Source organism: Vanellus vanellus (genome assembly GCF_965231255.1).
Source record: "Vanellus vanellus genome assembly, chromosome: 1".
Classification (NCBI taxonomy): Eukaryota; Metazoa; Chordata; class Aves; order Charadriiformes; family Charadriidae; genus Vanellus; species Vanellus vanellus.
The window spans coordinates 156096624-156168712 of record NC_138905.1 but is presented as its reverse complement, the minus strand read 5'-3'; the positions used below and the strand labels follow the sequence as shown (position 1 = coordinate 156168712).

General features: G+C 41.0%; 1 protein-coding gene and 1 long non-coding RNA gene across 3 annotated transcripts; both read right to left on the bottom strand.

Moving 5' to 3' along the window:
- Positions 1-27722: 27722 nt before the first annotated feature.
- ANKRD10 (ankyrin repeat domain 10) lies at positions 27723-66120 on the bottom strand. 2 transcript variants are annotated; one of them, XM_082494655.1, is made up of 6 exons: positions 65887-66120; positions 59767-59919; positions 51411-51502; positions 36174-36409; positions 32312-32407; positions 27723-29403 (listed from the first exon to the last, which is right to left on the bottom strand). In XM_082494655.1, the coding sequence occupies exons 1-6, from the start codon at positions 66085-66087 to the stop codon at positions 28919-28921; spliced, it is 1263 nt and encodes a 420-aa protein (XP_082350781.1). In that variant the 5' UTR covers positions 66088-66120; the 3' UTR covers positions 27723-28918. The 2 variants fall into 2 exon arrangements, with proteins under 2 accessions (XP_082350781.1, XP_082350782.1); XM_082494656.1 differs by having other exon boundaries at positions 27723-29385.
- LOC309680915 lies at positions 42867-50264 on the bottom strand. Its single transcript, XR_014270006.1, has 3 exons — positions 50225-50264; positions 48614-48739; positions 42867-42998 (listed from the first exon to the last, which is right to left on the bottom strand). It is a non-coding gene; the product is annotated as an uncharacterized lncRNA (long non-coding RNA).
- Positions 66121-72089: the final 5969 nt, after the last annotated feature.

Genomic DNA, 72089 nt, shown 5'->3' with positions numbered 1-72089 from the left:
CAAGTAAAGTAGAAAATTACTGGCCTTGGTAGAAAAGTATATAAAGAGCATGCTTGCTTAATAAAGCGGATTTGGATTTCGATTTCGATCCTGCATATCAGAGTCTGTGCATTTCAGTCGCCACAAATGGTGACCCCGACGTGATGCTAAGGAAGAAGACAACTGGAAACAGTCGTAGGGACGGAGCCCAGTGAAGCTGAAGACAGCGGGCAGAGCTGTTGATGGATAAGGATCATATTTAAGAAGACTCCTGTAGTAGGTGAGCCACTGGGGACATGGGAGGGAAGTCTGGCTGGCCCGACAGTGACAAGGATCCAGCTCTGGGTGGATCTGGCGCTGGTCTTCAGGAGGCTTTGGACGCTTGAGAAGCGTGGGACTTACATGGCAAGCCAGCAGCTGCTCTGTCGGCTGCGCGAAAGCAAGCGATAGGCGTGCAAGCTGTGAGCCAGGCTATGAGGGCTTTCCCTAGGATTCAAGAAAGCTTTATAAATGAACCGTAGAGAAAAATGGCTGTAATTTTTCAGAGCTCACTGTATATAAAGATGGCATTTACCCAGAGAAGCGCTGTTTCCACAGTATACAGAGAACTGGAATACGCTGTTAGATTGATCCCTTGTAGCTGAAAATTACCATTACTGTTCAATTGCATACAGACATCTTGAATTATTAATGGGATTCCTGCCTGAGGGTAAACATTGTAGATTCACATTCTGCGATTTTTAAGACCTCTTTGATCGCTCACAACTAGGGCTGTTAAATACAGTTATTTGCTTTATACATCTTAAACGGATCAATATCAACTGAAGAAATATCAGGGGGATAGAGAGTGAGAGTAAAGGAGTGGGAGGAAAGCTACCGCCAGTATCCCTTGGGTCATAAGGGATTTCTAAATCTGACTGAGGTTTTGTCCCTTAACTTAACTGTAACCTTGTCACCGACCAGCCCCTGAATCCTGGATGAAGTTCATGCAGTTGCACCCGGCACATATGCTTTAAGCAAACACCAAGCTGTCACCTTTAATCAAACCTTTTCCAGCTGCTTAACTTGTCTGGGAAAAGGAACTGTAAAGCCGTTCTTTTTCTGACAGGAAGCAGGTTGCCAAAGGCTACTTTAACAGAAAGCCTTATTTCGCTTTTCTCCTGAAAACAAGACTTCATGGACTAAAGTTTCCACGACAGAGTAGCAGGCGTTACTCACAAGCAACAAAACTTCCTGCAGACTGGTTTGAGAACCAGCCCCAGTCCCACACGCACCATTGCCCTCACAGTCGTCGATGTCCCATGGGCTGTTTTTCAGAGTACCAAAATTCTGCAGCCTACGAGCTGAGAAGGAGACGACCACCATCCACACATGGCCGTTGCAGCAGGGATGCAGTCCTGGCAGTCCGATGAGCTCTTGGTCACTCAGAGGACTTGTCTTTGCACTTCCCTCTCCTTATGGGAAGCTATATTTCACTCCTGGATCCGAACGGCTTCTTTTCAAAAAGACACACCGCTAGAGATGGCACATGGGGCTTCAATCTTCCTCTTTGTCTTCGTGCTACACCTTGATCAGGCACCTGTGTCCACTGCTGTTGTTCTTTCTACTCTTCTCCTCTCACCAGCTTCTTAAATCTGGCCATTGCACAGGAAAAGTCGGGCTGAGGTGGAAGAAGCTGCTTTGCCTTCTCCTTTCCAGGTTCCTGTTTGTGTTATTCCTCCTTTTGCAGCTGTCTTGGGGTAAGGTTTCATAAGATGGCGGGAGCCAACGTAACAGCTCGCTGCTGCCAAAAGGGGACGGTTCCCATCCCAACTCCTGCCCAAAGTTCCCACCACCACCTCTACTAGATATGCCACACACCAGGGTCCTCTCTGAGCGAAAGCAGTGGGTAGATTTTCCATCTCAGTAGGTAAATGGGCACAGGAGAGGGTCTGAAAAGGCTCAAGGGAAGTGGTAGGATGGTGCAACCAGCAGCAGCAGAAGTGGGACCAGCTCCTTTTTCTCAGCCGTGGGCAGCTCTGCCGGCTCAGCTGGGCATGAAGCTTCAGCCGCAGACCAACAGCTCAGCTTTCTGCCTTGGGCAAGTGCCTCTCAGGTCCCACCTCTCTCCACAGGGAGGGGAAGAGCCCTCAGGTGGCAGACACTTCAACGCACAAATGGTGTGCTGTGCATGGAGCCAGGTGCCCGCGCTCGCAGGAGAAATCTAAGGCAGAATTTCAAGATCTCCCTTTTGGCAAGATGGTGTGATATTTGCTGTTACAAATCCAGTCATGCAAAAAGAAAAGCTCTTCTCCAAACAAAAAGAGTTGTACAGCTTTGAAAAGTACTTGTCTTACACTGAGGCTCTGAAGTATGGTTCGTTTTAACTATTGTAAGTAACATGACTTTCTGTTCAGGGATTCCTTTGAAAAGAGAGACCAACCCAGCTATTTTATTTTTAATCCAGGCTAAACCTACGCAAGCACTGGCATATCCTTTCTTATATGAAGAATCATTCTCGCCAAATAAACTCATACTGTTGCTATCTATGCCATTCAGTCTACATATTTCTTTACGCAGCCCTGCTGCCCCCTGACTTTCCAACAACATTGGAAAACTTCAGTGCTGAAGTAATGAAGGTGGTGATTTAGTATGCCCTATAGGAGAAAAAAAGAAAAGATCAGCCTTCTACTGTTGTGGAGGGAAGTGTTGTTATATTTGATGCTTCATTTGCCACAAACAGTATCTTAATACAAGCATGTTTCACAATATGTTAATCTTAAATCAAGCATGTAATTATTAAGACTGATGTAACACACCTAGAATCACAGCACAGTAATTAGCCTTCCTAGTGCCACTAGTTCAGAGAATTTCAAAATGAATGTTGGTATTCGGAGATGTGATACAGTACGTTCACAGTTCCCAAGCAGTAAATCAGGTAATTCCATCCATCCCAATGTCATCAAAGATGTGGTCTGATATAATACACCCAAATGTATTCAGGATTTGGAAATGAGAATGAATTAACAAGATTTTCTAGCCTGAATAGATTGGACAAGTTTCAATGTTAGCATTTAAACCAGATATTAAATGGATTCTGTGGGATTTGCAGTGTGGTCTATACACAACTATAGTGCAAAGTTCAGGGGTAATCAAATAAAAAAACCCAAACCAACAGCAGTGTTGCTTTTGACGGAATCCCCTCTTCAGAAATTTTTAGGAGGTAAAATATCACACTGGCAAAGCATGCTCATTCAAAATTCCCTAGGAAACAAAAGCATAAGGGATGTTGATTCTACAATATGTTTTTGAAGACTGAAAACTCAAATCTGATCCCTGAAGACATATTTAGCTAGACTTGACATTCAGGCCCAGAGGGCTACGCCAAGCCATTTAAAAGTCCACGACTTCATTTTTAGCCAGTCGTTCCTACATTACAAATGCACAAATGCCATTCAAAGTTGACCTAGAAAGAATTACATGACACTAATACTGTAACATGAATCCATCTTCAGGAGTTGTCACACAGTTCTGATTTTGTCTAATACGTCACACTTGTAAAGCTGAACTTCAGAAGTGATGGTGTAGTAATTTGTTAGCACTAGAGTGCAAAAGCTGTCTGACATAAGGCAGGAAAATCCAAAGCTGTGATATTTCAGCCATCTATCGGGACTTCAAAAATAGCTACCAAAAAAAACCCAAACCAAAGGAAAGTTTTTGAGCACTTTGAATACATCACAGTGCAGATATCAATGTCAGCAAGGTCAGGCCATTAACCATCATCAAATCAGAGGTATTACAAACACTTTTCAGACATGTACATGGTCTAAACCCTTTGGCGGTATAAATCAACCTGGTTAGAGTCAAGAAGGTAATACATGACCTCCTTAAATCATGAAACCCTCCCTGGCAAGCCACTCTCCATCAGAGATGTTTGCAAGGGCCGTGGTCTGGCTGCCAGGACTTCTTTGCCAGGCAAAGCCTGAGCAGAGGGTGCACAGAGCTTGTGGGTGAAGGCAACGGACACACAGGTGCCAGCAGCGAAGCCTTCCATGTGTGTCAGGACTCCCACCTCTTGTGCCCTTCGCTTATTTGTTCTTTCATTAAGCATCAAACATGTTGTTGTCAGCTGTGGAAAAGCAGCAGATTCTTGCCAGAGAGGCCCTTAGAGGAAATATTTCTCCTTTGGTTCTCACCTGATGTTACTAGCTCTGACACTTGCCAGATGACTTATGGAAGCCTGCATCCCTGCTCTTGACGTCCTCCAACACATGTGCTGAACCTTACGCGCTGCTAGTTTGTCCCAAGCCATCCCATTCAGCAGTTTGCTCTTTCTGTAAGGAACATCACCATCTCCTGGCTCACTACGGGATCACTTTGTTACTAGACAAGACTCAAAATGGAAATAAAACAGGTTTATTTTATCAAAGTAAAATGTTAAGCAAGTGTAAAGTGGTAGCCCACTTACAAAAGACTATGCCTGCCACCCGTCCTGTGTTTTAGCTGTTCTCTTCTTCTCTTTAGTTGTTCTCTTTTTCTCTTTAGCTGTTCTCCCTGCTTGGCACTGCTTTACTTCAAACAACATCTTTTTTAGTGAGGAATTCTGTTCTCACCTTTTTTATTCCTGTTTGCTCATGGACATTTTATGGTTCCTCTTGAAGTGGCACAGCACGTTGCTCTACAAATGCAGAGCACCTCCGTGTTGTGCTGATGCTTAGCCATCCACTACACTCCTTTTTTTGACTATGTGAGAATATTAATGAAGTATTGTCCTGGTTTGAGGTAAAACAGAACCAATTTTGTTCAGTAACTTCACTTCTTAGCTGGGCCTCTTCTAACTACTGAAATTAACTGCATATTGTGCAGATAATGTTCACTCTCTCAGAGTGATAAGACCTATGTTTATAGCTGATGCCCAGGCATGGGATGCGAAGAGGACCTTGCTTATACTTATTGCTATCACACCCAAGGCCAACCAACTTTGTTATTTGCCCCCCTGGAGGGTCGGAAGCGGAAAAGCATAGTGGGGTCCCACGTGCAAGGAGGAGAGGACAGGACAGGTGACCCAAAACTGATCAACGGGGTATTCCATCCCATCTGCCTCATGCTCAGTATAAAAGATGAGGGATCAGAGGGTCACTCTCTCTTCCTTCAATGGCCGACGTCTGAGGAGGACTCTGTTCGTCTGCCTGTGATCCCGATCTGAATCCAGATCCGGAATCCAGTTCCCATCCGTCACTGAGTCCAGCCTGGGACTGCCCCAGTGCCAGCCGGTGACATGATTGTCATCTCGGGAGCTTGATATGGTTTTGTATATATTTCATTATTTCTTTTTATTTTATTATTAATATTTCATTAAAGTAGTCTAGTTCCTTCTAAACTCATAAGTCTCTTTTTCCTCCTCTGCCTCTCTCTTTGAAGAGGGGTAGAGGGGAGCATCTGTCGGTCCCATCTGGGGTCCCTCAGGTCCCCAGTGGTGGATTTTGGCCTAAACCACGACAAGTATTTTTTTAAATGTGAGATATTTGAGTAGAGAGTCCTTGATCTGCCAGTTTTACCTCATCTATTTACCCCTTATCTCAAAAGCCAAGCAATTTGCAACCATCAGCTGACTTCCTAACATTTTACAAATCACACGTACAGAAGGAGCCCCCCAGGGCAGCACGTTTTTGGTTTGTCTTCCCAGAGACAATAGGAACCCTTTTGTGAGCTGCATGAAAATTTGCCACTTAATACAGTCAAAAATGCCCGACTTTTGACACATTTCTGTTTGCACAGTTCATGTGATGCCCTGCACTGTTCATGATCCGCAGGGGCTGCACAGGACCGTGATAGCATGGATGTCTGACCTGACATGCCGAGTGCCGGGCAATTCTCTCGCAGAGCAGCCATGTGTAAGTTTCACAGGAGAAGCATGCTTTAGGAGGAAGTGGAAAAACTAATAAAGTCACCATCACAATGAGCCTCATTGTTTCATTTCAATGTTTTTATCACCAGCCCGATCTTGATGTCCCTTGGCAATTTTCTCAGATTTCTCGCAGAGACCTGAGTGGTGAGTTGTATTCCTCCAGCCCTGACCTTTAAAAATCAATGCTAACATAATTTGCGGATAGTAAACAACAAAAAAGTAAACCTCTTTTTTATTTAAAGGATTTTTATCCCTCTTGCACAGTAGTCATTCCCAGTAAAGTGGTAAATATTGAAGGAGCTGCAGATCTCTGTCTTATATTGAGTAATGAGTTCAGAGTCAAGTTCTGCAGACCTTAGACTAGGCTGCAGGAGAAGCAACAGGCAGAAAAAAGAAAGGGGAAGATGAGCTGCTCTGCATGTGATGTGAAAGGCACAACTGCTAATAGCAGTTCTCTTGGTAGCTTCATCCAAGTGGAGAGTAGCTCAAGATATCCCTCATGGTTCCAGTGCTCCCCCTGTCACTGGGCATGTGAGACCAGTGAGGGACCACAGCTGTGTTTGCTGGATCACTGCTGCGTGCCAGCCAGATCCAAAAGCAAGCAGTATGTGATGTGTATAGGATGGGGATGCTATATTTGCTCAGGGCTGGAAATATTTGGAGCTCCTGGCTAATGAAGAGTTGGTCTCCACGCCTTGTACTGAGTGAAAAGCTGGAGAAACAGGACCAGCACATGTCCTCCATGAAGAAACAAGCGGTCCTTCCTTTATTCTGACTTCCCAGGGGATGTACGAGGGAGGTGGGCTTGCAAAAGAGTCCAGTTAGTGGTGACATGCTTCTTCATGTTTAACCCCATCTTGGATCAGGCTGTCCTTGGACTGATGACACCGTGAAGTTGCAGCAGACGTTTCTCAGGGGTACTCTCCCAGGTCCCTGTCTCAGCTCTCTTGCACGCCTTTCTGAGGCCACTGCTGGACCGAGGAGGGGAGGCTGACTCCAGCCATTTCCAGGGTGATCTTGTGTGTGCACAAGTATGAGCTTTTGCAGCACATCTGCACTCGGAGTGTGTGCGGTGCCGCCCTGGACACAATACACTGGTGCTCCCTTGGGTGTCCCCTTTGGGGTTTCCGGGCAGAAAGCTGTTAGGGTCACCACCGGTTAGGGTTATTAGGGCTCACAGAGGAGAGGTCTTTTTGCTCTGACAAGCCTGTCTCACAGACCGGAGGGATGGCATCAGCTCCCCAGTTTCCAACTTTCCCTCTCCCTCGTCTTCCCCACTCCTCCTGCTCTGCTCTGCTCATGAAGAGGAATTACCGGGCAGGATGGCGACCCGCAGGGTGATAACTGCACGGTTCCAGCCTGTGTCGGTGAGCTGCTAACTGCTGTGAGCTTCGGGCTGTTTCGGAGCTTTTCTAGGTGAGTTACCTGGACGTCTTTCAATTAAAACCTGCAACTACTCCCTGTTAAGATGATATGTCTCCTCATGCATAAACCTGTTTGTTAACTGCTACAGTAAAAGGCACACAACAACTACCTTCATTTCAGGTAGGTTATGGAGAAGCGTTGGGTTTGTTCCAGGCAGAGGCTACACTCTCTCTTCCCTTAACGAAGCCATATGCCTCAATCGCCTGCAGAGAGGCATATGGGGAAACTCCCCATGGTGCTTTCCAGTACAGAACTGGGCAGACCGGAGTCCACACAAAGCAGTATAAGCAGTTCTCCTCCCTCTCTGGGGCTGACACTGTTTTTCCTTGCAGACCTGGTGGGCAGGCACCCTCACTTTTCCCTGCAGGGGACATCACAGTGTCAAGGCTGTAGCTTACTGAGGTTCAGCTTTCTTAAAGGAGTGTGAATGACAGTATTGAGTGTGTATGGATAAGAATTAAGGGGAAGGCCAACAAGGCAGACATCGTAATGGGAGTTTGTTATAGACCCTCTAGTCAGGATGTAGAAACCGATGAAGTATTCTATAAGCAGCTGGCAGACGTCTCACGATCATCTGCCCTTGTTCTTGTGGGGGACTTCAACTTCCCAGATGTCTGCTGGAAATACTACACAGCAGAGAGGGAACGGTCCCAGAGGTTCCTGGAGTGTGTGGAAGGCAACTTCCTAACACAGCTGGTGAAGGAACCAACTAGTGGAAGTGCCCTACTGGACCTACTGTTTGTTAACAGAGAAGGTCTTGTGGGGGATGTAAAGGTTGAAGGTCATCTTGGGCAGAGTGATCATGAAATGATAGAATTTTCAATTCTTGATAAAGCAAGGCGGGGAGCCAGCAGAACTGCCACCTTGGATTTCCGAAGGGCAGAACTTTAGCCTGTTTAGGAGCATGGTCGAGAGTGCCCCTTGGGAGGCAGTTTTGAAGAGCAAAGGTGCCCAGGAAGGCTGGGCATACTTCAAGCAGGTGCTCTTAAAAGTGCAGGAGAAGGCCATCCCCGTGTCTCGAAAAACGAGCAGATGGGGAAGAAGACCAGCCTGGCTAAATAAAGAGCTTTGGCTGGACCTCAGGAAAAAAAGGAAAGCTTACGTTCTCTGGAAAAGGGGGTTGGCAACTTATGAGGACTATCAAGATATAACAAAGCTATGTAGGGGGAAAATGAGAAGGGCCAAAGCTCAATCAGAACTCAGCTTGGCCACTGCAGTTAAAGACAATAAGAAGAGATTCTTTCAGTATATCAATAGAAAAAGGAAGACTAGGGAAAATGTAGGCCCACTGGTGAATGAGATGGGTGCCCCAGTGGCGGAAGACACAGAGAAGGCAGAGTTACTGAATGCCTTCTTTTCTTCGTTCTTCACTGCTAAAGCTGTCCCTCACGAATCCCATACTCTGGAGGCAAGGGGGAAGGCCTGAAGAGAGGAAGATTTTCCCTCAGTTGAGGAGGACCGGGTCAGAGACCACTTGGCCAATCTGGACATTCATAAGTCCATGGGTTCTGACAGGATGCACCCACGAGTGCTGAGAGAGCTGGCGGATGTTATTGCTAGACCACTCTCCATCGTCTTTGAAAGGTCATGGAGAACAGGAGAGGTGCCTGAGGACTGGAGGAAGGCTGACATCACTCCAATCTTCAAAAAAGGCAAGAAGGAGGACCCAGGGAACTACAGACGGGTTAGTCCCTAGGAAGGTAATGGAGCGACTCATTCTGGATGTCATCTCCAAACACGTTGAGGAACAGGAAGTTATTGGAAGTGGTCAACATGGATTTACCAAGGGTAAATCATGCTTGACCAATCTAATAGCTTTCTATGATGTTATAACTGGATGAGGGGAGAGTCGTAGATGTCATCTACCTTGCCTTTAGCAAGGCTTTTGACACTGTCTCCCATAACATCGTCATTAGGAAGCTGAGGAAGTGTGGGCTAGATGAGGTGACAGCCAGGTGGATTGAGAGCTGGCTGTGGGACAGAACTCAGAGGGTTGTGATCAGCGGCACAGAGTCTAGTTGGAGGCCTGTAACCAGCAGTGTCCCCCAGGGGTCAATACTCTGTCCAATTTTGTTCAATATATTCATTAATGACCTGGATGAGGGGACAGAGTGTATCCTCAGCAAGTTTGCTGATGATACCAAACTGGGTGGGGTGGCTGACACCCCAGAGGGCCGTGCTGCCATCCAGCGTGACCTGGACAGGCTGGAGAGCTGGGCAGAGAAGAACCTAATGAGGTTCAACAAAAGCAAGTGCAAGGTCCTGCACCTGGGGAGGAAGAATGCTAGGCACCAGTACAGGTTAGGGGCGGACCTGCTGGGAAGTAGCTCAGAGGAGAAGGATCTGGGGGTTGTGGTAGACAGTAAATTATCCATGGCCCAGCAATGTGCCCTTGTTGCCAAAAAGGCAATGGAATCCTGGGCTGCATAGGCAAGAGTGTGGCCAGTAGGTTGAGGGAGGTCATTCTCCCCCTCTACTCTGCACTGGTGAGGCCACAACGGGAATCCTGTGTCCAGTTTTGGGCTCCCCAGTTCAAGAGGGACAGGGAACTGCTGGAGCGAGTCCAGCAAAGGGCAACTAAGATGATTAAGGGCTTGGAGCATCTGCCTTATGAGGAAAGGCTGAGAGAGCTGGGACTCTTTAGCCTGGAGAAGAGAAGGCTGAGGGGAGACCTTATTAATGCTTACAAGTATCTGCAGGATGGGTTGCAGGAGGATGGAGCCAGGCTCTTTTCAATGGTTCCCAGTGACAGGACGAGGGGTAATGGGCACAAGTTAGAACACAGGATGTTCCGTTCAAATACACGGAAACACTTCTTTACGGTGAGGGTGCCAGAGCACTGGCACAGGCTGCCCTGGGAGGTTGTGGAGTCCCCTTCTCTGGAGGTTGTCAAGACCTGCCTGGATGCAGTCCTGAGTAATGTGCTCTAGGCAATCCTGCTCTGGCAGGGGAGTTGGACTAGATGATCTCTTGAGGTCCCTTCCAACTCTGAAACTCCATGATTCCATGATTCCGTGATTTTGTTCTACCTAAGGTGTTTCTGTAGGGTCCCTCTACATGCAAAGCCCAAAGGGAAATTACCAGCTGGGTGGGTGTGTCTCAGCTGGCAATGGGGAATCCTATGGACAACAGTGCCACGAGTCACAGTATTGGGGCTTTGCCAGCAGCTGTCTGGCCAAGATGGTGATCAGGACTTGGAAAAACTAAGGGAGATTAGAGAGGCACTGGAACAAATCGCCAGGGAAGTTGTGGATACCCCATCACTGGAGGTGTTCAAGGCCAGGCTGGATGGGGCTTTGAGCAACATGGTCTGGTGGGAGGTGTCCCTGTCCATGGCAGGGGGCTTGGAACTAGATGGTCTTTAAGGTCCCTTCCAACCCAAACCATTCTATGATTCTATGATACTGCAAGGCTGGGAGGATAGAAAACACAATAAATGTCAGTGTTCCCCATGCAGACAGGGAACCATCACAATGAAGCGTTGTGCAGAGACTAAATTGTTCAACAACATGGGTTGCCACAGCAACCCATGCAGTCAACGTGCATAAGTAGCCACATCAAGTCACCAGAAAACTTAGAAGATGTAATTCTCAACCTAATCTTGAGTGGTACACTACGCTTGGATCATATTCAATTTAGACATCCCTACAGGAATGGAAAAGTAAAAAAAAAGAAAAAAAAGAAGTCCATTACAATAATGTTTAACTTTGAGGAGACAAATCACGTAAAAGTGAGAAATCTCGTTAAAAGCTACAGCCAAAAGTACACACTGGGAGTGAGATGCCTTATGGACACCACAGCAGAGGATCACAGAATCACGGAATCACGGAGTTTCATAGTTGGAAGGGACCTCGAGAGATCATCTAGTCCAACTCCCCTGCCAGAGCAGGATTGCCTAGAGCACATTACTCAGGACTGCATCCAGGCGGGTCTTGAAAATCTCCAGAGAAGGGGACTCCACAACCTCCCTGGGCAGCCTGTGCCAGTGCTCTGTCACCCTCACCGTAAAGAAGTGTTTCTGTGTACTTGAACGGAACTTCCTGTGTTCTAACTTGTGCCCATTGCCCCTCGTCCTGTCACTTGGAACCATTGAAAAGAGCCTGGCTCCATCCTCCTGCAACCCACCCTGCAGATACTTGTAAGCATTAATAAGGTCTCCCCTCAGCCTTCTCTTCTCCAGGCTAAAGAGTCCCAGCTCTCTCAGCCTTTCCTCATAAGGCAGATGCTCCAAGCCCTTAATCATCTTAGTTGCCCTTTGCTGGACTCGCTCCAGCAGTTCCCTGTCCCTCTTGAACTGGGGAGCCCAAAACTGGACACAGGATTCCCGTTGTGGCCTCACCAGTGCAGAGTAGAGGGGGAGAATGACCTCCCTCGACCTACTGGCCACACTCTTGCCTATGCAGCCCAGGATTCCATTGGCCTTTTTGGCAACAAGGGCACATTGCTTGCTCATGGATAATTTACTGTCTACTAGGACCCCCAGATCCTTCTCCGAGCTACTTCCCAGCAGGTCCGCCCCTAACCTATACTGAAAAGGTTGAAAGGGAAAATACATTTTAAAAGACAATAAAAGGAATAAAGAAAAAGCTGCACTTCCATGTTTTTAAACAGTAAAAGCTCTACTAGAAGTTAAGTAAATAAATACATAAATTCCTTCAGAAAATGGAAGGCATCTCCCAGTGACTGTCATACAAAAAAGGATAAGATCTGGCAGATTAAATGGAAAACCACAGCATGACAGGCAGAAAAAAATTCCTCAGAATCAAAGGGCAAGAAAACCCTACAGAGGCCCTTGGGGGAGTTCAAACCCTTTCTTTGCAGATGGCAAGCCCATGGATCTGTCTCAGATTAATGTGCCAGTAGAAGAAAATCTAGACCAAACTGATTGCTGGGACTCTGGTGGGGAAAATCGAGGACTTCAGACTTGGAGGTGCCAGATCCCTGCGGCGTGTCACCTCCTGGAGAGGTGAGGCTTCCTTGCACAGGGATGGAGTTGGCTGATGTGGCACCTCTCTTTAAAATGGCCAGTCCGGAGACCACGGAGCTGAGTTGACTTTCTGGAAGACAGTCTGGTTGTCGGCTAATGAGAGACAGAAGTCGGAGACACATGGATGAACAGGAAATACAGGGAAGAATCCATGTGGATTTTGTCGGGGGAGTAATCCTATTTCATCAGGCATAATCAAGCCAATACTTTCAAAGCTTCTTGATAAGACCCTTTGTCCAAGATTTTGAAGAAATGAGGATACAGGAAAGTTTTAAGAGCGGCTTTAAAAATAGGGAGTAAAAGTAGAGATAATAAGCATCTGGAAAGAGAATATAGGTGAAGTCTGAGAGAGGTTTATGTTGTGACCTGGATTATACAAAATACTTGTAAGTGATGTATGAAGAAAAGCATCCATAGTGAGGTGAGAGGGTTTGTTGGTCATACAAAATTATCCGGAGTTGTCTGAACTGAAACCAGCTGCAGAGAGTTGCAAAAGGATCTCATGGTACTGATTAGCTGGAAATGAAGTCAGAGATGAAAGTTGGTGTTGTTATGTTCAGGGTAATTCACATACTGAAAACCATCCTAACTACATGCATATACATAATGATGGCTTCTCCCTTTCCTCTAACCATGTAACAAAGATCTGGTAGTGCTTGTGAATATTTATTTGAGAACATCAGTTCAGTCTTAAGGAGCAAAAAGACTCTTGGTAATTACTAAGGAAAGAAAGGAGCACAAACCAGGGTGCATCATTACAGTATAAATTTGTGATGCATCCTCTTTTCATATACTGTCATCTCATCTCAAAAGGTTATAGTTGAAATGAATAAGATGTAGAGAATAACTAGAATTTGCTGTGTAGATCCACTGTGTAAAAAGTACTGAACAAAATATGATTCCTCTGCTTGTAAAATAGATGATTGAGGAGAAATATGATATAGCCCTATAAAATTGTGTGCTGCACAAGGAAATTTATTCACTGTTTCTCACAGAACCAGGGGTCACCAAACGAAACAGTCAGAGAGCAGCAAACAGAAAGGAGTACTTTTTCACATGGTGTATATTGAATTTGTGGAGCTCGTTGGCAAGGGATGTTGTAGAAGCCAAAATTACAAACAGGTTCAAAAATAATGAAACAAACTAATGCAAGGAAAGCGGTCAAGGGCTATGGAAAGCAGTGTGCAGATACATGCTCTGGCTGGGGAGCAGATCTGGGGCAGCGAGCTGGGCAGGAGCTGGCAGCGAGCCCTGGCAGCAGAGATGGCCAGCAGCATCCAGGGCTGCATCAGCAGGAGCACTGCCAGGAGGTCAGGGCAGGGATTGTCCCCTCTGCCCAGAACTCGTTGTTAGACCACATCTGTGTACTGTGACCAGTCTGGTGCCCCTCAATGCAGAAGGACGCTGCTAACCTGGAGTGAGTTCACCCCCACGATGCTCAGGGATGGAGGATGTCTCCATGAGCAGAGGTTGGGGCAGCGGGGCTTGTCCAGCCTGGGGCAGAGACGGCTTTGGGGGCATCTCACAGCCACCCTGGCACCTACGTGGCAGGGCAACAAGGTACTGCAGGCATGAGCTGAACCAAGAATGGGCTGCCCAGGGAGCCTGGTCAGGCTCCACCTTTGGGGGGGGGTCAAGACCCATCTAGGCAAAGCCCTGAGCAACATGGTCTGACCTCACAGCTGGCCCTGCTTCAGCAGGGGTGCACAAGGGACTCCCGAGGTCCCTTCCAACACAAATTACCAAGTGATCCCATCTGAAGGTCCCATGACACGAGCTCCTTTAGCTAGAAATTGACAGAGGTCAGAAAGATCTATCGGGGAAAATATGATATTGGATAAGATTGTCCCTGAGTCAGGCTCAGTGCCTCTGTTTATTTTTTTCTGTGTTCTTACAAATAAATAAATGTAGACAGTAAAAAAAAACCCACCAGGTAAATTTAATGAAAAAGCGGACTCTGGAGCACAATTCCATGAGAAGATGCCCTGAAGCCTGAGAGTGACCTGAGCCTAGGGACAAAATGAAACTGTAACTGCACTTGATGCATGGCTACCCTACAGAGCTATTGCAAGGAAGAGAAAGTAGTTTAAGGCATCCACTCCATCTTGTGCATCCTCAGCTGGTTCCTTTCGCAAGTTCCTATTACACAGCCAATCAATCACACCTGCTCTGTGGCTGCAGGGGTGTCAATGAACGCCTTCAGCACCTGCACGGTCCTTAATGCACTCGGTGATGTGTGAGGCAGAAAAAGCCCCACAAGCTCAGGCCCATGCTCCTGGGGTGAGTCTGTAGGGTTTGTGGCTGAGAAGACCTAGCACAGATGTTTTCCAGAGTGACCCGAGCTACTGGATCTGTAGCACAGCAAGTACAGATCTGGCAAGGCCATTTTTCACCTGTTTTCAGCCCAAACCCATGCTTTGGTACTGAGTGAATTCCTGAAAGAGGCTGCAAGTGGCAACTACAGTGAAAGAGCTGTTGGTCATTTTGAAGTCCCATGGTGACATTTCATAAAAGTCCACGGTGTCGGGAGTGGGCTGGTGGCTCCTAGCCCTGGGGTGGGCTGCAGCACACCTTCTGGTGCAGAGAAGTCTCTATTTGGACTGCACGTCGGGAAGGGTGTGAGAGACATTCCCAGCACTTGATTACTGGGAAGTCCCTACGGTGCTCAGTGACACCCCTCTTTTTATCTTATTCTGGTATAAGAAGGAGAAACCATCTCCCCCCTCAAGTAGTAGCCAGATGCTGGTGAATGAAGACGCATTTTGCTCATGTAATAAGGGTCTCTGAGACAGTTCTGTTTTCATGAGCCCTTTCAGGATGACGCATTCTCAGTTTTACCCCCAGGTAGATTTTAGGTACAACTGGGCTTTCGCATGCAGAGAAGAAAACCGTGGTGACATAGCACCTGAAACCTAGACCTAGCGCTGCCATCGGTCATATCTTAGTCAATGCCTTGTTCCACTTTGTGTAAGAGCTGAGGAACAAGCTTAAAGCATCTTATTTTTCTATCCCTACACGGCCATGCCTGACTCCCTAGGGCAAAGCATTACACTTTCAAGTTAATTGGTATAGATGTTTCCAAAGTTTGGTACTACAAATCAAGCAAGAAATTCATTTCAGAGTGCAGGAGCCTCATACTTTCTCTCTCTCTCAAGCCAATTCCAAATGCTCCGCTCTACAAGTTTCTCTTCTTTTCAATTACAGTTCTCCCATGGTAGTAAATAAATTTGTTTCAAGCACACACGTTTCTCCTCTTTTCAATTACAGTACCCTCTCAAGTAATTTAATTTCTTTTGAGTCTTCAATTCACATCCAGCTTTCTCTCCAACAAATGTATATATCAGGTAGCAGAAATACATCCCAGGCTCTATCTTTAGATTAAGGTTTTAGAAGTTGGGGTTTGTCTCCATTACCTCTGAATTGACTAAAAAGCTCTTTACAGATTCAGCAAGAGGTACACAGGCCAAGTAAGCTGCGCAAGCAGGCTTTCATTTGGGCCATCCCCTTTGGTTCCCGCAGCAGCCCTGATCCAGCTGCAGGAGTGATGGGAGCGCCGACAGTCAGAGCTCCAGCCTAAATTTGATAGAAATGTGCTCAGTTTAATTTGTAGGAATAGCTGATGTGATGGTGCAACCCTATGGAGGTTCCCTCATTAACCACAGCAGGCTGATATTTATCTCTCTCTCGTCTTCACAGAGTATTAGAAGACACGCAGAGGGACAGGGCTTTAGATGCATGTGAGGAATGGATGGAGGGATGAAGTAACTGGAGGTCAAGGACTTCCTTGGGGTTGAGGCTGGGATGATCTGTACAGCCTCTGGTTGCTCTAGGACCCACCAGAGGTGTACCATGAAAGACTGGAGGGCAAAGCAATCTGCCAGTACACGCACTCTATCCCCCCTGCAAATAAACACAGGACTGGAGCAACCATTTGGATACCTTCCACATGTGTAATACTAAATATTCAAAAAGTGAAACGTGGGGGAAAATGCATGCAAATTCATCACAATAGGGGCTGACTGAAACTGCCCACGTAGCCATGAGGGGTTCAGGCAGCGATGTGATGCATGGGCCTCACTAAGCATAGCAAAGAGATACACAGTTGGATTCTGGCATATGTGTAAATTCAGCCAGTTGAGTTAGTAGCTTGCTGAACAGGCAAAAATATTTCTCTGATGCTTTACTACAGCCACCTGTCAGAGGATGGGTAGAGCAGTCAGTAATCCCCGGAGATCCCCAAGGAGCTTTCTTCTGCCTTTGTTCATTTAATCACGGCGGCGAGAATAGATGATTCAGCCCTTCACGAGAGCCGTGTAAGGGTTATGGAAGTGAGAGACAGAGCTCCTCAGTCAGCGGGTATGACCTGGTGGCTATGGCTTGCACCGAGGGGCTGGGGTGTGTTTGCTGCTCCTGCCCAGCCCCAAGCCCCCGTCAGACCACTGAGTGTGCAGGATCTTTCCTCTCGCATGGCGCTGGGCAGGTTGGCCTCAGCGCCTGTGGTGGAGAGCCATTACCGATTCCTGATGGCCGTGGGAAATAGATGTTCACACTTGCTCTCCTTTTGGACATTACAATAGAAAGCGCATTTCTATCTTTCTTGCCCAGAGAGGTTGTTGAGGCCCCGTCCCTGGAGGTGTTCAAGGCCAGGCTGGACGTGGCCTTGGGCAACCTGGTCTAGTGGGAGGTGTCCCTGCCTATGGCAGGGGGGTTGGAACTTGATGATCTTCAAGGTTCTTTCCAATCCAAACCATTCTATGATTCTACAATCTTCAGTCTCCTCAGCTAATTGCAGTTCATTTCTCTCTGGATTTGGCTTTTTGTGCACCCCAACTGACACCTGCTGGTTTTATTTATTGAGTCTGTATTTGATGAGATTCTGCCTTTTTCTTTTTTTTTTTTTTTCCTCCCCGTTTCACTGTAGTTGCAGTTCATTCAGTAGCTCCCTAATTCCAAAGCTCTGTTCCGGGATATGGCACAGTACTCAGTCTGTCTCTTCACCAATACAATACTATTTCTTTCCTTACAAAGGCTTGTTTTTCTAGCATCCAAATTGTGCAGAGAGGCCCATACGTTCCCATAGTCCATGTGCTCTAAAGCATAGCAAATTACTATTTAGAAAAAGCACTCTGTAGTCCCCCGTGCAAGTCAGAACGCACTCCTTGGCATGATGCCATTCCCACTTACAGTACAAAGCAGTCTCAGGGAGAAGGTTCTCAAGAGGGCACCAGAGCTGACGTGCACAGTGGAGATGTAGGTGCAACCAGAGACCAACTCAACCACTACACTCAACATGTAGCATTCTGCAAGAAAAAAAACAACCTCCCACATTTTAAATGCTGCACAAGGCACATGCTAAGCTCCCCTTGCCGTGATGGGCAATAATTAAAATCCTTCAGAGATTCCTAAGTACACCGAAACCCACCTCTAACTGTTTGGAGCTGGCAAGGCGGTGTGTGGGAGTGTACAGACCTTTCTGCTCAAGCCAAGTGTTTGCTGGGGCCTCATTAAATGCCTTACTTACTTTGCTTTTGTCCTTTCCCATTTTTGTTCTGTGTAAAACATCTGTTCTCCCAACCCTCTCCCAATTTCCTCCCCTCACCGTTTGAGGAGGTGCTTTGATTTCACTGTACCAGCACAGCTCCTTGAAAAGCTCCGTAGTGGAAATTACGGGATTGACTGGAGCTCGCTTCTGACCTGCTACAAAAAAAGCCACCTGCTCTCCCCCGGCAATCCCTGGCTTCTGCTGAGCAGGGAAATGTCCCTTGTCAGCGGCCCGAGGAAGGGCTGGGAAACATCTGTTTGCCACAGGCACCTGTGAAGAAGTGGCCACGCTGCATCTTGCTAAGAAGAGCTATATGGCTCTGCTCACCTTTGGGCTCAGATGCTGTGATGGGACAGAGGGACAAAGTAGCCCCCAAAAGAGTTCTTTCAAAGACTTAGCTGGTTATCCTCTCTTTCGGTCCTGTTTGATTCGGTTAACCCTTTTCGGGTGGGAAGTTGGATGTAGAGTCTGCGTCTCGCTGCAGAGGCGTGCTGCGGGGTTCAGGTTCCCACAAAGAAGTGAACGTCCAGCCCTCACCGGGACTGAGACCTCCTTCCCATCAGCTGGCATCCTGTGAGCCCTGCATCTCCATAGCTGTGCAATTTGGGTTTTATTTCCTAGGTATTGTTTTTCCTTGCTGTTTTGGGAGGTTTTCCTGTTTTGTGGTTTTTGGTTTTTTTTCTTTTCTTTTTCTTTTTTTTTTTTTCTTCTCCTGGTTTTTTTTTTTTGTTTGTTTGTTTGTTTGTTTTTTCCCAACAGATTTGGAGTAATCAGATTTAAGTTTTCTCTCTGTCTTTGCCAGTGCCTCTTCCCCATCAGTTTTAGGGTATCGCCCATACTCTGCACACCCTCACGGAGCAGCAGAATAGAGACTCTGGAGGAGGGTGAGAGCAGAGCTGGGCTCCTGGCTGCAGACAAGAAATAGTGTAATGATGGATGGGGAAGCCTACACATTTGTGTTGAGTGGGAAGTCGGAAGGGGGTCTGACAATGAGACCTGAGATAAGGTAAAGAAAGGAGATTTTGAGCCTGACAAAATACAGGAGCAGGATGTGGAGGAAGGCTGTTCTTAAATATATAATAAATCAACCTTTTCTTGCAAATAATCATAATCTACCACACATATTAATTGTTATTTTCAAATATGTTTCTATGGAGAGCATGTAAAAGCAAAGGAGAAAAGACTACATCACAGTGTTACTGCCACTAGATGTTGGAGCTGCTGCAGTGTTCCGTGGCTTTTGGTCCCATCATACCATGGAGTACTTAAGTCCTGGGTTATATTCTTAATTTATTAGCGTTGTTGCTGTTGTCGTCATTATTACTATCATTCCTGGAAGCCCTGTCGCTAGACTAGAATTTCCCTGTGGTACACACCATCTAAACATGCAACTAAAAAAAATCAATTTTTGTCTCAAAGTATATGTAAACCACATCTGGGACAAGAGATGACTGGCAGATACAGGCAGGCAGTGCAAAAAATCAGGGGGGCAATGCTGGTCAAAATAATAGGTTTTAGTACCAACCCATTAGTGGCCTAAAACCAGGGAAAAGTGGGGGGTTTTCGGCTTTCAAGGCAGTTTTTCAGGGGACCATCTGAAGGAGCACAGTGAAGCGCCTTAGTAGACATGAAAGGAGGGTTTTCCCAAGCATGGAAGCTTGCACAGGAAAAGAATGAAGAGGTTTGCTTAAAAATTTGACAAGTGGGTGCCAGAGCTGGCAAGATGGCCCTTGCAGAGTCAGCAAGTTCAGACTGTACTGAGTGTTGGGTGGTAAGGGCTGGAAATAAACAAAAGGCCTTGAAAGTGGCAGGATATGGCTTGTGTTGGACATGTAGTGAAGGAGCCCAAGGAGGAGGTGGGAAAAGGGTGATACATCAAATTGATAGGGTAGGAAATGGTCTTTCAGCAGCAACTCATATGGAGCTCAGCTAGGTTAGGTTTCATTTACCACCATCAGAGATACCGAAGTTAAGGGTCATGTAGATATAGTGCTCAGGGACCTGGTTTAGTGGTGGGCTTGTCAGTGTTAGGTTAATGATTGGACTAGATGATCTTACAGGTCTTTTCCAGTCTAGGAGATTCTGTGATTCTGTGAAAAATAACTGAATAATGAGGAGATGAGAGAACGTTTTTAGTCACATGGGTTGGTAGGGGAGAGCAGAGGTGTTTCCACAGGAGTGTCGGCAAGGTGAATGCTTGGTGAAGACGGGAGAAGCTGCAGGGAGAGGAGAGCTGAAGAAGCCATGCCGGCTGCCTGGGGATGACCAGGAGGCACCCACCACATGCCAGCTTCCACTTCACAAGTTTGCCTGGGCTGACCTGTGGGCCCAGCCATGAGGAGGAGTTGGGCAGCTCTCACCCTTATGGGAGCATGCCCTCCGTGTTGTACGGAAGGCGGGCATCAGAGGAGATGCCTGGAGAAAGCTCAGATAGCAGCAAGTACCCAGCTGTGTAAGACACCGAGTGTCTTTCATTGCTATGAGGGGGCACGTGGGGTAGGACACGTGCATGAATGAAGAGGTGGGGATGAGGGAGGGCACCTAAGTGAAGCCCAGCCTGCCCTGACACCCCCCGAGCCAGCGCAGGGCACCCCCAGCACAAGGGCCAGGCCAGGCGGTGAGGGCACCGACTTCCCATTACCTCTTCCAGGTGATATTTGCCTGGGCCCTGAGGGCACTGAGAACCTTCCTGCCCTGACCTCCTGACCTCTTCACGAGATTCAGACTCACTGTATATACAGTAATTCACATACCTTTCAGGCACTTTAATGGTGCACCAGAGGTGGTGACAGATCACTTGGAGGTTTGGAGACCTTCTGATACCTCTCAGTCCCCTGTGGACCCCTGCTCCTGGCCATCAGGAACCAGCATTGGCAGTTCTTCGAGCCCACGTTATGCTTAGATTGGGCAAATTTATTTGCTGCTTCAGCAAGAGGGGAACCCAACACCTGTGTCAGGTAAAATGGGCACCGTGTGTCGGTTGCGCCAGGTGCGGACTTCGGCCTTTGGAAAGCAAATGGCTGTGAAATATGTAACTCTGCTCTAATTCTGGAAAGGTTTTATCTTGCTGGTCATAGCAGACTTTGGTCTTTGCGTTTGCTTTTCCCCTCCTCTGCTACTCCTTCTACTGCTCCCAGAAACACTGCACCTGAAGCTACAGGTTTGAGAGCCTGCGCATAAATTGGTGTCAAGCCTTGTCCTGGGATGCCATGAAATTAAATACCATTTCTGGGAGCATTTATCTTCATTCAAAAGTAGTTTTGCTTTATGCAGATTTCAGCCTTTGTAATTTTAAGTGGTTTTCCTGTCAGAACGAGGGTAATGGTATAATACGTCTGAATTTATCCAGGCAGTGGATAAATTGCTCGAATTTGGTACAAATGAATTTTAAGTCCAGCATCTGAATTTACACAGCTTGGGAGCACATCTATTCTGAAATCCTTCAATGCTTTGCATAGTAAGGTCTCTACAGGAGACACAGGACAGCTCTAGGACAGCTCACTCAGTAATTTAAAAACTCACTAACAATAATAAAATTATTGGTGCCGTTTGTGGCAAAGAGGTTGTTACTTTGCTCTCAGGCTGAGTATTTTCATCACCTCATTTTGCTGCTTGCCCTGTGTTCCTCTTCTGGGTCCTGAAATCTCAGGATTCCTCATCACTGGATCTCATCTCATCTCGTCACTGGGTTTTTTGATGCATCTTTGTATACTGGAAAAGCTCTGTCAAGTCCTTGAGAATGTCCTTCTCAAAGAGCCACCCGTACCGAGGATGTCACCTTTCCATTCCTTCTCCCTCACCGTGTCGCCAGTTCGCCATCGTTTTCTGAACTTCTTTCAGGATGGGGCAATCATGTTCATGTTTGCTGCCTTTAGCCTCACACTACCCAGCTGTCCTCTGCAAGAGGTCACCTGTGCGTACCGCTGTCTTTTCACCATGCAAATTGAGTCTGAAGGATGACCTAATTCTCCTGCCTTTGGGTTCAGCGGGATTATTCCTTTAGCTGTTCTGCCTTTTTCCTGTCGAGGCCACGGCAGGCTTAACCTCAGGCAGAGTACCAAAGACCTAATAAATAGGGCTTATTATTTTGGGCTTGGTGCCATGCTAACCTGGTTACAGAGCTCCCAGCTGGCACACGTCTGGCTGGTTGGGGCCGTGCGCTGTGCGGTGAGGACCTGAGCAGCACCTTGAGAAATATGGGGCTGTTGCAGCCCATGTGCTCACTGAGACTGCGTGGCAGCAGGTACTGGGAGGAGCTGCTGGTCCCAGGGCAAGGATGGGTCTGCCAGAGGTGGTGGTCATGCTTTCATCCTGATACAGTAGTTGGAATATTCCTGCCTCTTGTAAAACTGCCATCTACCAGAGGCCGCAGGACAATTACCCTTTCCAATGGATGCAGCATTGCTCATGTGCACCACAAAAGAACAATTACGTGCTCAAAAAAGTGATGATCCCCTCTGCCCATGTGACAATAACTTCTTTACACAAAGGTTGTACTTGGTTACTGTCAGCAATGCCAATTTGTGTCTGCAGGAAGATGCTCCAGGGAGAGGAGTGAAAATCTATCTGGCAAATGATGACAGCTTCTAGTATAAAATCATAGAATGGTTTAGGTCGGAAGGGACCTTGAAGACCATCTAGTCCCACCCCCCCTGCCATGGGCAGGGACACCTCCCACTAGACCAGGTTGCTCAAAGCCCCATCCAGCCTGGCCTTGAACACCTCCAGGGATGGGGCATCTACAGCTTCTCTGGGCAACCTGTTCCAGCGCCTCAGCACTCTCAGAGTGAAAAATTTCTTCCTATGACAGCATCCAACCCATCAGCTAATGGAAGACACATCCCTGACTTATCAATGCCAGAATTTCAGCTGAAAATGCAAATTTTAAACATTAATTACAAATATAGTCCAATAAATAAATTCTACAGGCATTTTATCAGCTATACTATATAAAAAAAATCCTGAGGGTTTTATACTTCCTAGAATTTGCAGAATTTTCTGGTTGGACATCTTATTGTCGGGAGAGCTGCTTGATCCCATGAACTACTATTTAAGTAAGTGCTTCTCTGCATCACGCACATACTTTTTGCTTGGTTCTTCTTAAATCGTGTACCTACTTGACTTCTCTAATTTGTGGTTTTGGTACTGATTTTTATAAAACAGGCTATATTATACAATGTGTCAAATATAAAACAGAATAAATTGAGATTCCAAGCTATGTGCCTAATGTTATTGAGGACTTGGTCCAACTCACACCACCTTTTAGAAACAGCGAGAACAAAACAAAAGCGAAGAAACCTCAATTTCTCCTCCCCCTAACAAAACCTGGCGACACCATTAAGTTTGCGGTTGTCACCGGAAAGCACACGTGTCTTTGGTGAGACCGACCTGCTGGCTAGCACCAACAAACAATGCTTGACCTTTCAGTAACATCAAGAGAAGAGCTCTATTAATACGCGGCATTTCCTCTCTAGTAAGATTACATCCCGCCTTTGCAGGAAGAGAAACTCAGACCAACATTTTTTTTCTTCTTTAACTTACAATTCTAGCCCGGCAAGAAGAAATATAATTAATACTATGCAGCTTGGTATTTTGTTCAGCTCCAGGTATTCGGCTATTATCCTTGCGGAACGCTGCCCAGATTAGCGATCGAGCCAGGGGACTTGACTTCAGCGTCCAACGCGTGTCTCTCCTGCTTCCACTTCAGCCAGTTGAGGCTAATTCCTGCTGATTTGGAAACGGTTATCGAGATCTGTAAGTGCAGCTGAGTCACACAGAAGCAAAAAGAAGCTGCTCATTAAAACTTGTGCTTTTTGGAGGGAGAAAGGATGCCTAACTTTTATTCTCGTATCACAAGTAACATTTATTATGCTTCTTGGCTGGTGCTATTTATAGAAAAAGTACAATTCTGAGTGTGGCAAAGCTTTTACTTCGGATACTCCAAGTGTACGGTACTGTTATGAACTACTGCAGTGTATTTAAAAAAAAAAATTACAGGCAGATATGCTTTTAAAATAAACCATCTGCTTTAAACCAGAGTTCTTTTGATCCTTGCCTGTAAACAGCCGGTCACCACTTGGAGGCAGGAAACTCCGGGCAGGGAAGGAGAGGTGTGAAATACCTGCGAGTCATTAAGCCGCGTAGCAGAAATGTAGCTACCAGTTGCCGGGGTCAGTAAACCCTGCTTACACAAGATGTGGGGCTTTTTCAAATTTTCTTGGTTCAGTTGGGTCTCAAAGCCTTCCTGCCCTGTGGTCCTGCATCCCCCAGGCCAGTGGCAGCAGTGGGACGGGATGCTCCCAGGGTGCCATCTTCCACTACCGCCTCTTCTGCTGCCGCAGGGTGGCTGCAGCTCCCAGCGCTGCCCAGCACGGGAAATTTCCTCTCTGCCCTTCCTTTCTTCTTAGCCCTGTAGGAAATCCGTCCCCAGCTCACCTTCCCCGAAGGCAGGCATCGAGGACCTCCTCCCTGAAGCTCCAAGAAATTTGTTTGGGCTGTAACTTTACACGAAGCCGCACTTGAGCATTAGAAACAAATAACAAGAAAATTCACTTATAAGAATGCCAGAGAAGGTTTGCGGGTGGTTTTGTGGTGGTTTACTTTTTTGTCAGACATCCCTAGAAAGCACAAGGGAAAAGGTTTTCACCAGGGTAGTAACCACCCTGAAGAAAATCTATCAGGATTTGAAGGTGCCGTGGGAAGCTGCAGCGTGTGTGAGACCTGGTGGCACAAGCAGGGGAGGAGCGGTCCTTACCCACTGCTGCCAGTGCCCCACCTGCCCAGGAGGTCAAGGGATGGAAAGGACGTACTGCCCTGCCTATGCCACCACGGGACGGCGTGGGTTTGGCTGTCTGTCCCCCCCCCCCCAAATTGTGACGTTTTTCACCGACTGGAAGAAACTGATTGGGCACAAAATAAGAGGGAGAAGAGTGCTGTGATTCAGAAAGCGTGCGTTACTGATAAAAGCTTCTACCGTAGGTCAGCTCCAGCGTATGGGACAGCAAGGATTCCTTTTTCTAGGTTTGGTTTGTGCTCAGGACTGACCGATGTTTTGCGAGGCGGCTTTTTCGGGTGTATTACATTTGTAACGGGAACGGCAGAAGCTCCTCAGTGATTTATAACGTGGCTATAACTATTAAGCTGGGGTCCAACTTCAGACTGCAGGAGGATGATAGTTTGTTAAAGGAGTTTAGTAAAATAGACGCACCGAGAGCCTTTTGCCATCGTATGGAATGTGCATCTGGACATGGATCAGGATTTGATGCGAGTCAGGTGCAAGACCGATGTTCAGAAAAGTTCTCAGGGTCTGAAAGGGTTTGCAATGGGTCTTGAACCGAGCAGCATCTCACCTTAATCTAATATGTATCTCAAATGACAGCCTTCTTCCACAACTGTTAGAAGTTCAGACTAATATTTGATCTGCAATCAGGGGATCAATTTTTAAAAATATTAAAGACTGTAACAGCGCATGAAGTTGTGTAACACTCCCCTTTTCCCTCTTCCAACATCGCCAAACTTCAACTACTTGCTCAGAAATACTCCATATCAAAATAATGCCTGAATATGTACTTATTTATATTTCTAGCAAAATTTGCGGGTGGTTTTGAAAAACAAAATAGGAGTGAAGCTACACTGGGGGGGAGGGGCGGTTAGTGCAAAAACATCTACATAAGCCAGAAAGAAATCATCTGCAATTTCATACAAAATTGAGTTTCAGCCGCAGAGATAACCAGGAGGATGATGAGAATAACTGGCTAGTGTGTTCCACATGAAATTCATGGTGGTGCTATTGAGTTAAATCCAGGCAGAAAGTAAACTAGTTTTGGAGAACCGAGCTCAAACAACATTCGGTTAATAAAAAGCCTTGAAAATTCCAGAATTGGACAAAAGGCCTGAGTACTATCAGACCTACAATACCATGGCGCTTGCTAAATGAAAAACTTGTGAGAATTTAACTCCAAGGGTTTAAAAACCAGCAGTCTTTTCAGCAATTGCAGAGCGCAGCGTAATTAAAATGGCTCAGCCCTGTTGTGCGTTAGCAGAATCTGAAACATCTTTTAACGCAGGACTGGAGAAAGCTTGTGAGCCCTACCGGGCTTCTTAAGCGAGGTCAGCTGGTGTCTAAGAAAGCAAAATCAGGAAAGTCCTCTGTATTTTAAGGGTAAGACATGTAAAAAAAAACGCCTCTCTGTCATCCGTAGTTATGTATGGAAAGACACGGCAACGCCTGGTAGAACTCATTCCACGCTTGACGATGTAAGTCCCTCCCCTACGAACTCAGCCCCTTCCCCAGAAGGGCAGCTGGATCTGTTATGTTCATTACTTTTACAGTTTTGTTGCTCACATGTTAGCTGGAATTATAAGACAAATTGAAAATCAGGAAATTCCAATTAAACAGAAGAAACCTTTTCTCCCGTGAGGGAGGTATGGGTTCATAGCGGTACCATAACGCTCAGGTACGTATCCACCAACCTCAACCATGCTGTGACTCCCTATTTCATGTCCTATTTAAGATTTACGTAATGATTTAAAAACAATGCTTTAGATGGCCTTAGCTGTAAGCACATGTATTGCCTCAAAAAGCACCTGTAAAAAGGCATTCTGAGATTTCTTATAGAATAATTATTTGATGTTTTAAAACAACTCGGGTCTTGGCCGAGGAATACTCTGTCTCAGACTTTTATCTTTTGCAACGTTAGCAGCAAAGGAAGCTACCCAGGAAACCCACGCAGCCTGTCTACATGGTACGGCCTTCACTGGTCTTCTACATTTAATTAGAATTTAGTATTTAGCTCCCACGGGGCCTGACAAGGTACAGACCTTGAAATCTGCCTCTCTGTTAGCATGTGGCTGAGCACACACACGAAGAAGTGCCTCTTAAAATAAAGCAGTAAGTTCTCTCTCTGAATTTGAAATAACGTCTTCCAAGGTATTCTTAGGTGAAAAGACGCGAAGAGCAAGTGAATGAAAACTGAATTTACACATCTTTTTAAAACCCTTGCCTTATGAACACAGTCTAAATCTTGTCACGCTAAAATTATGTACCTAAAATTTTACCATCGGAACAGACATGTGCAAACTTAGTTGTTAACCACAGAAAATCCTTTAGGAATCAGTTTATAGCCACGTATGCAAAAATGGCAGTGTTTATTATAACTGCGAGTTGCTTTGATTTATTTGCAGAAGCACAAGAAAGCATACGCAGCAAGCTCTCCAAATACTGAAAAGATCCCCAAACCAAATGTGACAACAAAGTCCCCATTTGTGTTAGGATGTTGGCAATGGCGCACATGCCTCGGGGCACTACATCACCAAATTAAATGTGCTAAGGACAGGGCCCGGCCGCGGTCGCTGGAGCGCGGGCAAGTGGTTACATGCATGCCCCGGAACAGCTTGTCTCAGGCGAGATTCGGCTTTCGTTAATGGCCTGGTTCGTCTCCAGAAGGCACAGAGGAGTTTTGCTGGTCTGGCCAACAATTTGCAAAAAGTCCGGTCAACTTTCCTACCAGCGCTATTCTCAACCTGAATACACTGCGGGTATCTTGTATGTAGATAGTGAACCACATAAAGCCTATTTAAACACCGAGTTCTCTGTACTCTGTTGCATTTTGCCTAAAAATCTTTGAAGGAGAGTGTAATTTCCATGAAAATCAGACAACCGGTATTTTTAACCTATTTTTGGAGTTCAAGGCTGATACAAACTTCGTATACAGAATATCCAGTACATGTTTCTGTGGTTCAGTGAAGGGCAACTTACTGGGCTCTTCGCATTTGCTTCCACATAATGACAAAATCAAGAAAACCCACACTGCACTGAGAAAGATTATGGAGAAATGTGATTTAACGACTATTACAGACATGCTCAAATTGCCAATAAAATACGTCTAAACAAAATATTCAGATACAATGTAATATGTTTATTTGTATTAAATTCCAATTTGTAAAGGTCCCTTTTTAAACAAAACAAGAACAAAAAACCCAACACAATTCAGAGGGCTTATCTCATTTACCATAGTTTCCCCCACTCTTCACTTACCATAACACAAAGCAGCAACTTATATTATTAGTGCTCATATAGTGCACTTATATGAATTTTGATTTGTGTATTAAGCTTTAAATACAATGTATTTTCCGTGAGCATAGCCCGAAGAGTACACAACATTACATTTCCAAAGCATATGTTTAAAAAAAGGACAATAAATGTATACCCAAGACAGTCAAACTCAAATGTTTTGACTTGGCAAATTCTATAACAAGTAACAGCAATTTTAAACCGCGTACAAAGCAGAACAGTGCCAACATGCCTCCGGTCTGTGAGCTATGGTAAAATATCAAGCGTACATATAAAGGAGAGAAGCCAAAGAAACCCACCACAAATTCAGAGCCAACCTGAGGCACACCTGACCACCGCGACCGAACAAAGGCAGCCCACTCCCCTACTCTATAATGCAAAAGAGCCAGACAACAACGAAAAGCACTTCTACGCTACGAAAGTGAAACGGTAACTTCTTCCAATTTTGTCTCTGCGTTTTCAAACAACTTGTTCAAAAAATTTAAAGAGGAACACCTAATTATACCAAACATACAAACTATAAAGTCAGAGAAGCTCCAGAAGATTGCCACTTTCAACCTTGCATAGTGAGAGCTGGCGTTGATATTGCTACCATAGCTTCAGCAGAAGATACGGAAAAGAAAAATCTTTACTTCTAAGTGATGCACATATGTAACATTTTCTTCACAAAATTCAGTTAAACATTGTTTTAGCAAAAGGGAAAACAGCTCTAAAAAGGGAAAGATAGTGTTCACAAGCTTAGAAATAAAAAAAAATACAAAACCAGAACATTCCATAATAAAAAAAGAGAAAATAATGAACATTCCATTGTAACAGCACCTATTTTATCACTAAATAAGCCCCATACATGCAACTAACTACAACTACTGTATAAGGTTGTCAAATTAAAGGTTTACTTTCCGTATAAACAAAGTGTAAAAATAGCAATAAGTTGCAATCTTCAAATTTAATGCTATGTGAGGATTCTGTCCCCCCAGCTTCATTTGGTAGCAATTTCAATATGCGTTTAATATAAAGGTCGTTCATCTAGGAACCGTGATACAAATACATTGTGCCTAGGACAGTATTTTCATAGCTCTGTTCAGCTTTGACAGAATTGGAATGCTCAACCACACTACTAAGTTCGGGGATGCTTTCAGCAGTATCCCCAAAACCATGATAGTGTCCATAGTGCAAAGTATCTCCAGGGTCTTCCACCCACGAGGGCCGGTTAGAGACACAGCTACTCGGGCTCCCGTTCAGGTGTAGAGAACCACACATATTGGTGGAATTATTCATGGCTTTTTCTGGGTCCTCGGTGCCATTACTGGTATGAATTCGATGCCTACTGGGAGAAGTTATTCCAGGAATTATTCCGTTAGCTGTTAATGATAAACACTCCTCACGCCTGGCATCCATCCCAGTGAGCTGTTGGGCGGCGGCGAAATCCAAATGTCCATTGATGGCACATCCATTTGTCAGTGCATTCAATATGGAGCTACTGCTATTCATATCTGCATTAAGAAATACACCTGTCACCAACAATTAAGAATAAATCGAAACACATCAAAATGTCTCCACTATACTCCACTTGTTTAAAAAATGTTTCCGTACACAGCTTTGAAAATAAATCTACCCTTTCTTTATTTATAACAGTATAGGCAGTTCAATGTAATGACAGCTGACCAGTAAGCTTGTAGCATGGATTCTCACGTTGAAAATGCAACTATCTATCTACATTTAATGTGTAGGTATGCCTATATTAATCTTGCAAAGACAAGGTGAACTTCTCAGAATTTTTTCATTTAACTGCATGAAATAAGTGTAGCAGACAACATTCTGGGCAGTGTTTTGAAAGGTGGAACAAAAAGCATCTTTCCACCTTAACTGCAATGCCTTCTTGGGATGAAAGATTACGTCCATGCAAGAAATGAGTCTCTGTGAGAGGGCGAAGGGTTGTGTTGTTTTTTTTTTTTTATTTTTCAGCTGTGATTTATCTGTGGCTCCTTTTTTTCTTTTTGGTGCTAACTCTCACAGTACAGCATACACTGAAATAGGTCAAATAAAGAAATGTTATGTTGGGGTGCTAATATAAAATGTTTGAAAGTTCCTTGATTCAGAAAGTACTTCAATTTATCTAGCAGCTTGCTAAACAACATACTAGGCAGGTTTGTATTTAACGGTAAGTTTATAATAACATCCGTACAATCCACATGCAATATGCCATACAACAGCAACAGCAGAGTGCACAGAAGACTAAAAAAGATTAGTAGGAGGAAACAAAATTCTAAAAATGTGCACGCAAAAACCGCTTACAACTGTTTTAAAGCAATTTCTCCTTTGAATTTAGTAATTAGTACAATATTTTTTATTTCCATAAACAGATTTTATCAGTATGTCGGAAATGTATATTTTTGCAGTGGTACTCAAAGTACTAGCACAAGAAATGGGTGATATATTCTGCCTTAAAAATACCTACTGGTAAAGGGTATCTAAAATTTACATCTATATTGGTAAAGATGAGCAAGGCAAACATAGAAACTACAGACCTAGACAGTGACATTTAAAGATTTTACATTCCGTTATTATCCTTGGATACACGCACATATGTTTATGTATACCTGAATGCATAAACCTATGTGCAAAACAGGATCGCATTTACTGTGTACTTCCAATTCAAGCCAGTAAGTCTGTTGGAAACTTCCCACATTTGTAAAACACTGGGTTCCTGTTTAAGTGATGAATACCACTGTTTGACAAGGAAGAATCTCAAGATTTGGTTCTCTATCAGCTCTTCACATGGATACTATTTGAAATACGGATTACAATGCTGATACTTCACATACAGCAACACATAATGCCAAGAAATGTGTTTGATTTGTAACTCACTGTATGTACTAACTGGAGTTTCCTGTTTAGTCCTTACAAGAGTTAAAGTAACCACATCAGCTGAACTCACTAACCACAAATTCTTATTGAAAGTGGAAAAAAATTCCCAAACCCATCAAGACATCAAAGCTAATATTTCAGTGATGAAAACGCACAGAAAGGATTTCATATAGTGTTTATTAACGGAAAAGTGCAAAATTTTAACTGTTTAAAAATAAATCCTTATAGGCTGGCTTTGCCAAATCAAAGTTAATAAAAGTGGCACTACTGTTCATTAATATGCAAAAGTAGGTAATGAATACTTCTAGTGATAATTATAGACTGTTATTATTTGTTAAAAATTAGCACCTGCAGTAGTAGAGTACATTTATGAAAGACAATATTTTTTCCATAAATAAGAACACTTAGTAATTATCACTGGAATATATCATAGTCTACTTTTAAAGTACTGATTATTATATATGTGCATATATATTTATTCCTAATATATTAAAATATCTATTAATTATCATTCCCTTTGGTGAATCTGATCTGTGGTACAAAGCATAAACATCTTTATCCCAGAACAAATTAAAGTAAGAAATTCATTTCTGAATGTAATAATGCACTATCAATCATAGTAACTCCATGCCTTTACCTACAAAGTGCATGGAAAAAGCTGACCCAAGACAGTTTTCATTGAAAGTCTATACACATCCTGGGGTTACCAAAAGCATCTTGATCAAACAGCCCTTAGAAAACTTAGAGCATTAATATTCACTATTACTAGTAACATTCTGACTGTTTCAGGAAGATCGGTACAAACCACAAAAACTGTTTTCCAAGGTATGTTAGTCTCAAATACTAGTTTAAGACCTGTGATGTCCCGTCTTTTTATTTACATAAAAAATCCCATAGCTGGATCCTGCACTTATATCACGGCGTCTGAACAAATTCTGAACACATGGTACATGTCTAGACTATTCTTTATATTATTTGTTAAACTATTTTGAATATAGTTTAGTTGTAACATACATTACTTTCAAAGTTATATAAGCACTAGGATATGTTTCCCTAGCAAGTCTTATTAGCAATTATATCTATTTAATGGAAATGAAATCAGTAATTTAAATTATTTCTGAATTTCTTTTAACCTGAAATTTTAGCAACTAAAAGCAAGGCACGACGTAATACAAGCCTCAGGTTAAAAGTGAAACAGCCATTATGGATTTCTATCTGAAATAGTAATAAACTACTAATAAACCTTCTCTTTCACCATTACGATATACTGCATGGAACAGCTAATTTTAGATACCTACTAAAACCTCAATATAATGGGTATTACAGCAATACAACAGTTTTCAAGACTAGACAACAATGTGCAAAAATAAAAGACTAAGTTTTATACTTAAAAATAAAATGCATATTGATTCTTGCAACGACAAGGCGTTTGCATTGCAGAAACAGTGTATATTTCAATTTCTTTTGGTCCAACAGAAGTACTCTCCTGTTGTTTGGTGTCTTCGACCATTTGACTGTTGTTGTAGTTAACAGGAAACTGTCCACTCCCACCTGATACAACCGCAAACTCTCTATCAACGTGCATATTGTCAGCATCATCCTCAACTCCTCCATTCATCATCGGTATTAAGCCATCAAAGCTGTAAGCTGATAAAAAAAGGTCACGTTTAGTTATTGGTGAACACTTGAAAACTCAGCCAACAAACAGATGAATACTTTGATTATTAAAGCAAAAGCTTTTTACAAAGAAACATAAATTTTTCACATCTGAAAGCTTCTGACATGTCTGAGATTCCAAATGCAGAATAAGTAAATGCTAAGTACTCGCACATTCATTTTAATCCCTCAAAACGGAGAATTCCCAGTGTACCTATCAGACTTTGCACCTACATATCAATGTACTATATGCATCTATATGTACTAATAGATTGAATGAAGAGCAATTTAAGTTAATCACGCTTTGGCTTTACTGCTAGGGTGCCTGACTGATAAAACGCAGTCTCCACCTCACATTTGCCTCCTAGCAGTCCGGACTGCTTCCTCTTTCACTCCCAAGGGCCAGTTCCCACTAACTCACCCCCCATTCACCACCTCAGACTGTTCCAGGGACCCCCTCAAGAGCTGAACAAGGAGATATGCCTGCTGAGAAAAGCCGGCAAGTGGTCAGATTTTTGTGGGAAATGCTTTAATAAGCAGCTGGGCTCGACTTCACTATCTCTTATACCCACCACCCAAAGCACTGCTCCAGTACAATCTCAGCAGACCCTGCACTGCTCTCACACTGACACTAACACACCTTTCTATGTACACTGCACACACTCCTGAATATTACGTTATAAAGGGCTACTTTAGTAGACTGCAAGTCAGCTCTCATTACCTTGGGCACAACACAAACTACTTGTTTTTAAAGACCATTAACCAATAGCTAAAGCGTTTCAGGGCCAAAGAGATCACACACGGCTTAAAAGAGACCAGGGCCCTGGGATCAGTGGGCTGCAAATCACCCTAAAGCAGGAAAGGAAAAACATTTTTTTTCTAGTTATCTAGAGGAATATGGAAGTGCAGTTTCATGTTGGCCAATTCAAGGGTACACCTAGCAATGCCCCCATCTCCACCTCGCAGAGACCACCTAAAAGCAGCCATGCTGAGGCTGGTGACAATGCTACGGTCAGTCACCAGTTGTGTACAGCACATCAGTAGTGTGTGCAGCACGTACAGCACAGCGCAAAAGCCAACTGGCCAAGGGCCACGAACCAGAGGGGCAAGGTGAGGACTGCCACCAACACAGCTGTGAACAGCTGGCCTGGTGTGCATCATGATCAAATCTGGCCATGCGCACCACCCCTCTATCAACCAGCCCAGGAAGCAGGGGGAAATTTCTGGAATTGATTTCAGGAAAGTGGACATAAAATCCAGCTCTAAGTTCTTAAGTCAAAGTTAAAACCTATTGGGTATATATTCTGAAAGCGGCCACCGAATTATTAAGTTCAGCTTCAGCCTTTGGAACTCATTTTTGCATTACTTTTGAGTGAGTAATTAGTTTGTATCACGGTGTATCATGTACCAGTGTTGCTTAATTTTAGGCTGAAGGGTTTTTTAATACTCTGCACCCATTAGCACATACACGTGTGCATATAAACAAATTACATGTAACCCCCACCCACTGCCCAGTTTAGCTATTCCAGGACAAAGGGTGAAGCACAGCTTAAGTATTTTTCTTCTTCCAACTCTACTGCTTACAGGTTCTTGCAAGGGGCACATACTGTGTCTGGTCACAAGAAGTTTTTTTCAAAGCAGTGATTGTTCTAGTTTGGGGTATGCCTACCAAAACCTGACTCTTCCCTGCAAATACAGGTTACCTGCGCACTCTCTGAACATCTGCAATCTCCTATGCAAATAGTCTTTAAAGGAAAACAGACGCAGTGTAGTTTTGGCAAGGGCAAAACTACCACAAAAAATTGGGCTTGTCTGTAAGGTTAGCTCAGCACAACGATGTACTGATGACTTCTCATTACTCAGATATGTTGTTTACAAAGCGTCTCAAGAACAGTGATTCATTCTCACTTCAATAGACTTTTTACACTGACATGATAGATATTACTGATGCTGAGGGCAGACACGTCAGATTAGAAACTTCAGCTTCTGCAGTTGGGGTGCGTCTCCTAATTACTCTACAAACCTTCAAGCAAACCCAGCAAAGCTTTTGGCTTTGTTTGCAAAGGTCTTAAAATGTCATATGGGTAAACATTTAAAAAAATTGCCTACTCTGATTCTGTAACATCTCTGTAATTGCTTAAGAGATCTCGTTCACTTAAATGTATTGTCTATTTGTCTGCTCAATCTAACTTACCCACTGGACCAACTGTTCATGCTGAAAGGTAATGCAGATACTATTTCATAATGACATACAGAATAAAAATAGCTAGCCCAGTGCCACTCCCACAGACTGTGGGGAAATGCTACCTGTTGACTAGATTGGAGCCATTTTCTGAAACTAACACACATTGCCGATTATGAACATTCAGAAAGAATAGGTCTTCCAAAAAAAAAAAAAAAAAAAAAGACACCTATCTATCTTTGACTTCAAGCAGCACCTCCTGGTAACAGAGCATGAATGCATTGAAAGCATCTTCCCATAGCTGTTATTAGCATGTTTACCACATAAGTCTTCTCATTCTACACAGCCACTTAAGGACACTATTCCTGAAAAGCAGTCTTGCATTTCATTGCGTAGGCACTCTTCTCCATCATGAAATTACTTACAGTTTAGACCAACTACATGAAGTAACATATCCCATTTATGACTGGCTATGCAGTACCCCATTAAGACCTCTGACCCTGGTACAGTTGAAACGGTGTCTGGATGGCAAGTACTAAAGCAAATACTACAGAGTGCCAATATTGATATAATTTACGTTGTCCGTGTCATATTTTGAAACTTAGTTTTAAGATTCAGTTCCCCTCTTGCTATCTGTAATTAAGCCCAGTTTGAGCCCATTTTATTTGGCTCACTGAAAGTCACATCTGTTAGAACAATATAAACTTTAACTGAAGGAAGTGTCTTCAATGAAGACGTACAAAGTCCCCTTCCTGATGCTAGACACAGGAAAGAGAAACGAGGTTTGAGTGCAGAATGCTGCATTCTTTTTAATAAGACTTTAATGGCTAAGCAACAGAAAGGAAGTGGAGGATGTTCTCTACCATGATATTCAAAGTTTTTGTAAGATTTAAAAAAAAGATTTCTTCATATAGCCACCAAAAAATATATCTTTGAGGTTGTACTATCGCATCATTGCTGGCAGAGGAAGCAGCAGTATCCCTGGTACGCAAGGCTGAATAGGAATCTTAAGGACCATTCTAGTCTTACATCCTCCTGTAAGATATCAGTTCCCCTTGGAACATGATCCTGGAAACTTAAGGTATATTAACCTAATGTCACAGACATAATCCCTCTCAATTTGAGAAATCTTTTTGCATTCAATTTCTTTCATCCATGTTATCTAGCAAACAGTTCTTTGAATTGTGAATGAATCCTGAAGTGGAAAATTACCATCAGAACATCTGGGCATGTTTGTAATGCAACATCATTTAGCTCTCCTGAAATAGAAGAAATTGAGGAAGGAGGAGAAGCTAACTTCGGCTCCTGCTCTTCCACATATTATCGTTGGCATCATGTAATTTTAGCACTCTCTGGAAACAGAAATTTCTGAAAACACCAAGATGATGACAGGGAGAACTGGGATCTTGTGGCATGGAATAATTGTATTCATCTGCTTCTTGTGTTAATATGTAATTTAGAGCTGTACATGAGTTTGTCAATAATAGTCAAGATCCACTCTGAAAGGCTTTAAAATGTTTATTTTCCTTTCTCAGCAACAGTATCACCCCGTCCCTTTTACCTCTGGGGTCTCACCTTCCATTCTAGCCTTCTTTACTCCAGCAGACTCCGTATCTTCAAAGGATCTCTTTCGACTTGTCCCACCACTGAATGGATTGGGACCTGCATTCTGATGAACCCCATTTAAGGTGCCATTGCTATAGAAACGATTCAGGTGACAGTTCTGGAGGTTCAAGAGAAACTGGGCACATTCTTGGAAGCCCTGGGTATGTGCAAGGTCTGCTGCTGTCAGGCCACTGGCATTTCTCAAGCTGTACAATACAAAGAAACTGAATTACACTCATTCATCAAGCTAGCTTGCTGCTGCTGCTGCCCTTACTGACTATCTATCTGTTGGTGACGAGAGAAAACATACACTTAGCAAATTTCCATTAAGAAATTAGTTATCAAACTTAGTTTTATAACTAACTTAACTTTTCGCACATATATCTGGCTTCTAAGCAAAATTTGGGAGACAATACACTTTTAAATAAAATCAATATACTATGTGTCTTAAAAAAAAATCTTCCTATTTAAAGTTCTCAAAATTCTTTATTCTAAAATAGTCTGAAGTATCTGCTCTTTACATAAACTTCAGACTAATTTAAGCCTTCAATTTTACCATCTTCTGCAGTTTATTCTGCAATCTACTGCTTTAACTTGAGCAAAAGATCAAATACTCAAAACAAACTTAACATGACTTGACAATTGTCCATGGCATTCTGGCTTCTAAGGTAACAACATCATCACTATTCTGCCTAGCAATAAAATATATACATATACAGAAAAAGATAGATAAAAGATGCTATACTTAGGTATGCTTTGCTTATACTTTTTTTTTCTGGTTTGTTTCTCATTTCAAAGTGTGTGACATCATAAGTGCTGGGACTTGTTTTGTTATTGGAACCAAGACTTTTCCGTGCACTACACAATGGCACTAGATTTTGGATATTCTAATGCATCAAGGAGATTATAAATGAAATCAGGTGGGACATGTAGAGATGTAGAGGTTTAATTTGGAAGACTGCTGTACCACTCGCATTTATACAAACGTACAGTATGTCTTTGCTTAGAAATACAGGCTAACTTCATAAGAAAGTGCATAAAACTGGAGACGAGGGCCACAAATGACAAAACTAGATTGTGAAGCCAAAGATGCCAATAAATCTTTCCTAAGCCTTCCAGATGGATCTAACTAGTCAGAAAATTGAATTTTTGTTTCTTGGCTTCAGTAGTTTAGACAAGTCCATTACTTAAAAATCCAGAAACAGACCAGCCAAGAGAATAAGAATTCAGAAGATTAATAGACTTGATTCTGTTGAAACTCATATGAAGTAGAAAACAACTCACTTCAAATCATGTGAAGAAAACAAAGAACAAAGCCCAGATCTGCTTCCTAGATCATTGCAACTTATTTGCTATAAAAAGGAGACTAAAAAAATCTTTAGAAACTATTACAGCAAGACTAATTCCACAAATGGATACTGGTGGATTGCACAAAATTTGGAAGAGTAAGTCAAAATACTAAAGAATCAGAAAAACCATTAGGCTAGACCATGGTAATTTCATTCCATGCTACAGTATTCGAAGTCACCACTTACTTGGACTACTAGTGAAAACCCAGAGAAAAGCAGCCAAGAGTTGTCTAGAAAGGAAGACTTTAGAAGAATGAAAAACCTAGTCAGTCAAAAGAAATGAAACCTCAAGGTAGAGGCGCAAGTTCTGAATACCTAAAAGATAGCTGCAAAGAGAATAATCCATTCTGTGCATCCAGTGCAGGCAGTATATGAATAGGATTAACATGAACAAAGGATATTTGAAGTCAGGCATTAGGAGAAAGTTTCAGAGTACAAAGGCTGCTGAATCTCATTTTAAGAGCAGATTATCATTTCAGAAATTCTGCAGAATAGTCAGTCCTTTCCCATGCTAAACTAGATGGCCTGCTGAGGTCCCCCTGCTAATCAACATTCAATGCTCTTTTAGCAGTTCTAATTTACTTATGTAGCATACAGACATAACACATTGCAACAACAACTTAAGAAACAGAAATGTCAACATATCCATCTTGGTCAAAAAGAATAGCTCAGTTCTCTGAAATCCATTTTAAATTTGCAATCCCCCAAAGGACAGTAAAGGAAATCTAAGCAAGAGCAAATTAAAGTTATGCAAACATAAAAATGACAAAAACAATATGGTGTTGACTGACCACCTAAGTTAATAAAACTTCAAGGAGCAAGTAATTCTATTACTCAGCAAATATTACTGAACGGTAACTCTGCCTTAAAAAAAATGGACTATGAGACAGACAACAGTTAAGTCATCATTTCCCAAAGGAATGTCAATATAAGTTGCCAGAGGCATTTGGAGATGTATAAACTAAGATGCAAGTGCATAAGGTTACGTGACTGAACTCTGGCAAAGAAAAGTTACAGCTCCCAAAAATTAAATAAATGAACTTTAAGTTAGTGTTTGTCAGATTTTAAAATGTAACGACCTTTGACATTTTTAGATCTGTCCCCTTCCCACCTCTTCCTGAACAGCTTACTCTTAACAGGTAGACAAAGATGTATTAGTTCTACAGGAGTATTTTGGAAGCACTACATAGGTTTTCAAGGGACTCAAGTGCATTGGAGAGAACATTCTTGCTTCTGAGTTTAGAAATGCCTCTTAAAAATCTGAGTCTGAATTTAGCCTATCAATTTCAAGACAACTCCCTGTGTTCTGAAGTTAATAATGAAAAAAAGGAAGAGGAAAAAAAAAGTTCGATCAAATAAAAGATTACAAGATCTAGATAACTCTAGAAATTGGTTGGCCAACTGCTATGAAAGAGAACACAACTGCTAAGTTTGCTCCACTCTGTCTCAGTGGGAACACTAATACGAGTATCTTCTCTATATCCAGTTGTCAACTTCCATTAATTTAATTGAAGCTTGAATATTCTGGGACTTTCAAATTTCAGTTAAACTGGCTTGCATTCCAATATTAATGGGAAGGAGAAAAGGAGAAGTTGACAAAATTGGCAGAAACTCTGGAGTCTTACTTTTTCAAAAACAGCCCAGAAAGAAAAAAGACCTACTTCTTTAGTTGATTTTTCTAGCCTTTTCTAGGAGGAAAAAACCTGTCAGTGGGAACACAAAAGGCAGCAAGAACTAGCTGTACTATACTGGCTCATTATAACAAAATGCAAGTAATCCAAGAAAAAATGGCTAACTCAATTAGCTACATGTACTAAGTAGGAAAGAAAATGCTCTTAACAGGTATCACACAGTTCTACCAGACTGATATAGCTGTAAGCATTTCCAAAATATGTAGAAATACTGCCATCACTGTGAGGATTCTCAGTGCATAACAGAAAAATAAAGTTTTATACAGTCCTTCTGGAAACCCTGAAGTGGAGTTCTTGAATGAGTGGAGTTCTTGAATGAATTAAAAAGCTTGGACATCTACTAGACCATTCCTCAAAAGTGCTGATCTGGACTTGGAGTGGAACAGCAGTAGTTACAAGGAACTGGGCATACACCTGTTACTAAATCTGCAATATATGGTATACCTCAAATGCTGCCAATGTTTGTAAACGAAGCAGCTACCTCAGCTTACTCCATAAGCTAAGCACATAAAAGACATTATTGTAAGCAGACTCTATTATAGGAATGAAAATAGAAATGGTTCACTGCCCCAATGCATGAAAGACTAAGAGGGGTTCAATCTCTTTTGTGTAATCCCTATGTCAGTCCTTGGTTATGAACTGTAATTATATGTAAACTGACTATCAAGCGAAAAGGAGGACTAGTAATAGCCAAATGAATTGTCAGTTAAGTAGACTATGCATGACACGGATTGCATGCTTAAAAAAAATAAATCAACAAGCAGGAAACTCAAAGAGGTAATCACTATAAAATTTTCAACCACTTCAGTTATTAGCAATCTCCTTTGAAAGGTATTTGTCTTCATTTCTCACAGCTGCCTACATAAAGAAAAAGGATTTGACTAGGTAAAGAATATTGTAACTGAAAACAACTTCAAGACCCAGACTGTGGAAGAAAAGCAGTGACCAAAAGAAATGTAAACCATTGGAAAACATGGATGGAAAAACCTCAAAATTTCACATATCAAAAAATATTTTCTTTTCCACCCATCCTCTGGTTTTTTTTTTCTAAGTTAAAAATACCTTCAGTCTTAGTTTTGATCTTTTTACCCTAAACACCTTGAAATAGTGTAAGCTGCGAACTCCAGAACACACTGTTTGATATTAAATCTTCAGACAAGCTACCCTTCTGTTACTGCTAATCATACTGCAAATACAACAGCTCCATTTCTGTAACTGCATTACTCAGAATTTAAAAATGAGTAAGGAAATTTCTTGCAGGTTTGATGGGTGGGCTTGGGTTTTTTGTTTGGGATTTTGCGCACCCCACCCCACCCCCAACAGAGATGATAAACTTGAGGACAAGCTTGTATTTCTTTTCAGGGTTTTTGTCTAAGCTAGGCTACCTAGCTGAAAAAGACTAGGCAAATAATAACCTACAGAGACTGCTATTTTTCAAAGATGATCTTATGAAGGAAGAAGGTACCAGTAAGGAAGGTGTGGAAGGATGGAAGAAAGTTGTATTATAGAAAAGAAAGTCAGGCTAAGCCTTGAAAAGTTACATGCATTTTATGATTAGTCAGTCATTGACTTGGTGCAGTATTTTCTAAAGGTTGGCCTAGTTACTGTCAAAACAGACAGTTGTGCTCCAAAAATTTAATTCCCTCTCCAATAAAAAGTCAAAAAATGAAGACAACTCTGAAGGACTTCAGTCCAGCTACAGGAACACGTGGAAAAACTGAAGAAAGGACACCGAAAACTAAAGCTCTGGAAATATCATTCTGTTTTTGGCACCTACACTCCAGACAGGAACATACATGATGGCATGAAATGACAAACAGGAGAAAAATTCCTCATTTAACCTTCCAAAAACTGCATTTAGTCCTGTGTAAGTGGTCAGAAAGTCAATTCACTCTATGCCTAGGAAACACACGTCTTGCATCATTTCCAAAGCAATTCAAGTATTTAAAAAATCAGTGAGTCCTGTTAAGATTATTTCACTTGGCAGTATTTTTTTTTTTGCTTTATAGTTTATTCTTCTTTCCATGTAATTCTTATCAGACGAACAAATTAGAATTATGAAGCACAATATTATTTACCCTCAGTCTTCTTGTAGGCTAAAATCCAGGAGCTGGGAACGATAAAGACATATTGTTTTCCTCAAAGTACAGAAGTGTGAGATGCTAACTCCAAAGCAAAAGAAGAAAGACAAATGTAATTGGGAAGATACATTTTCATATTATAAAGTTATTCTAAACAGAAAAAATCCATGAGAAAAGTTGAGGAAAGTCTGGATATGGATGAGTAGAAGCAGGTGATCTTGAAGTTCCTCGACAGATTACGTTCAACACTTGAATTGTTCTGTAGCGACAGGTGTTTTATAAATAAACTCAAAATGTGCACTCAACATACGAAGAGTTAAAACTCTGACTTGTATATACATTTATTCACACACCTTTTACAGTGCTTAAAACAACACTCAAACTCATAACACATTTTTCTTCTTCCATCAAGTGATGTCCACAGACAGTCTTCAAAACTGGCTAATCTTGGCATGAATAGGACTTTTTTTTAAAAAAATCTGTTTTTCTCCCTTTAGTTGACATCATCAGAACTCCCAGTTTAAACGCCCGGTTCATCTGAGAGTCCTGGTATCAAATTAGAGCAGCTATTAAGAGGACACTGATGAAGCATATGTTTACATTTCCTTCTTCTGAAATGCTTTTAAAGATGCTGGCTGTGAGTGTAATTAAATTGTTGTTCAAAAAAAAAAAAAAAAAAAGAGAGAGATCAATACGTTACCTGACCAAACAGAACTGGTATACGGAAACATGAAGTTAACTTTCAGTTTAAGTCTAAGCAGTTTTATTATTTCAGTCTGACCACGATTTGTTGTTTTGAGAAGTTCACTACAGGAAGAAAACAATCTGAGGCAAGCTCTCAAAAAGTATTCAAGACACTTCCGCTATGATTAAGTTATACAAGTAAAAAAGCCAAAACAAGTAGAACTTAGAATTGTTTAAATATAGCTACCTCAGTGTAAGAAGATTTACTTCAAGACAACTTACAAAATTTACTCTTGGAAGGATCTGTAGAAAGAAAAGATAGGCCTCTGCTTCTCGCCCTGAATTATAAATTATACTGAATTTACTTAGAAAGAACTTAATTCTAAGTTGTTTCAGTTGTTCACATTTTTTATAATTATTGGAGGAAAAAAGCAAGTACATTTCTATGTGTCTTTAATATAGAAATACACTTGAAATACGCTGCCTTCCACTTATAATGTCACATACCTTGGAAAACAAAACAAATGTTTGCTACAAAAAGTCAACAATGAATCTTTTTTCAAAAAACATTCATATATGTAAAAAAATACCCTAGATGTTTAATTTCAAATAGTGATTACATCACCTACAGCTTACTGTGTTTTTGTTAATGCCATGCGACAATCTAAGAAAATAAAACCACAGTTTTCGTATATCAATGTAATAGCTGTTAAAAAATACTGATCTCAACTTATCTATTGTTAGTTTACAAATAAAAATGTAGATAATTGTAAATTAGGGTAAGCAAAGCATGCAAATCTATAGATTCTATATCTGAATTCCTAGATTAGCATTAAAACCAATCACCGCAACAAATACCTCAACAGTATGCCTTGTGTGCAGAAAGGAAGCGATACTGAACATTCAATGCCACAACTGTAAGGTTTTCGGAGAAGCACCTGTGGCAGTTTCAGCAGTTTCTATATGGAATGCTCCCCCTTTCTAGGATTACTTGAAAAAATCAAGTCAATTCGAATTACGTAGCTGTAAAACATTGACATGTGTAGTTTTTACAGTTTCAGAATCTTCTGTTTGATTTAAACGGGCAATGGTGCATAAACAGGAAACTTATATCATAAGGGATCACATATTTGCAGGCAACATTACGATTAAAAGTTACATTAACATACATAAAGTGCTGTAGCACATTATTCAATATGTAAGCCATTATCATGTGACCACCTTAACAACAAGATACTAAGCCTTTTATGCCTTTAAAGCATTATTACTTTCATCCTGAAACCAATTTGTCAGTTCTTCACTGAAATTTATATAGAATGGATTAAAATTACCGGTCAACTCATGGCTTCAATTACTTTAAATTTAGTAGGCTGTATCTCAAAAGAATTAGTAACTATTCCTATATGAAAATTAGCAGATACAAGGATTAAAACAAAACAAAAGAAAGAGAAAAAAAAGATCAGAACACTAAAAAGCCCACAGTGAGAAAAAAAAACGTTTCCTATATAAACATCAGTATACTAGTCTAAAATTTCTAAAGCAAAATGATTTTAAATACTAAATTTTAAGTGTTTTAACCCTTTGGTGTCCAAATACAAAAGTTGTGAAATAGTTACAAACATGGTTTTTTTTTTTTTTTTCAGATACCACAAGAAAAAATATTCTTAACTATACAGATGTGTGTCACTGCTGGAGATAGCTGTAAAAATTCAGGCTAGAATTACATACTGGGCATCTATAAAAGCACAAGTTGGTGCCAAGTTTTTATTCCACAACAAAACATGTGCAGCTGAAATTATTTTACACTTTTAAAAACAATAGTAGTTTCTCAGAACATCCTCCAAAATCATAACAAGGTGAATATACTGTAAAGAACAAAGCTCTTCTTTGTGAAGCCACTTTTTTTTCCACATCAAAACCAAGGTTCACTATGAATTATGCAGCTATAATCAGCCCCTAGATACTTCAACTCACAACTAAGCAAATGCTGGCAGAAGGAAGAATTCATTAACCATGGTGGGCAACATCAGAATTACTACAAGCATGACCATCAGGTGGTGATTTATTGCTGTCTGCATTCCAATTTACATGCTTTAAGACAGACACCGAACAGTGGACTTTGATTTCCAATCCTCTTGTAAAAATGATTCACATTTTCAAGTAAACTTTTGCCTGAACAATACAGGCCTATCTGACTTTGCCTGCTATCAGCAATCAACAACATTTTAAAATTCATGTCCAATTATGTAAGAAGTGATTCCTAAACACAACTCACAAAAGGAAGGTAAGAAAGACTATTGTAACTCTTAAAACAAGTCTGATTGCAATACAGCATAACAAAAAAGACCTTCTCTATTAAAATGAAAATAAGTATTTCCTAATCCCTAGCAAAAACGAATTCCAAATAAGCACCTTTGTAGTACTGGAGCCACTTTAAGTCCAAAGACAATAAGAGTTACTTAGCCAGTCAACTTTATGAAAATGAGAACTATCATTGCTACTGCTACCATGTTTCTAGAAACAGACCAGGAATTGCAGATAAAGTTGGTTACAACAAGGAATGCAATTTGGAAGACTACTAAGGAAAGGTTCAGTGCAAACTCTGACTTGAAAAGATCAACAGTCTTGCAATGCAGATTCTGCCAAGATGCCTCTAGTAGCATGTAAAATTACATTATTCTCCTCAACACACCAACTGAAAACCAATGATAGCCTAGAACCAGAAAAATTAAGAAAAAAAAGCTTGTCTCAAATGTGCCAAGCACAGAAGAAAGTTCAAGATATTTAGTACAAAAACATGGACAGTAAGAGCTTAGGAATAAAACTAAAGAAAATATGTAAATGAATTTTAAAGTATTTTTGTGCCAAAAGGGGAAAAAAAAAAAAATCAAGAACGAAAGGACTAAAGGTATTAGATGGAATCATTATTTTTTGGTAATAGGCATGGAGAGGGAGACTATCAAACTACATAACATTTTCTTTCTTTGTGACAAAAATAACTTGATGTTCTTACTCAAGCAGACAGAAGATCTTTCACATTAAGAAACTGCTGACTTGCATAAAACCTCTTTAAATGATCCTCACAAAAGAGTTTTTTCAACCTAGATTTTCTTCCATTTAAATGAAAATTTATCTGCCACGTGTGGCCAACATCAAGCAAAACAGAAAGAAGGAAACAGAAGTTGAAACAGAAGAGTAGCATCTTCCCTAAGTTACACCTGCCAAAGCTCTTCCAGGGTTTGTTAAGCCTCCATACAATGAGATACAACTTGTAACCTATAGCACATGACATTAGAAAACTTTGCTGACCAACCTAAACACGTTCTGGGTCACACCACAACGGCCTACTGTTTTTTGTCCAGGTTCAAAGGTACTAGTTGAACTATGATCAACTTTTCAGTAAATACACAAACTAGAATAGCAAACTGAATCCAGATCAACACAATCAAAGATAGATTCAACATGCTGCAATTCACAATTCTCCCATCACATATCCAGTCAAAAAGTATCTGCAGATCAAGCATTGCACCTGTATAGCCCATCACCACCATCAATGTCTGGGCTAACCATCAGAACTCACCAGACTATTGTATTTGAGAATATACTGCACCCTTGCTTCTTCCACTGTATCTAATGTCTGCTCTGGCCAAGTTCCATTCTATAACACTTGGGTTTCTCCACCTGACTTAACCACACCCAGGTTTCTGTTGCCAGTATCAGCTTATCTTACAGAAAAGAATAACCTATCTGAAGGGAAGCTGCACAGTAATTATTAGTGCAGTATCATATGTGAAGGCAAATCACCCCTAACAAAAAATCCAGATGTTCCTGTTAGAAATCTGAGCTATCCTCATGTAAATCTTGGTAACACTTCCATGTTCTTTATCCAGCTCTTTTGGACCAAAGAAAAGCCAAGAAACCAGTACTACAAATCACAAAGCCTTGTCACTAATGAATAAGCTGCCCTATCAAGCCGACCCATATCCTGTGAACTTTCTTTATGTTCCAGAAAGGTCATATAACATCATTGCTTTAATGAAAGACTTAACTTTATTCATAAAAAGTACAACCTCTCACATTCTTTTCTATTTCTGAACTGATGTCAGTAACTACTGTTGTTGTTCCACCCCCACTAAAAATAATCCACTCTCAAACTGAACAGGAACTCAGTGGTTAAGAGTTTGCCTCAGCTTCCTGCAATTATTCAGAACAGCTCTAACTGAAAGCTACCCTTTTCCATCCCCATTTACTGTAAGACTGAGCCTCTCTTCCACTTTTTGATTTGTCAGTTATCCATGCAGGTATGTCCTGCTTCAGGATTTCCGTATCTTTCTTTCGAGACTAAATCCAAATTACTGCCTTAGTTCACAGTCACAATCTCCTACAAACCACGTTAAGTTCTTCTACAATGATGGCAACCAAGCGTGAAACCAAACATGGGAGAAATTAGCAAGCCTTACTTGTAATTATTTTGCAGGAGAATTAGAGTTTCACCACTGAAATGTACAAATCACTTTGACTTTGCCTCTCCATAAGTATCGACATAAGGTGGGAAAAGAAGAATGAATTTCAACACCTGTAGCCTCCATGCCACAGAACGCTCAATACAAGAATACTACAGTGACAGCCCTTAAAATGCTTGTTATAAACAATGAAAGAATAGCCACATTTTTTCCTCAACTATACTGCACTGTCTAATAATGCAAGAGCAGTAGTTAATCCAGCAGTTTAACTGCTATCTAGAGAGCAGACAATCAGGTTTGCAAAAAGAATCGTGTGTGAAGTGGTTTCAGTTTGCAAACTATCAAGAAGATCATACAAATATTAATATACTAATTAACAGATAAGAACCACTCTGTTGAAAAAGCACCTAAGTCCTATTCCTAAACAAATAATTAGCATGAACCTGAAGCATTATTCTCAAATGAGGTTAATGACCATAAGAAAGTAGGATGTTGATTCTTCTACACTGAATCAATGCAGCAGTACAGCTTCTAAAGTAGAAAGACGAAGTAGTAATGGCACTTCACAAGCATGGTAACACCAGAAATGGGCTGCAACTCAAAACTGAAAGCTTGGTAGTTAAACTAGCTAGGGTTAAGAAAAACAAGCAAGTGTTAAAAACCTGCAAGCATCTGCTAAGATTTTAAGAAATCGGGAACAAATCCAGAAACTAATGGAGAAGATCTCTGAATCCTGAGACCCTCCAAGAGAACAGGCCATCTAAGTTTTCCCTCCAGACTGAAAAGGAACCGAGCATTTATGACACAGAGGAATGGCTGATTTCTGTGTTATCATCATGAAACCTATACACCGTTCTTGTTCTGTCTCTTCACTAAAGGTGACCGAATTTCAGAAAGTCAAGAAGTTTCAAAAGTACAAATAAGAAGAACAAAAGCTGAGATATCACAGGACTGATGGTAATTAAAATGTGAAACAGATTTCAAACAGAAATGTATTACAGGAATTTCACAAAAGGCTAACCAGAAGCACTAAAAAATTCACACTGGACAGGTTTCTGTTATATAAAATGGAGAGCAGTCATGAAGAAGAAAAAAGAAATGAATGATGCTTTTTTTTAACAGCACAATGCAGTTCATGACACATAAATTTGCAAAGAAGAATTAAAATCAAGCCACTGTCAAAGAATGGGAATATAGTTTTTGCTGGAAAACTAGAGATGGGACATTTCTGGCATTACAGAAGGAGTGAATTTACACATTAAAATGAATGCAAGACAGCTTTAATGAGAAAGTGGCTGAACTGTCTGCCTAAACTAGATCAACATCACGATACGGATCTGTCATCTGGTAGAAGCAGATGTACTGGTAGACTTATCCCAGCATGTCAGTTATTCTCCCCAAACTGGGAGACCAGAGTATAAGAAACCAGAAAGGAAAGTATCCCTTTGGTGGTCTTGCAGCATCCCATCACAGTATACAAACTAATTTTCCCCAAACCCTTAAGATTCCTGGCAGGCAAATAGAAAGCTTTCCTGTGCTACTATTCAAGCATCTTGACCAACAGAAGTACAAGCAAGTACTTGTGTTCAATTGGATGGATGCATATCAAGCCACATCCCATCCCACAAGTTACACCTCTCTTTATCCCAGGATAATACAGTGTTTGAAACTTCTCTTCTAGCTTTAAATCAAGTCACCAAGTAATAAACAACTGTTCAAATGACAGAAGAGTTTTTATTCAGAAGTGGACACAAAGCACAGGTGAATTGCATGAAAACAGATATGAAATGGAAAGAGTAAGTTCAAATCAGTATAATTAACAGCTGCATCCGCTTATTTTTTTTTGACTCAGCAGTATCCTGTGTTTATAGCTGAATTTTATATTTATATATGTGCTGTGATGCAATCTATGTAACTATATTGACACCCAGCATTTCAAAATTAGTGTGAAAAAACAAAACATGGCACCAAGAAGGCTTTTCCTCCCTAAAGAGCTGTGAACACTTGTTTGTCACCATGATAAATAATACACAATTAATCATACATAAATCGCATAATTATGCTTTTTAGTGAAAATCCAGCAGTTATTATGGATACTTTAAAAGGTACTATCCACATTAAAAAGTCAGTTACACAGCAAACCTTTTCACTCATATGAGGACATTGTGACCACCTGCTTCCCCCTCTTCAAGGGTCCATGAATACCATAGTTAGTGGAGCAACCATTTTTATGGCTGTAGGACATACTGTGCACAGAATATGCTTCAGCTAAAATGAGAAGGTAAATACCACAAAAAAAATCAAAATATTTTCACTAGGGTACAATTATTATTTTTTAATACTATTAAAAATTTACACAGGAATAGAGACCCAAATTCTCTCTCATCAATTAGGAAAACAATGCAACAACTTCATGAAATTTAGAGACTGCAACATACTGTTATTTCTCTGTAAAAGCAATACACTAAGAAGCCTAAAATAAAGTACACTAGAACAATTCAAGTGAAGCAATTTTATTCAAACTAAAATTCTTACTTTCATCCTTCCTGGACTATTGTCAATATTCTTTAGTTTTCAGTATAACCAAAGGAGCGAATAAAGTAGAAATATGGTAAACACTTATACCAAAGATTACACTAGTCCAAATTACTTAATTTTAACAGCAGTATTTCAGTAATCACTCATTGATGAAAAACACACATTTCTTGCAATATTACACTACTGATTACTAGTGTTCGTGTAATAACGAAATCTTAACGTCCCTGTTCTACTTTTGATAAAAAACTCGGGATGGTGCAATACTTGATGTATACTGTAAATACCACATATAAGCAGTGTATTTGAGTATTTGTAGTTACAAGGGATATTCTCTGCATATTCATGTAATTAGATTTTGAAACCCTACCTCTATGAAGAAGTGAAGAAAAAAATGGATTAGAAGATCTCATCTCCATAAAAAGAAGGCCACATTCACAATCAGTACAGATCAGCACTCAGTTATAGTTATGGCTTAGTTCTGTATTTAATAAAATTCTTGCCTTGGCCCTATATAGTCAATTATCATTTCAGTTAACATATACAAATTAGAATTCAAACATATTGATTCAATCTCGCTCCTTTTCTTCTAACTAAAGCCATAAAATAAAGGAGTCAACACTTTTAGAGCACCTACATTTTCAAGATGTTACAAAAATTGGGAAATCAACGTAACCATTAAAGATGCAGGGCCAGTTTTCAAACCCAGATAACCCAAAATTCATCCATGTCATATACATGGCATATACAAGGATTTGGCCCAACATACTGAGCCTATAAACTGGATTCTATGGAAAAAAATCCTCACCCTATTCAGTCAATAGCTAGCTCTCTCAGATGACAGGGCCAAGTCCTGATCCTCTAAATGACTAAACATGGGTTGCTCCACCAGCCTATTGCATTTGCATCCCTGATTTTACCATTTCCTGGACAGAATCTGATATTTAATTACCTACAGAACTTGTGACAAGTCTATCCTACTGAAACACAGATGGAATTCAAAGTTAGAAAACCGAGAATTTAAATTATTCTCTGTTCACTAAAACTGCTATAAACCTACACTACTTCTGCTGCAAATAGCTTTGGTCAAAGGCAGATATCCTTCTCCGAGTTTTACAGAAATGTTTTGCCTACGGATTGCAAATACGATGTTTTAAAACCAAAATTTTTGTTCTGCAAGTTAAAGTTGCAGCCGCATCTCCAACCTCAGCTACTTACTTGGAAAGTCCTACGGATGTAACCATGCTCTTCGTTACATCAGACTCTTAACTCACTCATTTCACATTGTTTATGCAGTTCCACAACTTCTCTTTTGATTGGATACTTTGTAAAAATCACAAGATTACATACTAATTGATGATGATAATTAAGGTTTGCTCAATTCCACAGTAAATTTAAATCAGTTTATCTTAAGATATCTGAAAGTGAGTACAAAATGGGAATTAAAAAATTTAAGACTGATTTCATTAACTTGTCAATAACTGACTGAGACAGCTCCGTAAGTTATTTCAGTGCCATTTTTCTAGGAAGCGATCTCTTCATATAAAGTATTTTGTTCACTACTATTAACTTAAAAAGTACTGTATTTCCTCAATACTCTATGATACCACTGAAAGAGTTATATTTTATGGTAGATTTATCAGGGCAGCGTTAGAAAAACAGTAAGATGGAAACCAAAGGGTAAAACAAGAAATTAACTACATCATTCTTATTTCACTTACAACTTAAAAGTTTCATATTGCAGGTTAAAATACAGTAACTAGTTACCATTTAAAATAATAAGTCTAGTTCTAATTAAAACAAATTGCTAAGTATTTACATTATAAGCCATAGAGCTTATACTCAACATTTCTAGGTGAAAACTGCATCCATTTTGTCCATGCTGTAAGTTGCAAAAGTTTGTGAGATTTTCTGAATGTTTTTGCAGTACATAAACCTTCAAAGAAAAAAGTTAACAGGGCAAATACACAATATACTAACAAACAGTATTAAGCTAACTGCGAGGAATGTGTTAGATGCTATTTTGCATATAATGTTGCTTTTACATTGTTTTCTATACTTATTCACCAGTGCAAGGTGTAAATTTGTTGTAAAAAACCAACTACATGCTAGATAAAGTGCATGATTTGGGGTCATCTGACAGAAGTGTGATAAATATTTTAATGTATTGGATATAAATGCAATACTAATGTAGCACACTGGTTATCACTTAAGTAAGATAAACTTTATTACTAGACATGCAAAACATCTTGGGCTTCAGTACAGTTGAACATGTCTAGCTATCTTTTAATCATGTGTCTGCTGTTTTGACTTTTCTTTCTGACATTAGTATCTGTGTTTACTGGTCTAAGTTAGTTAGCTAAACACACAACAATCAACAACAACAAAAAAATACCTCACTTACTCTATTTGCGCACCATGAGCCACAAGGGCACTTATGGAATCCATACTACCAGACCGTGCTGCTTTATGAATAGGAGTTTCTCCAACATAATCCTGTAAAGACAAACTACATTTTGTCAAGCATAATCTTTCTAAAAATTAAAATCTTATTTATACATTACTCACTTTAATTAAGAAAGCAGATATACAAAAGCAGCATTTATTAGCTAGCAAATGCATCAGGTAATTCATTATTTTTTTTAAAGTTTGCAGTAGGCTGTCATGTACATTAGATATTTAGCAAGAAATAATGCTATGGGCATGTAACTCACAAGATAAGTCTTATCCAATAACTAGGCAATCAGCAGAGTTATATTCAGCAAAACTTGTTAAAAAACCCCACAATGTATACCACCATAACAAGTTACTCGAGCATCTTTATTTCCTAGCACTTCTGTTTGCCAATATGTTGGCCTGAACAAGCCATCCTGAATTCAGAAGCAGCATGGCCAAGCTTGTGGGACTCTATCGCTTTCAGATCTTCTTGACACACTTACGCAGTACTGTATTGCACCATAAATACTCACCAGGTGAGCAGTATGCATGCATAACTCTACTGTAATGTAAGTGTGCCCAGAGTTCACAGGACAGGCCAGATCTCTCCTAAGACATACACATTGACTCATGTCCTATACACTTTTTTCTAACCATCTTTATCCATTCACATTCCATTATTGTTAACCAGTACATCCAATCATTTAATTTTTTTTTTTTTTTTGGTATTATGGACAAACATACTGGGAGTAATGTATTGCTTCTCAGGCAACTCCTCTCTACAAACTATCTTCACAGATAACAGGGACAATCTACAGCAATTTTACAAATGCAGTTGGCAAGCATCATGATCTATAGGCTGCAGATGAAATTCAGTACTTGCAATTAACCATCGGTATTAAAAACCACAGAGAAGAATCTGTAATGAAATATGGCCTTGAAGTACCAAGTAAGTGTTCTGTTACTGGTTTGTTATGTGATTAAATTATCACAGTCCTCAATACTTTCAACACATAGCAAGGTTTTTTTAATTCCCCTCCAAATTTCTGACAGACTTCACTTGCCCACTCCACTGATATTAAACATATTCTAACTGTATGTGCCTCATTTTTGCTTTCCCATTCCTTTTATTAAAATATTATCACAAGCTATTAAAGTAACAGAGCACCTTTGCTGACTTGCAAGTCTTCATACACAACGGTGTTCGCACCTAATTCTACAGTACTGGTTATGCTTTAGTTCAATTTGAAATGTGAATATACTCAAAATATGATCACACTACCATCTGGATAGATAGAAGGTAACAAGTGTTTTAGATTGTCTGCAAGCTTCTGAGAAATTAAATCACATTTTTAGACCATATAAACATAACTTGAAGATGAATTTTGGGTTATGTGTTATATACTCTCAATTTTCTACTTGCCATTTTATTTCATGGTAAAATATTTTTTATAACAAGTTACAAATTCACTGAGGGTAAGCCAGTTTACCAGTACTTGAGACAAATATTCAGCCAAACAGTGAGCCACCTAGCACCCCCAGCAGGGAACAATAATGGTACCAAAGTTTACCTTCTTAATAAACTAAGGAAAATTGCTGCTGAGGCCGACACAAAGTTTGGAGACAGGAAAGAGAAGAAAACTCCTCAGAGTCCTTCATGATTAGAAAACAGCTATACAGCTCTTTTTCCAAAAATGGCTGTAGGTAGCTGATGAATAGAAGACTGCTTTCCAATGAAGTTTATATTACTTCTATTTATAACTTTTCTTGAAGTTACAGGAACACAGAGATGTTTAACAGAGGACACAATTTTATTAACTATCATACATGGAAATTCATTTGACACTAATTTATCCAGGAATATTTTCTTCATTGTGTCATACATTTTCCTATCGTGGAAGCTGTCTTCAATTCATCATTCAACTTTTGTTTCCTTTCACCCCCATCTTTTATTAAAGAGGTAAAAGTGTGGGAAAAGAAGTGATTTGTTCTGCATTAGTATTTACTTGTCCCAACCCTAACTTAAAAATCATTCCATATAAAGCTCAGTTTAGAGAAAGTTATCTCAACTAGCCATGCACATGACAGAGACGACAAAATCTTTACTAGCCCCATAAACCTAGCATGGCACCCACAATGAGATCTAAAGAACTGAATTATGAAGTACTGCTGTAGGGAAACACTAGAAGGATTAGAAAGACCTTGCAAAAGGACTCTTCACCACTGCATTACAAGAATAAGCTTATAGCAGCTAACAATCCTATCACCAACAACCAGAAAAAGGTTAGTATCTCAGAAGAGAACATGTGTCTTGAGAAGGGCTTCTTTCAATCACTGGCCCAGAAAAGTGCATCTCTTCTCTAAAGCTAAGGAATTGGGAAAATGCTTAGAGAGTGTCAATGTATGGATTTAGAGTTTTATAGCATTCATTTTAATTACAGCATTTCAATTCTAGTCATCACTAATATTATCTTCTTTTAAAGTTCTCCTATGGGACCAAATCTATTTGCACTGAAATAGTTTCTGAAATAGTCTCCTAGCTCTACAAAGAAGAACTTCTCTCTGGGTTATGAGCTAAACTGAAAAGAGAAAACAAACAAACAAACAAAAAAAAACGCTATCTCCCACTGAAAAATGGCTTTAAAGGTTACTTATTCTTCAGCACATCCAAAATCATACATACAGAGGAAAATAAAGTACTCTATGAGCCTCAGAACAATTATGTTTTCATTCAACAATTGCAATGGATGGCACCAAACAGAAAACAGTATTAACAGAGGTTTTTCCAAGAAGCTTCCAAGAGCGGCTCAGGGTCTAGATTCCTAGCACGTTTTCATGCGTAAGACACCTCTTCCTTACCTCTTTTTTGGCTATGTGGAGCAAACTAAGTCATTTTATTTTGAAGGGTTCTACAAATTCCTACTTATCCTTGATAATACCTCATAATCCTTTTAATCGTCCACAGTTCCCATATGTGCCTCAGTTAGACATAACGCCTTCTGTAACACTCCAGGAAGGGAAACATCAATAACTTGTACTGGCCTTTTGTACCTGCAGCAGAACTTTTCAGGGTCCCATTTACCGTTCTGATGTAACGGTGCACCAACAACCCAAACTTATTTCAGAATCCAGAAGTCACATTGTAAGTAAATGAGCAGAAAAAACAATTAACTTTTATTAATTTAGCACTCAAGATAACACAAGTTTGCTTGTTTATGTGGAGACAAGTATTTTGTGTACAATGCTTCTGAAGCAATGACAAGAAGAGTCATGAGGCATCATAGGCACATTTATTTTTTGCAATTCACTGCCACTGTCAAACTTCTTCCTCCTTTCCCTTGGAGAAGCATGACTATCTTTTTGCAAAGACAAGGGCAGTCTTCTCTAGCTTGGGATCATGACTAGATTACCACTGAGTTTTATTTCATTTCACTGAGTTAGTGTCTAGCTTCCTTCCTCATTCTCTTTTTATTCATGTGGCTAAAGAGTCTTTTGCTTTTTTGGCTTAAATTTTCTCAGTAAATCTATCTCAGCTTGATTAATCAGTTTGCATTTCCTCACTATGCTGCTCAACCTGAAAAGACATTACCTCTACTAATAAAATAGTCTTCTCAAACTGTCTGCTTATTACCAGGCCTCTTTTAGATTTGGTTATTTTTTCAGTTCAGTCTAAAGCCATTTTTTACTCTATTTTCCTCTCTTTCTGTCTTTTTTGGATGCGAATTTCTGTTGGCTTTAGGACCTTTCAGTTGAACTTAGAGCAAATTTCCCATGTTGTTCTCCAAGTTCCTGGATATGATTTAGTTAAATTCACTCACTGATTCCCCTTTCATTTAAAAAAAAAAGTTACTTACCTGTAAATATTTATTTTTAAAACAAAAAGCCCCCATGCACATTTACACTGAAAGCTTTCAACTATGTATACTGGTTTTGGCTGGGCTAGAGTTAATTTTCTTCACAGTAGCTGGTATGGTGCTATGTTTTGGATTTGTGACCAAAGCGGTGTTAAAAATACACCAATGTTTTAGCTAGGGGTGCACAGGAAGCTGGGAGGCAACACAGCTGGGACCACTGACTCAAACTGACCAGAGGGATATCCCATACCATATGCTCAGCAAGAAAAGCTGGGGGTGAGAGGTGGGGGGGGGGGTTGTCAGGGCTGTCGTTGCTTGGGGACTGGCTGGGCATCAGTCAGCTAGTGGTGAGCGACTGTGGGATTTATCAGCTGTGGTATAGGGCTCTTAATATTTTTATTACTTGATTTCCTTTTATTTTGCTTTTTTTCCTTTCTTACATATTAAACTGTCTTTATCTCAAACCACCAGTCTTCTCTCTTTTCCCTTCCAATTCTCTCCCTCAACCCACTGGGGCAGAGGAATGAGCAAGCAGCTGCGTGGTGCTTAGGTGCCTACCAAGGTTAAACGACAACACTATGCAACAACTTGTAAAATAATTCTAGTATAGATATCCAAGACACAGAAGCACTATTTTACCTGGCAAGAAATATAAACTCCATTCCTTAACTCAACTGACTGAATTTCAAGTTCTATCAGCTGATCTCGTTTCCAAAAGTCATTCAGATTTCTTAGACCCAGCATCCTACCCTTTCTGAAGCCAATAAGTAGAAGCTGGAGAACACCGAGTATTTTTTCCACATTCTTTGCTAAAAAGGCTTTGAATTCATGATGGTTCTGCATTTTGAGTACAGATGAGAACTGAAGGAGTATCTTTTATGGAGTATTTGGATTTGGTCCAAGTTGTTTAAAATACAAAACTGTACATACCAAAAGAATGAGTGTTTTCTTCCTCCTCACCAAGGATACCAGCATGTTTACAGTTCTTGCTAGCATGGCTAGTCTAACCCACCTAAATCTATTTGCCATCACTGCCACATGATGGTAACTGGCTGGATGAAAAGTAAGTTAACATCACCTGTAAGGATGCAGTATTTCTTACCCTTTTTCTTTAAGCCAGGCCACACAAAACTGTTTTTCTGGCCAATCAACACAGGCGACATACAATAGAATGTTTAATAGGCTGAGGCTAGAGGGAAAATATATTTAAATGAAGTAACAGGCTTTTTAATCAAAAAGGTACTTTGCACTGTCACAGTGAACTAGAGCAGGCAGGTAGAGGAATGCAGGTCTTGAGTCACATTAAATAACTATTAGCAGGCACTGCCCACTGAAAAAAAACCCAAAAAAAAAAACCCAAAAAAAAAAAACCAAAAAAAAAAAACCAAACAGGACTTTCATTGCTCGACATGTTAGCTTTTGCCTGTGAGTTTCTGTGGTGATCCTGGGGTTGAAGAACTGCCCACTGATCATAAAGAGAGCTAGATGGTTCTAGCCAGCACACACAGTTTAGTAAGAGGGCTGGGCATCACAAGATATACTCACAGAACTTATTTGGGGAGAAAGGTACAGCTGGGACAAGCAGTTTTCAGCATTTGTCCTTCACTGCTGCTGCCTGAGAAATGTCCTGGGCAACTGTCAGCAGCACTGAGATAGCATTTTCAAGTTTTCCTAAACTTCAGGGCAGGCAGCATGGGCTACAATACAATACCTCAGGGCAGATATGAGAAAGCATGCATGCAAATTCTACTGAATACCGGAGGTTTACGTTAAGACTGAGAGACTTGAGTGGATTCCTTTTCAGAAGCTATCCTTTTCTTTTTCCAGAGGTGATGGGTTAGTCTGTAGCCAATGACCAGGAGTCAGTTTGGAAGGAAAGTTTTACTAGTTTAAATATCAAGTATTCCCAGATCTTTCTCAGCATGTGTTTTGTATCCAGTGTCCATGGAACACTTGTCCTCACACAAGCATTAGCCAGTGACTATGTCTGTTTGAAGTACAGCATCAGTCAGCGAGCTGGAAGGAATAAACAAAATACACATCAGGAAATAGTGCTCCAAAAGCTCAAAAGTGTGGGTGGAAGCCCTAGATGATCACCTGAAAGTGCTTGGAAGTCAAGTAAGGAACCAAGATAATTTATTAAGCAGTTCAAATCAAATAAGAATAGTAGAATTTGACTGCAATTCAACAACTGGCTGGAAGGAATTGGGGACAGCAGAGCATGCACTATGCTTTACATAGCCATGTATGAAACATTCCAAATATCCATGGGATGAGTTTGCTGCTATATGTATCACCAAGGTACACTGTCTACCTTTCAGTGCTTGTGCATGTGTAACCAGTGTGACTGACCAGTTGCATCCTAACAAAGAACTTAAGAGACTTTGTTTCTACTACCATTTTAATCAACCAGAGCTATCTTCTTATTTTGTCACTGAACCAAATCTAAAATATCTCTTCTTGTATGTTCAACTAATATTTTTTGGGGGGGGGGGGGGGAGGGGAACCTACTGCATTCAAGAGTAACTTGAGCCTGCTATTAACAACATACAAGGCTTCCAAAGTGTAAACTCTCAGTACTATCTATACTAGTTTCCTTTGCCTGTCAATACCTAAATCTGCCCTCAGAGATCTACAGGATACTATCACCACTATCTCATTTGAAAACTTGAGAACCACAGTACTCTTCCTCCTGTGGAGGATCACGGATCTATTATATGGATTTGCTCTGGTGACATGCCATCAAAATAATGACCCCTGAGTCACTGGCTAGTTTTGGTGACTTCTTTAAGCTGTCTACTTTTACCTGCGTTATCATGCTGCCTTCTGCTTTCCTTTACAGTCATCTGCATGTTGCCCTCAGCCCACGGAGGGATCTCTCTGCACTCTTCTCTTCTTTTGGGGGCTAGCTGCTACTTTCTTCTTTCCTAGCTGATACTTTCTTCTTTCCTATAACCTCACTCACTAGGTGTGATTTTTCCCCCCCCATCATGTTCCAGGACAGCAAGCTTGTTCTTCAACTCCATTTCAACCTCACTGGTCAGTTCTTCTCTTTATCCTCATAGCTGGAAACTTTCATTCTTCTCATTCATTCATTTTCATTCATTCTTCTCTTCTCATTTAGCAGATATTTGTACATCTTTATTCTGTGCATGCCATGTTTCCTCTCTAATCACCATTTCTTTACATTCTTACCTGGTCTCCAGATGAATTTATAGTTCTTGTATTTTCTCTTCTGAAGATTCTACCACTATGCAGCAATAACTTATTGCATAAGTTACTTTTGTCAGGTATCAAGGAGAAGATGCGATCTATAGCCTCTGCATCCAGTCACCTTCATTGTTTCTACAATTCTCCTGGTGTCTCACAGCTGTTCTCAATGCACCAGCCTTCTTTTCTGAAAACTCAACACAAACTTCCCCATTTCTTATTTTTTGCATAGCTTAAAAAAAAGAAAGAACCAAACTCTAGAAATGCAAATGTTCAAGTTCTTCAGCAGACTTAGCTTAACTTTACTGCATATAGAACAGTCCGGCCATTAAATGTTTTAAGAAAAGTATGATGCAAGATTTAACAGACCAGACATTTTACAGATGCTGTGCTATACTACACTTTTAGTAAATGCATATGATGAGTATTAATTACTCTCACAGAATATTATAAATAATAATTTTGAGTACTGTTATAAAGGCACACATTATGTATGCCCAGCATACATATTAGATCCATTCAGTACTGCAAACATTTTTTTCAAAAGCATGATAGTTTTAAGCACTCGATTCTATTACTGTACCAGAGTACAACAATCCTTTACAGGAATTTTGCTATATTAATGCACTCTCTGCTACCAAATAAATCATTATCCACACTCACTGTAAGAGTAATGGAAAATTATTAAAAGAAAAATTGCCCATTCATTCTTTGTTAGTGAAGTACATGTTTCTGATCAAATTTCAGGAATTTACTAGAAAAGTTTTGGAAATAATCTAAAGAGGAATGCACCTTAAAATAAACTGTGGCAGACCTTACTAGTTAGATGTATGACTAAATCATGAAGTACTGCAAAGGTCTCATGGTTCAGTAGGTAATGGTGAATTTTTCAATTCTTAACATATTAAATAAGTAAGATGTTCCTCACTAGTCTTTTTTTCTTTTGCCCAAAAATGTGTTATAATATCCAAGTACTTGCTAATGCTGCCAACACTAGAGCAGCATACCATTTTGTTCAGTAAGTAGGTAGATGTCAATTCCTAAAACAAGTGTTTTCCAAACCATTAGTGGCTTAGAGGGCATTTATTAGTCCTACCTCTACTATAATGATAAAGGTCTATAGCTGATAATTACATTGTTTGAATTCAGCCGATGATAATCTATCTGTATGTGAATGTAAGGATCATACATGTACTAAAAAGGGACCAAGACACTCCTTCCAAAACTACGTGCAGACATGAAATATGTGTGAATCCATACCTGTTTATTTATGTTGGCCCCCACTTGAATCAACCAATTCAGGCACTGTGGATGTCCTCCAAAAGCAGCAATGTGGGCTGGTGTTTGAGCAAAACGTGTTGTACTGGCATTTACAGAAGCTCCAGCTCTTACTAACTGCATTAGGCACTCCAGCTTTAAAGACATGAGGGAATAAAACAAAAAGCGTTACACAGATGTGCTATGACAACTAACACCTAGAAAAGCTAAACTTAGTGAAACTACGTGGATGCACAACAAGAGAAAATATGAACATTAGGATTTTCCCCCTCCTCCCAATACTCCCCCCTCCTTTGGCCACAGGCCATACCTGAAAAGTACTCAATTCGCACCTCCAAAACTGAATTCCAACATTTATTTTTGGGATGGGGGAAAAGAGGACATAAATATCTCAGAGCTAACTACAGGAGCTATTTGGTTCACTTTTGTTAGGGAGAAAAACATTCTGATCCAACAAAGCTGCAAGCATGATACTAAACAGACATTATTAGATAACATTTGCCAAAACAAGAGTGTTGTTAGGAGATACACAGATGTATTCCCAGGAGAGTTTAGAGGAAGGTGAATCAGAAAAACATGAGATTTTAAATTTCTTTAGTGTTTTCTTAGAGTGTCAGAAGCAGATTACTAATGAAAACTAGTACTGGCAGTACTATGCTAAATCTGTAAAAGGAATAATCTCTTTTCACCATTTTCTTATTAGTGCAACTGGAGAGTTGTTTGTGGCAATACCAAAAAAGAAAACCTCTCTGTGTTAAAACACTGCAGTATTCTGTCACACTATAGCTTTGTATTTTCCCATCTTACTAACCAGAAGTGTCAGATATCCAGCTACTATTTTTAAATGTTTGTAACATCACATTTGTAGAAGCTAAGCAAACCACAGCCACGATGACCTCAACTTTCAAAAATAGTAAAAAAATGCTCCTTTCCCGTCACACAGTAACATTTTTTTTTTGTTGATAGGAAAAGGAATGCACTACACTAAAATAAATAGTTTAGTCTAGGCTTCCATTTATTGTGGTTAGAAAACAAACACCACCACATATACCCCCCAAAACAAAAAAACACCACATTGACTTATGGCACTGGTTCATATGAAACAAAAATCTACTGGTCAGTCTCTCACAGTTAAGGAAAATGTTTGTTCACCATATCACAGCTATGGAATAATCTGTTCATAAAGGAGCAGCTAAAAAGCATCAGAAAGTCAGCTGGCAGCTTGGTTACAGACAGAAGCATTAACATCATGATTCCAACATTCTTCTCTGACTTGACACCAGACACAGATATACCATTAATTCACTAATTACATGAAGCAAACGTGTAGGGGTGAGGATGACCGAATATTGTATTAGTGAATCTAGCTCCATAAACCTCAAAATTACCAAAGAAAAAGTACCTCTCCAAAAGCAAACAAGTACTTTTAATTAAAAAAAAAATTACATTAAAAAACTTGTGTAGGAAGATTTAGAATTCTAATGCAAGACTACCCAAACACATTTTGTATTCGCTACTCATAGACCTTCCTTGGTGTTCACATGGTAGCACCCCAATATTGCTGTTACAATTATTAATAATTATTAAGGGTTAACACTCTAATTATTAATAAGCAATGAGATTGAAAAAACCTGCAGCTACACCAAGAAGTTCCTCTACTATAACTGCAAACAATAATAAAGTTCAGCCAGTTTTTAAAACAATAGACTTTTAACAGAATTATTTTGAAAACACTTTCAGACAAGCATTACAACTTCAGGAAAGAATAGTATTTCCTGCATATAGCCTGTCAACTGAAAGGGGAAAAACATTAGAACTGGATCACCAGCATCATCTTGCACTGTTTAAATCCGCTTTATAAAATGGCTACACATCATGATTATCTATACAGCTTCATGTTTAAATGCTGGGTTTTCTTGTGTGCTTCCCCCTCCCCTCCAACTCTTACAGGGTTTTAACAATGAAGGTGACATTTCATCCCATTAAAAGCTGAAGCATGGGTCTTCCACACCATGGCTGTCAGAAAAACCTGCTTCTTCCAACATTCTGGAAGAATGAGGTAAATTACTTCCATGGATAGAAAAAGTCAAGATAACAAAAAACAATAACTCACTTGATTATTTATGCTTGAGGTCAGGACACACAAGTCTGTTTTCATTAAATAACCTTTTAGAAGATGTTTTCCACTGTATTGTTATACCTAAAGGAGAGGTTAAACTGATTTAATGAAGAATAAAGACGGGCCTCTACACAGGCCACAACACTGGCAAAATACCAAGGAAGAGACAGGCATTTTTATCTGTACTACTTTTGTTCCAAAAGAAACAGAATGTACCTACTACTATTTTGCTTCCTATAATGTAAACGGTCAAATGGTAAAAAATGAAGGTAGAAGAGAACAAGCAAATGTGGTCAGAGAAAATAAAAATACACACGCGAGTGGATAAAAAGAAAAATTAAATTAAGGCTGGTATAAGCCAAAGTGAATTAACAGCGACTTCCTTTTTTATGCATTTTCTACTTCTCCGGTAGCTTTTTAGATTGTTAACAATTTTACATTCTGACCCATCTTCTCAGAAATGTACAGAATGCCAGGGCAATTTAGGGCACTGTATAATTAACTCTAATTGGAATACAGCAACTCTAATGGGAATTAATTTACATCTCAGGGTATGAACACTTCTCTGCAGCCAGGAAGTATCCTGAAAACGCAAACTCCGCTACAGATACTCAACACAGCAAATAAATTTGGACTTGCTACTATCTCTAAAAGGAGGCCACACTGTCATTAGCACTCCAGGTATGACAACCAGAAACCCTGCTTGTAATATCTACCATTTTCAATTGACTTCGCTGGCATTTTATTTATTACTTGCAAGTTGTGCAAATGTTTCAGAGTAAGCTATTCAAAAAGACTGTGTTTTCACTTTTAGTCTTAAGACACTCCAGTTTTTATTGGTGCTAGTATTAGATCAATACCCCCCCTCAAAACCTTCTCTTTCACATACTTATTTCTAACAGAACTTGAATGCAGATGCTACTTCCTTACTACAGCACATCTACAACTGCATGCAAGAATGCAGTTCTACATAGCTTTATTCTAAAATTATTTTGTACTGTCCTTTGATACAATGAGGGCTTTCTTCTGTGTTCAAGTTGTGCAACAACAGGTAAAGAGAAAGAAACATCTCTAAAGTTCTATCTATATCAGTTTGGTCATTTCAGACTCCCACAGAGCTGCAGTTTGAACCAATACATGTCTGGTGGACCATGCTGCTAAACAGCCCTGTATCAGAAGGACAGCCATGTAGTTCTGTTACCATTTAATTTCTTTCAAGAAAAGACAGACAAATGAGTGAAAAATCTCACAAAATCTAGAAAAACAAAGAAGTGAAGACGGTCTTGTTCAGTAACTACTAATGAGCCATTTCTCAAAGTATCAGAGTTTTAAAACTTTTTTTTTTTTTAATTGAAGCAGCTTTGAAGCTTTGATCACTCTCACTTGCAAAAAGCCCATAAATCATATGCATGTCTCACATTGTTAATGTCCCCTAAGAGCAGCTATTGTTTCACTGCTGGCAACTGTCTATTAACTGGGGAAAGGTAAAAGTATAACTATGCCACACAATCACAAAGTCAGTCGAGTTTGGGATCCAATTACACTACTGTAACTTTTTTTTTTTTTTTTTTTTTTTTTTGAGTGTGTCCTATAGTCTCTGGCTCAGAGAAAGGAACGCTACCTAACAGGACTATAAATCCTGCAGATAATGTCCATAAACTGAAAACTGCCTAAACCATGTCACAAGGGTTTTAGGAAAGTACATGTATGCAAAGTTGTATAAAACCAGTTTATAGCCTAGGTCATCCCTGCAAGTCTCATTTCACTTGCCAGATTTTTATCCCTTATATGCAACAACAAAAACACGTATCAAATTTTGCTGATACCTAAGAACGAGCATGGCAAATATAAACACAGTATCTTGCAGACTGACTTACTCCCTTCCTTAGCTGTTTCTGCAAGTCTCTTCAACAGAAATTAGAACGTACACAAAAGCTCACATAACCTAGGACAGTTAGCAGAAAGCTGAAGATGCTTAAAGTAAAAAACACCACACACATTTCAAAGACAAAACAAAAACTGCCACAAGCATGTACCGAAGAAAAATTCTTATAAGATGGAAAAATGAAACAGAAGACTGTAATGCCAAATTAGAATCTTTAAGTTTTCTACAAGTGTACTTCATGATAAAATTTAAGGTATTCCACTTCCCCCCTCCCCTTCTCCTCCCTCCTCCTCTCCCCCCCCCTTCCCCCCCGAGCGTAGAAGATTATGAGCCTTTTTATGAGCAGATAAAAGGCTGTTCTAGGTTTTGGGATTTGTGGGTTTTGGCTTTATGTGGGGTTGTTGTTTTGTGAGGTTTCGGGGTTTGTCTTTTTTTGTTGTTGTTTCTTTGGTTGGGAGGGGTGGGGTGTGTTTTTGTTGTGGTTTTTGGGGTTTTTTTTTTGGTTGTGTTTTTTTTTTGTTTGTTTGTTTGTTTTTTTAAGACTGAAGGGCTACTTGGCTATGTTCCTAAAATGGTTCTCAAACAAGCACTAAAGATAAAATGACAACATAGAGAAACCATCTCTTAATGTACCTTCACAAACCATGACAACTGCCTAAGTACATTCATTTTCCTTCTCAGGCACACAATCAATAAACAAATAGAAATATATTGGAAATAGAAAGGGAGAACAAGAACAAAAGCTCCTCAAAATCCAAAACCAGATAAATCAATGGGAAAAAAAAAAAAAAAAAAACAACCTTCTAGGGTGGAATTCTACACAGCCCGGAGCTGTCAGTGCATTAGAAAGAGGGGAAAAAATTAAGATAACACTCATCTTAAGACTTGAAGTTAGAGCTAAGTCAGAGACGAAAGGCGCTTTAGAAATATTTGGGTGATTTTTTTTTCCATTTACCCATTTCCTAAATAGCTGTTAACTCCCGTTTTTGAGTTTGTCAATCCAACAAAAGAGATTTATAAACACATTTATTTTTAAAATGGTACTAGGAGTGTCATATAGTGAAACACTGCTTGTTAGCTAAAAAAGATCGCTGTATTTTTTAAGACTTAAGGTTCAAAAGGAACCTTAGGCGGAGATTTCAGGAACATAGGTTAAGTGAATCCTTCTTTTTCCCTAAATACAAAGCTCTATCCGTGGAATCGAGAAGCATCTACAGCGTAGCTATTTCTCACGTTTTGATCTTTTCCACATTGCAACGATGCCAACGCAGTGAATTCCACACTCGTATCTGCGCACGTATAAACCACAATGTATTTCTCATACCGAAGGCAACAAAGGAGCGCTTTACAAGCACAAGCATCTTCTTCCCAAACTCCTAACGAGTCGGTCGTCATAACACAGGCACCACAACAAAACAAGTCTCCAGGTGTGGAGCCTGAGGACGATAAGGACCGTGACGAGACTCTGCAGACAAAGCACGAAGCGCGACGAAGAGCCCGGGTGCGCGGGGGAGGGCGGAACGGGGTCACCGCCGCGGCCACCTCTCCAGCCCCGGCCGGAGGGCCGGGGGAGCCGGAGACGGCCGGGGGTGGGGGGGGGGTCGTGGGGTGTGTGCCTGCCCTTCCTCCTCCCCACCGGCCGCCGCCGCCCTGTGCCGCTGAGCCCGGCGCCGTTTGAAAGGCCGGTTGCCAAACCTCGGGCCGCCTCGGTCAGCCGCCTCGCCCAGAAGGCAACGAAAGAAGGGGCCGCTCCCCCCGCCGGCGGTGAGGGGGATGAATGATGCGGGGACGGCAGGTGCCACCAGCCCGCTGTGAGCGGTCCCACCCCCGCCTCACCGACGGCGGGGCCAGGCCCGAAGCCAAGCGCGGCGGCTCTCCCCGCCCGCCCCATCCTCTGAGGAGAAACGAGCGGCGCGGCGGGCGCCTCCCGCCAGAGCGCGCGCAAGGGGCAAAGATGGCGACGCGTTGCGCGCGAGCGGGGCCGGCGCCCTCCTTCCCCTTCACCACTACAATCACACACCCCACCCCCACCCCCCGGCTCCTGCCGCCGCCGCCCTCCCTCTCTCCGCCGGCCGGTCCGGTCCAGTCCGGGCCCCACCTTGCCGAAGTGCGCGGCCCAATGGATGGGCGTCCAGCCGTAGAAGGAATCCTCGGCCGCCAAGTCGGAGCGGGGCGAGCTCTGGAGCAGGGCGCACAAGGCCGGCAGGTCCCCATCGCGGCAGGCGCGGTGCAAGGGGAAGCGCAGGGTCAGCAGCTCCTCGCTGGAGAAACCCGCCTCGGGGCCGGCTCCCAGCGACATGGCGGGCAGGGTGAAGGCAGGGGCAGGGCGGGGGAAAGGGGATGGGGGGGGTGGGAAGCGGCGGCGGCAGGGGCGAGGGGAGGGGGAATAGGGAGGAGGGGGGATGAGGGGAAGAGAGAGAAGAAGCGGGCGGGCAGGCAGCAAAGCGCGCGCTGCCCGGGCGGGAAGCGGCGACTGCGGCTGCCGCTCGCTGCCCGAGCACAAAGGAAGCGGGGCGGGGCCGCGCTGCACCGCACCGCCCCTCGGGGGCGGGGCCGGGGCCGGGGCCGGGCGCCCCTCCGGGGGGACGTAGGCGGGCAGGGGGGCAGGCGGGCAGGCAGGCAGGCAGGCGAGCGGGGAGGGAGGGAGGGAAGGAAGGAAGAAAGGGAGGAAGGAAGGGGGAGCGCGCGGCGTCGGCGGCACGTTTTTTTTCCGTTGCCTGAGGCGGGAGAGCCGTTAACGCCGCCGCCGCTGCCTGAGGAGGCTGGTTTGGCAGCAGCCTCCGCGGCAGGGCGGGAGCGGCCTCCTGGAGGCCGGGGCGGGGGTGGGGTGTTTTTTTGGGGGTTGGGTTTTTTTGTTTGTGGTTTTGTTGTTGTTGTTGTTTGGGGTTTTTGTTGGTTTTGTTTTGGTTTTTTTCTGTCCCTGCGCCGCGGGGCGAGGGGGACAGTTCGTGTTCCCGCTGCTCTGCCCGCGCAGGGGGTATCTCCCGGGCAGAGGGCTCTGCCGCGGGGCATGGGGCGCGGCCAGCTGAGGGTAGCGGAATCGGCCTCCCTGGAGGATGGGCTGCTGCCTTAGAGCAGGCCGAGCGGGTCTGAACGCTATCCAGCGGGATTATTAATTGCAGAGCGCCTGTGCGGTGAGCAGCAGTCGCTCAGGAGGCAAGGTGGTGTCTGTGTAAAAGTACACAGGGAAGCACATGTGATGGAAAGAAACCATACCTCATCAAGCGTTCTTCCAGACATCGAGTAATCTTGTTCACCTGAGCAGACCCCCCCCTCAACTCAAAGGGACTGTTTGTGTGTGTGATTCATTTCCTTGCTTGGGGCCCTGACCTACTACCTGAATATTCAGTTGCGGTGCTCCCATACACCATGTAAATGCTTTCAAGCCAGCTTCAGTGCCCGGGGATCACTATGGGTTTGTGCTGCATAATGGATTGCAAACCAAAGGATAACCTTGTTAGAGCCTGGTACTAAAATGACGATGCCAAAGGTTTTAATTGCAACTAGAAACCAGTCCTTGAGTAATGACTCTACAGAAACTTTAGGAATTGTTGGTTGCCCGTAATTGTTTTCTGTCCAAAGCGTTTGTGAACTACTTTTCTGACAGTAGTAAAACTAAATTGACAGTAACGTGTTTGTATAAATCTAAGTACATTCATGTGCCCCCCAAAATTGAAGGATATTCCTTTTTCAGTATACACTATTAAACGATGCAAGCCAAGAATTATGTTCTGGGGCAGAGAAAGTACAAAGTAATTTCAGTTAAAAATACCAAGAGACCTAAGCATTTTAAAAGTTTTTCTTTAACATCAGATTAAGTTGATAATGAAGGAATCTTTTACTTAATATGGGAGTTCTGATTTCTCAGAAAATATGTTGGTTTTCTTTGATGGAAGAAAAAACAGTAGTTAGGAAAAATAAACCATTCGTAACTGTTTTTTGATTAGATTTTGTGCATAGGATGTGTATTTTGTATTGTGGGTAGAAATTAGTATCTGAAATTATTTGGTTTAAATGGATTTTTTAATTTTCTGATTGAACTAGTAGTTAAACGTATAAAGATGGTAGTTTAGGGGGGAGTTTAAATAGCTTTTTTTATTCTATATGCTCTTTGAGGGTGAATGCTGGACTGTCGGGCTAACAAATCAAAGTTAGTTTACATCTTTTGCTAAAACTGTCCCTGACTTACGGTTTTATATACTACTTGCAGCAAGTATGTATTTTTCCATACGCGTTCCTCACTTTCATTTGGCTTCCTTGGATTTTGGCATAACTAAAACTCTGTATGTATGATATCCAGTCCTCAGAGATAAGATTCCAACACAAAGAAAAACACCTCCCTGCAAACAGAAAGAACTGCACCCTGAAATACAGCCCATCATAAAATGCCCTCATGACATATACTTCCCGTAGCAAACAGTCTTTTTGTACATATGTAAAATCTTAGAAAAGGAATAGAAATACCGCATATGGGTTATTTTTTTAGTCTTCAGTGAGGTGATTAGGGAATTCATTCACTGTGGAAAGGTGCTGATACTGAGTGGGTGCTTGGTTGGATTATACTCCTCTCATGTAGAGAAGGTGCTTTCCAGAATGCCGTTGCAACAGCAAACAGGAGGTTTGGCTTAAGATTTTCCTTCAAGTATCATAATGATGGCCTGAGCTAGAAACAGTGGATTTAGACTGTAGAAGTTATAGCAAAACTTAATACTTGTCTTGTGTTCTCAAAGTTTTGTTTTGATCTTGACAGTCAAGTAATAAAATAAGTCTCTCTGTACTTAGGACAAGCAGCACAAGTCTGGTATCAAGAGTTATTGTATTTAACTATAAATTCATACAAATTATTAACTTTATATGTGGCTATATTTTTATAGCAGTATCAGGACAGCAAATACAAGTACAGAAAGCTTGCTTTCAGAAACTTTTGTTTTGACCTTAGCTGTCTTCTTCATTGTGGCTTTATTTAAACTGCAGATGCTTATTTCTTTAGGTTTTTTAATCTGCAAAAAGGGAATAATAAAATCATATCCTGAGTGGTGGTAAAAAGCTCAATTAATCAAAGTGGTTTGAGGTAAAAATACAACGCTATGATATGAATATGCAGATGAGGAATTTTAACACTAGGATTTACTGCAGCTAATATTTGTATCCTCTAACTAATATTTTATCTTCACCAAAATAAAATAATACTTGGGTTTTTACAAGGCTGCCAAAAGTTATACATCTCAGAATAATGTCTAAAGAAGGGTGAATTACAAATAAGCCCTTTTATAGATGGTGACAGTGAAGCAGGGGAAAGCTAAATGTTTTGGCCGGGCGAGGGAGTACTTTCAGCCACAGCAACTTTCAGTTCAGTACCTTATCCTTTGCCTTACAAAAACATTCATCTTATGTTGGATCTGGCCTTTGTTTTCACAAGCTCTAAGAGTTTATCTTCCTATATGCACTTCTGTTTCTGGGTTACGTGGATTTTTCCTCCTGTATATAGCTAGGCAGATGCTGACACTTTACATCAGTATGCCTCATTTTGGGATTAAATAATGAAGGTCCCATATGATAGAATAGTTGAAAGAAAAAAAGAAAAAAACCTCACCCCTAAAACACCACCACCCCCCACCTAACCCCCAAAACTTATAACTTATGTTATAAAAATGGTCATTACCAGAATGTCTGGTATTAAAGAATGCAGGTTCTTAGGTTGAAAACAGGCAAACTGTTTCTTACTGTGTTGTGTATAAGCACTGACATAGTTGGTCACATATTGTTTATAATTATCATAAAAAGCAATAAATATTAAAAACGTGTGTTATAGTGAAGATGAACAAGAATTAAATATTCCCGAAGTTAAGAAGATCCGTAGTCAAGGTTTGCATGTGTTTTTTATCTCTTACTGGGATATAAAAATTGCCATACCAAATAAAGGCAGTGGTCTGTCTCATTTCCTTATAGACACTATCTTTATTTACCTTCTAGCACTCCCTGCGAGGTAGATGTGCTGTTACTCCTTTTAGAAAGAGGGAAGCAGAATGCAGAGAAGGGAAGAGGCTTTAACAATGCCATGCAGGAATTCTGCATGTGGAACTGAACCCTGGTATCTTAAGTTTCGTGACTAGATTCCTCATTATGAGGTCAACCTTTTTTATTTCCTTGCTAGTCTTCTCAACCACAAGTTCCAAAATAGGCAAGCACAGTGCTTTCCATATGAGACTGATTCCATAATCTGTCTGCAGCTGGCATATGACTTGGGGAGTCACATCTGTCTCTCTCTATTTTTTAAATGCTGAATCATTACCCAGATAAATATAGAAACATGTATTTTTCAATATTCTGCTTGTCCATTGATTGCCTTAATATATTTTAGCAATACACTTTATAGGTTCATTAATTTTAATAGAAATGAAATTAAATTTTAATTAAAATGTTTTCTTTAACTGCTGTCATATGTGAAACTGGCGACATGGGAATTCTGGTTTTGACTTTTTTTTAACATTTAATTACAATTACATTATAATTCATTCTCTTGTACTTCTCTATCATTATTGTGGTCAGCTTCTATATGGAACAGTACAAGTCTTAAAGATATTTTCGACAATGTTTCTGTCCAAGAAATCAGATACATATAACATAAATCTTTTATGTGTTTCTAACTTCTTTCTAGAAGATAGATTTGGTTTCCCTGACAAACATAGTTGCTATTATGGTCTCTTTGCTCACAGGGTAAGTCAGGAATTTGGCAGTCAGGGGTTAAACTGTATTTTACAAACTTTTATGAAAAAAAAGGAAGCAGTAATACATAACATCTCAGGTTCTTTGCATTTTCTAGTTTGTATGAAGACAGATTTTAGTATTTAATATGTTTTAAAAACTGAAATTCTTTAATGCAATGCAATAAATAGTATGCTTACAGTATTGTTTATACAAAAAATACATTCCTCATTTTATGACTCAAAAGAGTTCATCTACTAAATTTAGTAGCCTGCATTTTTGTATATTTGAAGAAAAAAAGTTATTTGCAGGCCTATTTGCATTAATTTTGTCTTCAGTTCTATTCCTGGTCTTTTAAGGGAAGTGAGAGGCTCTGTTTCTGTTTCTGTCAGACCAAGGAGATAAACTTCATGTTTTGTTGGGGCGTTTAACAGAACTAAATTTTCCCTAAGAAAGAAACAGAAAAAGATACAGAAGAGTTTATAGGCAAAGTGGGGTTGAAGAAGAGATTGCTTTTATTTTAGCTGAGTTTGCTTTTATCTTCTCTTTTGGCTAAGGGCTGAGAAAGGAAATGGACTGTAAATGAGGTCCTCTTGAATATTGAATAGAGTCTAACACATATAAATTTTGAAAGTAAATACATTATTTTAAAACTGTGTTTTGTGAAAAAGAATTTGATGGCTTACAGAACTAAAGTACTCAGCTTCTCCGTGCCATTCAGAAACAAATAAGTTATATTTGGCTATTTTTCTTTTCAGACAGGTTGAATAGGGAGCGTTTTATAGTAACTTGCACAGAATGAAGTCAGTTTGGGGGGTTGGTTTTTTTTTTTTGTTAAGAAAATACTGTAGAATTTCATTGAATACATAATTCATTCAAATCCTTCCGTTCTTGCTGTAGCAAGCTTGCATTGGTTAACACTTAGGGCTTTATTCAGTTGCCCATACATACATCTCTAGTGCCATTTGAGATGCCCAAGAGTATTCTTCTTCCCTGTTGCCAGCTGCTGCTGCTGAAAGGTATCAGTTTATGCAGGTCCTCTGCCATGCCTGCACAGAGCTAACAGAGATCTTGGGACTCTGAAGGCTTCCTTAGGCTGCATTGGGCATCTGCGTTCTGACACATGAATCCTCCATAAATGTCATTTTCATGGATGTGCCCAGTCATATAAGGAGTTCCTCACATTTTGTTGGCTCCTGAATCGCTTAAAACCTCCTGTCTGTCTTTGGAGGAGGTTGTCACAGAATTGGTGGCTGCCCCTGTGTCATGCCTGAATCCAGTTCTGGGTCTGTGGGGCATTGTACTAGCTAGCTACTTGTGTTTCATTTTGTTTTCCTGTCTAGAATCTTTGAGGGGCATTTTACAAAAGGACAAACTTATCCAAACATTATTCGTTTTATTTTTTTTCCTCAAAACTCTCAGTGAACTGTGATGAAAGTATAACTTTTCTTTAGATGCCAGGAATTTATTTTAGCAACAGTGGGAACTTTCCATCATTTCCCTAGTGTTAATAGAGTCTGACTCATCATTCTCAGGGACTAGTTAAGGATTAGGTGTAATTCCTCTTTTTGGTTAAACTAAACCACAACTGAGTGG

Excerpts from the sequence above, each read along its gene's own strand:
- ANKRD10 (XM_082494655.1), bottom strand. The coding sequence starts at position 66,087 with ATGTCGCTGGGAGCCGGCCCCGAGGCGGGTTTCTCCAGCGAGGAGCTG. Across the intron at positions 59,920-65,886 it reads GGGCCGCGCACTTCGGCAAG|CTGGAGTGCCTAATGCAGTT; the intron begins GTGGGGCCCGGA and ends ATGTCTTTAAAG. Across the intron at positions 51,503-59,766 it reads GGGCCAACATAAATAAACAG|GATTATGTTGGAGAAACTCC; the intron begins GTATGGATTCAC and ends TTGTCTTTACAG.